Source organism: Gigantopelta aegis, chromosome 4 (assembly GCF_016097555.1).
Source record: "Gigantopelta aegis isolate Gae_Host chromosome 4, Gae_host_genome, whole genome shotgun sequence".
Classification (NCBI taxonomy): Eukaryota; Metazoa; Mollusca; class Gastropoda; order Neomphalida; family Peltospiridae; genus Gigantopelta; species Gigantopelta aegis.
This window is the reverse complement of record NC_054702.1, coordinates 43,661,186-43,733,274: the sequence shown is the minus strand read 5'-3', so window position 1 is coordinate 43,733,274 and position 72,089 is coordinate 43,661,186. Positions and strand designations below refer to the sequence as shown.

Genomic DNA, 72,089 nt, shown 5'->3' with positions numbered 1-72,089 from the left:
TTTTTTTTTTCTGTTCTCTTAGCCTTTGCTTGCTGTCTGTGTAAAAGTGATGTCAATAATTTTCATCAGAAGCCATCTACCGTATATTGCCATGTATTAGTTGACTCAGCTTTTTGTTTTGTTTTAACATCTCTAGAGCATATTGATTTCTTAGTCCCCTACCAGTCCAACTGGAGGGGACTATAGGTTTCATCTCCGTCCTTCTGTCTGTCTGTCTGTCCATCCATCCGTCTGTCCCATATATAGTTTTCCGGACATTTTTTCAACAGTGCCTCAAGATATTGGTCTGAAATTGTGTATATAGCTTTTACAGGTTCTCTTACAGACCAAGTTTTCATGACGATATACCAATATTTGGCAGAGTTATGGCCCTTGAACTTAGGAGATATGAAAACTTGTTTCCTGAAGAAATTGTAATGCCTCAAGATATTGAGCTGAAATTTTGTGTATAGCTGTATCATGTCCTGTTACAGATCAAGTTTGGAATTCTTGGTTATATATCCATATTTGGCAGAATTATGGCCTTGAACTTAGGAGATATGAAAATATGTTTTCAGGATTTTTTTTTAGAATGCCTCAACATGTAGTGCTGAAAATTTTGTATATAGCTTTATCATATACTGTTACAAATCAAATATGACTTTCTTGGCGATATACCCATATTTGGCAAAGTTATGTCTCTAGAACTTAGGAGATACAAAAAACATTTGGGCCCGGTAGGGGATATGTATTGCTTTAACAGTACTTTCAGAATGCTTATTAATCATCAGCCATTGGATGTCAAACACTTGGTAATGCTAACATATTGTCTTAGAGAGGAATCCCGCCATATTGTTCTGTAATAGCAAGGGATCTTTTATATGCATCATCCAACCGACTGGACAGCACATAAAATGACCTTTAATATACCATTTGTTGTGCATTGACAGGAAGTTCCGAACAAGAAATTGAACAAGAATTGCCCAATGGGCCCATTGACAGGGATCGATTCTATAGACCGACCGTCTTATCAGACAAATGCTTTACCACTGGGCTACATCCCACTCCACGCCTCGGATAAGCTGACATTTTAATTTGATCCTAAATATCTCGTACAAAATCACAAAAGATTACCTCAGCTTATACATGATTTTGTATGAGATGTTTAGGATTAAACTAAGGGCTGGGTGTAAATGGCAATATACCGTAACAGTTTTGTAGAAAGGTGTTGTATATCACAGCACAGGGTCAGTAGGTTACATGTATGTCAACAGTGACACATTTTTATTTTCTTAAATTATATGTACATTATGATACATTTGTATGAAATCAATTTAAAAGTGTTTTTGTATAATTAATTATTACCCATTGTTTAACAGTGCTGTAAATATCATACATCTACAGAACTGTTAACCATATGGATGTCACATATTGCACATGCCTTTATTTATTATTTTTTAATTTTTTGTGCATTTTTTGTTTACTCTAGAGTCATTGATTAATTGACTACTGAATGTCAAACATTTGGTAATTCTGACTGTTAGTCATCAGAGGAAACCCGCTACATTTTTTCTAATGCAGCAAGACATCTTTTATGTGCATCAACCCACAGACAGGATAGCACATACCACAACCTTTGATATACCAGTCATGGTGCACTGGCTGGAATGAGAAATAGCCCAATGTGCCGACAGACGGCACATGCCTTGTAATATTTGACAAGTACCTTTGTGTCAGTATGTGTGTAGAACCTGCCTATGCTTTGATTCGTTGTATTTACAGTGTAAGGAAGCTTTTCACGTCTTCAAAGAATAATGAGAGTCATGACAAATCATAGCAAGTGTTTTTATTACTCTGCTGTGTGCCAAAATTTAAATACAAATACTACTAAATTACAACTGTTTATTTCATATTCAATTCATATTCAATTCTTTATTCCGTTTTTTAGGCCATAGCCCATTTACAGATAACAAAAGGTGACATTTGAAGGACCCGTTGTTCAACAATTCATATAGCAAACTAAGTATTATTTAACTGCAGTTAGTTTGTATATAGATTTTAGGAAGAATAACAATATTTGTATTTTCTAACAATTATTTTTGGTGTACATTATCTCATATAGGTCTACAAATTAACTTATATCCCACTATTATAGTTTTGATTAATATAATTTTGTAGGTAGTAATTCCAATAAATACGATATGGACCGAATTTACAAAGAATGTTTATGTCTTACATGCATGTAACTTCATACATAATTTGCAAGGCTTAAACACCTGCATTTAAGAAAAATGGGCTTCATAATGCTGGTATCTTTAAAACTGTGTACTGTAAATCATAAAATATCAATGATCTTAAAATTGAGTGAAATCCAGATAAGTGATATATATTAGCAACATAAAATGTTAATGAGGTCGTCATATCGGAAACTAAAACAAAAAATAAGCTTAAGTTGTATGTGTACGTGTATGTAGGATCAGCTGAAATAGTATTTTTCATAAGTCTGACGTTATGCAGCTTACAGACAACTTAAATTTAGTAGAAAATGGCAGTAATGTGCATTCTAACTAATTATTGTTGTTTGTTATCACTGGCAAAACAATTGCTCATATTATGGTTTTTTTAATAATCTTTTGTATGTCTTTTTAAATTTAGCATCATGAATATTAACATCTTGTATGGCCTCTTTAAATTTACTAAAATGTATTTTTGCTAACCTTTCCTAATTTACCATCCCTTATATGATAATTATGCATTAACTGTATTTGCATATTTATAACTGCATATTCAACATGTATTGTACTGAAACATGTTACTTGTGACATGGTATTATACTCGGTGATAAAATCTACGCCCTTTCACTACATGGAAGCAGATTATTATTTTTTTTGACAGTAATTGGCAGGAGGCCTGTTGTATGCAAATTTTGACAGACAAAATAACATAAATACCACAGCAGAAACAGAGAACACCCAGCGTAATTCCACTTCTTAACTACATGTAGGGTACCAATCATTTAGGAGAAAGAAAGAAGTGTTTTATTTAACGACACACTCAACACATTTTATTTACAGTTATATGGCGTCAGACATATGGTTAAGGACCACACAGATTGTTTTTAGAGGAAACCCTCTGTCGCCACATAGGCTACTCTTTTATGACAGGCAGCAAGGGATCTTTTATTTGCGCTTCCCACAGGCAGGATAGCAACAAACCATGGCCTTTGTTGAACCAGTTATGGATCACTGGTCGGTGCAAGTGGTTTACACCTACCCATTGAGCCTTGCGGAGCACTCACTCAGGGTTTGGAGTCGGTATCTGGATTAAAAATCCCATGCGTCGACTGGGATCCGAACCCAGTACCTACCAGCCTGTAGACCAATCATTTAGGAGATAACCTATGTTAATTACCACTGTCACATACATAAAGAATACTACACGACTTACAGTTTAATACCATTTTCTAATGTATGCGTTCATAAAAATGGTATTAAACTTAAAGGAGTGTACTGTGTAGTATTTTATTTATTACCTACCTAAACTAACAGGTAAAAGAAACTTATCACTTTTGAAATAAGTTTATCTGAATTAAAGATACTGCAATAAGTTTGAAACTAACGAGAAAACATTCGTGTTTCTGAAAAATCACTGTTTCCGGATTTAGTGAATTTCATGCAGTCATGAAAAATGTGAAAAACAGCATAATTTTAATTTGTTAAAAATGCTTGTGCATGATTGTTGCATAAATACTGGTGTGGGACAAAGCAAGGAAGCAGTATCAAAAAGAACCCCAGAGAGATACCGAGACTTACCCAAGCAGAACGCAACAGAGCTATAGGTATGGCCGATATGGGGGCCTCTCAACGGCAGATTGCAAGAACCTTCAATTGCAGTCAAGCCGCCATCAGCAGCTTGTTGAGCCGTTATCAGCAGACAGGCCAGGCACAAGACCGTGCAAGATCGGGAAGACCAAGGATCACAACGCCAGCTGAAGACCGCTACATCTGGACAATCCACCTGCAGAACTGATTCGAGACGGCGATGTCAACGGCGGCGACGGTACTGGGACACCCCATCAGCAGACAAACAGTCTTACGAAGACTCCGCAGGGCTGGTATCAGAGCTTTCCGTCCCTTCCGTGGAATGGCCTTGATCCCTCTACACCATCAACGCAGATTACAATGGGGGTGAACTGTACGTCGGTGGCAGCAGTGTGATTGGGAAAGGGTGCTGTTCATGGATGAAAGTCGCTTCAACATGTTCCGAAATGATGGCCGAGTTCGTGTTTATCGACGTAGGGGAGAGCAACTGGCGCCGAACTGCATCCAAGATGTGCACCCTTTTGGTGGAGGCGGCATCATGGTATGGGGCGGTCAACGGACAACAAGGCTTCTCATCATCCGTGGAAATCTGACTGGTCAAAGATACAGGGATGAAGTGTTGCGAACTGGTGTAGTGCCATTCTTGCGTCAGCAGCCTAGGGGTACCCTTTTGCAGCATGACAATGCACAACCTCATACAGCCAGACTTGTTCAGGATTATCTCAACAACGTTAATGTCAACGTATTGCCTTGGCCATCATGTTCGCCAGACATGAATCCCATAGAGCATCTCTGGGATCATCTTGATCGATAGTTGAGACAACGCATACCTCCCCCAGCAAATCGACAGCAGCTTGAACAGGTTTTGTTGGATGTTTGGCGCAGAATTCCTGCTGACATCATACAGCGACTGACGACATCCATGAGGAGACGTGTTTTGGCATGTATTGATGCAAGGGGTGCCATATTAAACATATGAGTTGAATATATTTTTTAAAATGTGGGAGATAGTATTTACATAATGACTACAGGCAGCAGTATATCAAATGCATGTGTCACAGGACGTGTTTTTTATAAAGTGTTACATGAACCCTGGGCCAGCAGGCCTAAATACCAGCCTCAGATGCATAGTGGTTAAGCCATGAGCCTTAAGGCTGGCAGCTACATTTTGTACTTTGATAACTCCCCTGAACTGACTCCCATCCAGAGTAAGTTTTAATGGCTCAGTGGTAATGTGTAAGGTAAATACATTTGTGAGACCAATCCACAAACGAAATGATCGTTTTCACATTTTTCAGAGGTCTGTTAAGCTTGCGGGAAGCTCGTCGCAAGCTTGTGGGAAGCATGCAACAAGCTAGTCGCATGGTTGTAAAAAGGTTCCAAATACTAGCTCGAAACATGGTAGTTACTACCTTGTAAGTTATGCTTGTACAACCTTGTCGCAAGGTAGTTACCAGCTATTTAAAAAGCTTGCAATTTTTGCTTGGGTTATGCTCTACCATGCACTGAGCTATATATCCCATATCCTATATATCCATTCGAGCAATTAGTATGTACAAAAAAAGAAAGAAAGAAAGAAAGAAAGAAATGTTTTATTTAACGACGCACTCAACACATTTTATTTACGGTTATATGGCGTCAGACATATGGTTAAGGACCACACAGATTTTGAGAGGAAACCCACTGTCGCCACTATATGGCCCGCTCTTTCCGATTAGCAGCAAGGGATCTTTTATTTGTGCTTCCCACAGGCAGGATAGTACAAACCATGGCCTTTGTTGAACCAGTTATGGATCACTGGTCGGTGAAAGGGGTTTACACCTACCCATTGAGCCTTGCGGAGAACTCTCTCGGGGTTTGGAATCGGTATCTGGATTAAAAATCCCATGCGTCAACTGGGATCCGAACCCATTACCTACCAGCCTGTAGCCTAACCATGATGCCACCGAGGCCAGTACTTGTTTGTACATGTATTTAAGTACATGGAGTTAAAATGGCAGCGTAGGTTTTCTGATTTCATTAAAAATAATATAAATGATTTTGAGCCATTGAAAATTGGTGAATTGTTTGTACAACAGGAAACTTGTAGATTTTTGTCAAATAACTTAAAGAAAAAAAGACCACAGTGGAGCTGAAAAAGTGACTTAGATAAATTCTACATACGATTGTTCAAAGATAAATTCTACACATGATCGTTCCAAAATAAATTCTACACACGATTATTCAAAGATAAATTCTAGACTCGATCATTCAAAGATAAATTCTAGACACAATACTTTCAAAGATTAATTGTAGACACGATACTTTCAAAGATAAATTCTAGACACAATACTTTCAAAGATAAATTCTACACACGATCGTTCAAAGATAAATTCTAGACACGATACTTTCAAAGATAAATTCTAGACATGATACTTTCAAAGATAAATTCTACACATGATCATTCAAAGATAAATTCTACACACGATCATTCAAAATTGTACACTGCAAAACGCTTAACAAATACATTTTGACCTAGCTGATTTTCATAATCAGTTATATTAAAGATATAATAAAGTTAATGAACAATCAATTCATCAGTTTCATTAACATCAATATGGGTAAAAGATGTAGAATAGGAAAAGTGCCAGAACTAGGCCGTACATATATACAAATGTAGCTGGGAGTGTCCTATTTATTTTAGAATTTTTTACTTAATTATTTTCCAAAATCCACACCACCTCATACATTCTTCACTACAGCAAGTTTGGTTGGTTACAGTGGTATCTCAACTTTGTAAATAAATGAATAAATGTGTGGGGATAGACCCATTTTGATTGCCTTTCGCATTACATTGATGCATTATTGATCATTGCCGATAATGATTGTGTGTTGATCGACACCTCAAATTCAGCAAATTAACTTCATCCATTATGCACAATATTCGAACGCGATAGTAGGAAAAAACAATCAATTTGATTTCATTTAATTGTTTTTATTTGTCTCCAGAGAAATCTTGGTAAATGTTTATCTCCTGCCAGCTTGCCGATAAATAACATTTAATATATTATTTGGTAACCAAAGGTCATAAAGATCTCTCAGTTATGTAAAGGCCAATTGAGATTAAAGCAGCACTGAATAAATAAAGAAAGAAAGAAAGAAAAATGTTTTTTATTTAACAACGCACTCAACACATTTTATTTACAGTTATATGGTGTCAGACATATGGTTATGGACCATACAGATATTAAGAGACTTGATGACTTTTTATGGAAATATTTCATTGTTTTGCTTTTAAAAGTTTACCAAAAGTAGTGGTTTTTTGGAAACAAATTATAACAACTGGGACTGAGTATATAATTGAGAACCTTTCTGAATGAACGAGGAACATGGTAAAATATTATGAAAGTACTGATGAATGTTCACTTCACTAATTTTTATCAAATTTGTCCTCTTTCTTCTGAGAAAGGAGAAGTCACATCTACTTTTTCAGTCCTAGCTTAGTATAGTGTGTGTTACTCTTGGTTTACTCCTATTGGTTTGTAAGTACATTAAGTTACTGCTCTTTTTCCTGCATTGATCTACAGACGTTATTAATGGCTGCATATCGCTTATCACCAGTTACATCGATAGCTGTACATAAATGACAACAATGCATGTTTATTACTATAGCCACTGGTGCTGCTAGAAAAAAACATAAATGTCGATGGTGTAAATTTCAGTCAGTAGTATAGAAAGTGAAGGGTTTACATTTGCATTGATTATTCCACTTGAGAGGTTCACAACTAACAACGAAAAATTAGGAAATAAATAATGTGGTCAAATATTTTGTTGTAAATGAAGATATATGCCAAAAGATGTAAAATAATAAAAACAGGACTAAAATCTGTCTAGTGGTTAGAAGGTTATCATCATTTTAAGTTTGGCCTGCTGTGAAATATGTCTGCCAAATTTTAATTTTTTTTAAACTTGTCGGTCTGACTCTTTTATTAATTTTTACTGATCGCCATATGTATATTTCATTTTAAACCAAACTGAAACACTCTAAATATTATTCTGGAATATGTAACAGTGTCTTTCAAGTCATTGGGAAATGGATGTGTAGGCCTATATAATATTATAATGTTGAGATGTTATCATAAACTCTAACATTGTAACCGGCCTCGGTGGCGTCGTGGCAGGCCATCGGTCTACAGGCTGGTAGGTACTGGGTTCGGATCCCAGTCGAGGCATGGGATTTTTAATCCAGATACCGACTCCAAACCCTGAGTGAGTGCTCCGCAAGGCTCAGTGGGTAGGTGTAAACCACTTGCACCGACCAGTGATCCATAACTGGTTCAACAAAGGCCATGGTTTGTGCTATCCTGCCTGTGGGAAGCGCAAATAAAAGATCCCTTGCTGCTAATCAGAAGAGTAGCCCATGTAGTGGCGACAGCGGGTTTCCTTTCAAAATCTGTGTGGTCCTTAACCATATGTCTGACACCATATAACCGTAAATAAAATGTGTTGAGTGCGTCGTTAAATAAAACATTTCTTTCTTTCTTTCTAACATTATAATAAATGTAACAACGTAAAGCAAGGAATTCAGTGCAGACATTATTATTTTCACAATTAAATACATTTATATTGACAATGCAGCTATGTCATATAAATTGTGAAACGGATGTAATATACAAATGAAAGCAGTCCTGAATGAATACTGAGAAATTAGGTGACATGGTCCAGTCCATTGTCAAATGATAGGGTAAACCAGTCTGCTTGTTGCAGTGCCATCTTGAAGCGATTTGTATTATAGGGTTGTATTAATGGAAATCCTGACTGAGACAACCTGAGTTAGGAAAGAAGGAAATGGTTTATTTAACAATGCACTCAACACATTTTATTTATGGTTACATGGCGTCAGATCCTGAGTTAGGATGCCTCAAGATCAAATGCACTAGGGTGCAGTGACTTGAAACTCTAAAGAAAACATAAAAATAGTTTCAATTTAACAACTGAATATGTGAACTCAATATGCCAACATATAGAAATATATTTAAAAACCATTTGAAGTTCAGTGTTTTTCAAACAAAATTTTAAATATTACATATCATTACCTCTGACAAAATGTTTCCATCTCTAAAACAATTCCAAATCTGAACTACATGTACCAGGTAGGTGCTTTCACTAATTAGGTAATGGGTTTTACCTGTAGAATAAGTTTACAGGTTAATATTAATGTAGAGAGCAAAAAGTCAAGCAATTAATTTACTACTAATATGGCTTTGCACCGTTACGTATTATTTTACTAACGAGTAATGTTATGTAATTTGTGGTAATCAATACCAGTGGAATATATCATTAAAACAGGCTGCATTTGGCAGCTTTTGCAGGTTGTATTACTGAAAATGTTAAATTCGGAAGCAAAAAAGCATTAAAAAAAAATGTAAAAGAAGAAAAAAATAAAGAATTTATTTTAAAAAGAAACAAGAATGTACATGTAATACTTTTGAAAAAAAAAAAAAAAAAAAAAATGAAACAAAACAAAAACTATTCCATTTTGTGCTTATATGTAATGCATAAAGTGAGTGAATAGAATCATGATTTGCATCCAAAGTGTCTGTGTGTCCATCAGCTTGCTTCAAGTTCATAAGTGACCAAATTTTCACTTGTGTTTTTATCCCCGATATTCACAGACATTCTAGTACCAGTATATGTTGGGAATATCTATTGATGCATTTGCAGTCATGCAGATTTTTGTTTAGTTTAAGCTGGGTTAATATTTGGTTAAAGTTTAGCTTTAAACAATTTCTCTAATTGCCTTAAACTCTTGATTTCATTAATGGATTACTTACATATTTGGTATGATTGCTCTACCAAATGATAGCCTTTCACCTGCATTCCCCAAGGACCCCATGATAAGATCGTGGTCATTAGAATTTGGTTAAAATTTCCCTCGTTGCATTCACATGTGTACATCTGAATCCTTTAAGGGCTGTTAATAGTTCATAATTTTTATGTATATCAAAAGTGGGTTGCAACTGATGACAAAAGTTGTTTGACAAAAGAACTTAAATTAACCAAAAACTTTAGTGATTATATTTAATATATTGTGCTAATATTAGTTGTATTTACTATTATTTGCATGAAAATGCCATAATACAATTTTTAAAACTTATCTAATAATTTTGTAAATGTGTACTGTAATGATGTTGAAAATGGTACACTCCTGACATTTGAGGATAGCTGACATTATTGGTGCAAAAATGTATACACAAACATTATAAGATTTGCAGGAGAGATATGAGTATTTTCAAACCAAGTCAGTTTGCCTTTGGTGAATAAATTACTTTCTTTTAAAAAAAATTACATAAACTCCCAAGATTTGTTTTTTGTGTGCTTTTTTAACGACATTTCATGAGAGTAAGGTGGCAGCTTTTTCAGGACTTGTTGATCAATCTTGAAAATTCAATTTATACATCCATTTATTTTGTAACAGGTGTGAAGAGAAGTCACAAAAACACAAGTAACCGTAAAAAAATCATTGTATTGTGCCATATTTCCACACAGCAATCATCAGAAATTATACTTTCTGTTGCTATGTCACATGAACATTTTTAGCAGCATAATTTTTATTTATTTTGTAATGCATGCATGCAATCCTAGTACATGTATTTTGTTACACAATTACATCTAGAAATAAAACATCAATAAAGACATAATAAAACTGGAATTGATAAATAGCACTGCTTTTACAGCAACAAATGTGAAATGAGCAATTTTTATCTGTGGGTCGTATTATGGTATGGCATTGTCCGTCCATCAGTCCTTCTGTCTTTCCATACGTCGTCCAGCCATGTGTCCATCTCTCCGTCCGTCCGTCCGTCCGTATGTCCTTCCATCTGTTAACCTTTTCTTGTCCAGATCATATCTTGTATACACATGCATACAGGACCATCAAACCTCACATGTAGGAACAACTTGGGATGGCTGTATGTTACATACTATTTCTAGGTCACTGTCACCTACTTTTCACGGTCTACTGCACATAACAGTAAATGCTTGTGCTGACCATATCTTGCATACAGATGCATACAGAACCATCAAACCTCACATGTAAGAACAACTCGTGATGGTGGTGTGTCGTGTACTATTACTAGGTTACTGTGACCTACTTTTCAGTCTACTGCACATAACAGTAAATCCTTGTCCGGACCATAATCTTGCATACAGATGCATACAGGACCATCAAACCTCACATGTAAGAACAACTTGGGATGGTGGTGTGTTGTGTACTATTACTAGGTCACTGTGGCCTACTTTTCATGGTCTACTGCACATAACAGTAAATCCTTGTCCAGATCATATCTTGCATACAGGACCATCAATCCACATGTTGGATCAACTTGGGATGGTGGTTGGTCCAAAACAAACTAATTTATCCATCCTATTGCAATTTCACATAATTATAATTGAATCATACCGTAACATATCCATTCATATCTATGGTTTTTCATCAAACTACATGTACTAACGGGTGTATCATGTACCTCACTGGTACTCTTGTGTGTATTTTCACACAGGTGGAAGGTGATAGTGGGGCTACTGGTACTAATTTTGGTGTTATTTTGCAGGTTGATGTAAATATGGAGTAGCATGCACAGTTGGAAGGTGATAGTGGGGCTGCTGGTATTAATTTTGGTGTTAATTTGCAGGTTGATGTAAATATGGAGTAGCATGCGCAGTTGGAAGGTGATAGTGGGGCTGCTGGTATTAATTTTGGTGTTATTTTGCAGGTTGATGTAAATATGGAGTAGCATGCACAGTTGGAAGGTGATAGTGGGGCTGCTGGTACTAATTTTGGTGTTAATTTGCAGGTTGATGTAAATATGGAGTAGCATGCGCAGTTGGAAGGTGATAGTGGGGCTGCTGGTACTAATTTTGGTGTTATTTTGCAGGTTGATGTAAATATGGAGTAGCATGCGCAGTTGGAAGGTGATAGTGGGGCTGTTGGTACTAATTTTGGTGTTAATTTGCAGGTTGATGTAAATATGGAGTAGCATGTGCAGTTGGAAGGTGATAGTGGGGCTGCTGGTACTAATTTTGGTGTTATTTTGCAGGTTGATGTAAATATGGAGTAGCATGCGCAGTTGGAAGGTGATAGTGGGGCTGCTGGGACTAATTTTGGTGTTATTTTGCAGGTTGATGTAAATATGGAGTAGCATGCGCAGTTGGAAGGTGATAGTGGGACTGCTGGTACTAATTTTGGTGTTATTTTGCAGGTTGATGTAAATATGGAGTAGCATGCGCAGTTGGAAGGTGATAGTGGGGCTGCTGGGACTATGGCTGGTCATCATGCTGTATATGAGCATGACTTTGATGCCTGGTGGGGACTCCAGCACTCGGTCAGAAGAACATCTTAAGAGAGCTCTTGTTGAGCTTGACAAGGTTAAAGCTCAGAACCGAGAGCTGCAGTTGCTAGCTACAGAATTACAGTAAGAGTCTTAAACAATTTTTGTCTTGCCTTGACTAGATTGTAAAGCAAAACACAGACCTGTGTTACTTTTCTTCTGGTAGTGACAATAGTATCAACTTTGCATTTATTTCTACCTTAAGTTTTTGTCTATTTGACACGTATAAGTACTTGAATTGCATTGACCAAGATCACTGAAATTTGGTCTTAGTTGTGTAATGCAATAATGTGTTTAGCGTGGATGTCCTGGTTGCATCTGGCTGGCTGTTTTTCTGGTCGACCGACTGCCATCGACATTTGGTTAAAGGTGTCATCTGAAAGTGGCACAATGTCGTCTTTTAATTTATTAGAAGAGAAAAATAAAAAGGGTTTATTTGACAACCTTTAGCTCGGATGACACATAAAACCTGGACATCACATAAAACTGGATATGTTCACTTTTACGGAAAACTCTTCCTAACATTATGCCAGTAGGATGTTGCCGACAAGTTTGTGTGATGTCCCAGTTCTGGCTATCAACAGTCAAATTTCAGGATTTTCTGGTTTCTCCGATTTCATAACACTTGATAAGACATGAATCTAGTGGCTCAAAACTGATTTTATTTACAGAGAATTCAAGCACATTATAATTCCAACATTCACTATAGCTATTTATGCAGAGATGATCGATATGTATTGGAGCGATTAATTTGTAATTATTTATAACAACCAAATTTGAAAATAGAAAAATTTTTACACTTGTATCTGTAACTATGATATAGCACCTTTAACTTTGGTCAACAGTTGTTTAATGCTAACAGTCTCAGTGGTGTCGTGGTTAAGCTATCGGACATAAGACTGGTAGGTACTGGGTTCACAGCCCGGTACCAGCTTCCACCCAGAGTAAGTTTTAACAACTTGATGGGTAGGTGTAAGACCACTACACCCTCTTCTTTCTCACTAACCACCAACAATTAACAACTAATCCACTGTCCTGGACAGACAGCCAGATAGCTGAGGTGTGCCCAGGATAGCGTGTTTGAACCTTAATTGGATATAAACACGAAAATATGTTGAAATGAAATGAAATGTTTAATGCTGATGTATAATCACTTTTCTACTTGTTTATAAATCAGTAACTATCATGAGTAGATCCTCCTACACCAAACAAGATAGTTATAGGCGAAATTATTATTAAATGTGCTAAAATAGGACTTTTTTTTCTCCATACAGTAATATGATCTCTGTAAATTAGGTTTATATATACTTGTTTTTATATTGCAGTGTAACCTCTGAAGACCGGACCCTCTGTAAATTAGAATTCTCTTAAAACCAGGCATTTTAAAGAGTGTCTTTTTAAAAACCAGTACAGACTTAACCTCTCTAAACTGGATCCCTCTATAACTGGACATTTGTCTTGGTCCCAAGTGTGTCCGGTTTTCCTGGTTTTCACTGTATATTCATTTATACAGTCTTTAATAAATTTTCATAAGTTTGTTAATGACTATGGTTTTGTTTTTTCAATCAGAGATATACGAGAGGCAGGCGGAACGGGAAATCAGGATGACACTATTAAAAGACTACACCATCGACTGCACAATGCAATGCAGGAAATAAAGGATTTGTCAAAGAAGTCGGGGGAATCAGGTAAACAAGAGTTATGTCCCTGTTTAACTAAGCTGTCACAGTAGACAATGGAACATTTTCTATTTGCTGATTTTGTTTGATCATAATTCATGTTAACTTTTCTTTAAAGTTTATCTCCTCCAACACTTTTGACCCAATACTTGTAAAACTTGGTCTATAAATACCCTAAAGAGGGACTGTTTAAAATTTAGAAGTTTTTAATATTTTAATGAATGTTTTGCTAAAAAAAATCTCACCAAGGCAAGGAAAGGATAATTGAACTTTTGAAATTATATGGTCTCATTCAGTTTTGACTGACTCATTCTGAAACTTAATACAAGATACATGTAGTACAACATTTCCTTGCAGAAAATAAAATATTTTACAGAAATTAAATTTTAGAATTAACATCATGTATTGCTTAAATGAAGCAAAAAGAGGTGGGGGTTTTGTTTGTTATGGAATTTGGTTTATGAAAGATCAAATTTTTCAGTTCTTTTTAGTGTTAAATTTTTACCAACTAGTATACATTTTTTCTACTATGCTAAAAAAACAAATATAAAATTTAGTTCATGTTTATATGAATTTTTAATTTTTTTAATAGATTTATGTTAATTATTTTGTGTAAATTAATATTCTCTAGGAAAGACTGTAGATGCTCCAAGTGGACAGCATGAGAAGACGTTAAGAAAAGTTGAGAACACCGCTGTGGAATTCTGGTATTACATCCATTCACAACTTCTTTCCATCAAAGAGATTGGTGGCGGCACAGCGGCTGTTGTGGAAAAAGTGACTGATGTTTTACAAGTCTCTTCACAGTATCAAAGGTATTGGTTTAATGTTATTTTGAATTTATGGGGAATATCTGATTCAGTTAGATAATTTGTGATTGTGTTATTTCTCTCTTTTTTTAATATTTGCCTATTAGTCCATCTCAGCTATAAGTCCCTAACTTCAAACCCTGAAAACATTTTTAAAATTTACTGACCCTTTTATAAGTCGACCCATGAAAAATAATCTTAAAATAGTATTTCTTATTTTTGGCAAATGAGAATCATAAATGTCTTAACACACACAATGCAATAGCAGATTTATTTAATTTTTCCCATGATACTGATATTTATATTACAGGTTTGGGTTTGCCTCGGCGTTTTTTCCTCTTCCCCAGCAATGTCTAAACAAAAAGATAATTATTTTAGGATCTTCAGTATCCCTTTTCCAGTCAAATATCCCAGCATCAAAAGAGAATGTGTTATTGGTGGATGGCAAAGACTGTTTCAATGTTGACACCTTACACTGTACAGCATGGTATTGTGCACAGATATCAACTTTGTTTATCAACAGATTGCTATGATATCTAGTGTGAAATTAAAAGTTCATAGCATCCGCCAAGTGTGATTCCACACTGATATCCTTGTAGAGATCAGTCAAGTATTTCAGTGCAAGCTTTAACCAATAACCAATTAATTTTTTTTGTACTGGTGTTTTTCAAAGTTATTGTTTTTATTATTTTGTAGAACTTTGCATAATGATTTTGTGTCACTGCGGAATGTGGACAACATGGGACAATGGAGAGAGCAAGAGTCTCATAATCTTGGAGAGCTCATCCAGAAACGACTGCATTATATTCAGGTTATTGCATAACAAATTCAGTTATTCATTGCTGTGAATGTGATTAATTTGAAGTTAACCCACCACCCCACCCTTAATCCATATTTATTATTTATTTCATGATAGTTTTGTTTGCTGATTTTCTATGATTTGCACATGCATTCATGTGTATGCCTGGTTACACACCTGCCAGTACACTAGGGGTGTAACGATATACTTGAATATTCGGTGCACCGAACAGTGATCTGTATCGTAGTTGCATATTTGCCACTAGCTGAATCGAATACATGAATACATATATGTAAATTGTAATGCTAACTGCATTTAATATTTCTAATTCACACTAACCAAAACTCAATACCGATTCGATTGTTTTGATAATGCCTGGACCTGTTTTGTTTTAGATCAAGCACATAGACCAATACTTTTTAATTCAACGCATTGGACTAGTACCCTACATGTACCTTGATTTCGCTTCTGTCAAAACAACTGTATGACATCGCATAATCTCGTTCAACCAGCCTTACGAGTTGCGTTCCTAACAAGAGAGTCACGAGTCAGCGTATTTTGTTAGTGTATGCAATGTAACTTCAATATTCAAGCATTTAAATAGGTGATTAAAGCAAAATAAAACTAAAATTAAAATAATCGAGGATGAATTAACAAGGTTTAAGGCAGAGGACCCGACTGGGTTAATGTCTTCATAGTGGTTTGTCCTCATCTAAGCTATATAGCCAAACATCTCTGAATCATCCCAACAACAAGTGTGCCAAGCAAGCACATGTTCAACACTGCTGGGGATGTGGTAACAGCACAGAGACCCGCACTTCCTGTGAAAATGTGGACATGTTAGTGTTCCTTAAAAAGAATGTGATTTTGGTCTAGACAATAGACACACCCATGATTAATCAGGGTTTGGGTTTTTTTAAATTATAAATTATTGTTCTTTCTTTCTACAAAACCTTTTCATTTCTTTTGTATTCATGGGTGTCAATACATATTCATATTCATCACCTCATATTCGTAATATGTATCGTATTCGTCACAATGTGTATTCATTCGTTACACCCCTACAGTACACTTTGTCAGTGACCTCCACTGGCACCTGCTGGCTTGATGACTTTGTGCAGTATGTGTTTTCCCTGTAATTATTGATTGTTTTCAAAATTACTGTTTTAAAAATGAATGTTTTTTCTTTATTGAATAGTATTGTCATTATACTTGGCTAGTATTCCAGTCACCTAACACAGTGATGGGTATGGGTACTCTATTTACGTGTCCATATCCAAATTAGGTTCAGGCATGCCCACCCCGGACTTAGCCTCTGACTTTGCCAGTGACCAATTCCGGGACAGGAGGGACCATGTTATCACAGGGGTTTTTATGCACTAAAAAGGTGAAGTGTGATTGGTTGATATTTTAATGGCTATGAAAGGTACCCAGGATGTAATATTGGTGTGGTGGACTTAAATCAGATCTACTAGTAGACCACAAATGAAAAAAAAGAAGATTAATTTCTGTTTTCATGATTTTGCAGAACCCTAAAGATTGCAGTAAAGCAAAGAAAATAGTTTGCAATCTGCACAAAGGGTGTGGGTTTGGCTGTCAGTTACACCACGTTGTCTACTGCCTGATTGTGGCCTATGCCACGAAGAGGACATTAGTGCTAGAGTCAAAAGGCTGGCGATATGCCCCTGAAGGCTGGGAGACAGTTTTTCAACCACTCAGCAACACTTGCACTAACAGAGCCGGTGAAAGTTCAAGACACTGGGGACGTATGTATCATGTTGTCGTGTCTTGTTGGTTGGGATAGTGTATTTATTACATTTATTACAAAGCACAAGGATGCATCCATTACAAATAAACTCAAACACTTTGGAAAAGTAATTGAATAAATCTCAACTCTTGATAAGAAAAAATTATGATGGGACATTTAAAAAAAAAAAATTATATATATATAACTAGAATATTATGCAATCTACAAAAAAAACATTTTATTTTCGTAACCATTACCTTTATTTTAAAAATATATATTGCCATATAAAACAAAACTTGTATTTATTTAAATTTCTGTTTCCCTCAGCTCCTAACACATATGATGCATTATCCTGTATGTATAAGAATGCATGTTCAAAATTCATTACTGGTAAGTATTAATAATAACAGCGTATAAACTACCGTAGCAGAGAGTTTCTTCTTTCACTCCTAATACCCAAGTATGACAATTACCCAATGCAGGATACCCCCAAACCATTGGTTGAGACTGTTTTCATATTTGCAGCTCTGGACCAGATAAAAAATGTTCAAGTAATTGAATTGCCAATTGTGGATAGCATGCACCCTCGCCCAGACTTTATGCCATTAGCCATCCCGGAGGACCTGGCACCAAGGCTGACAAGACTTCATGGCGATCCCCCAGTTTGGTGGATTGGCCAGTTTGTGAAGTATCTGATGAGACCACAGAAAAATCTGAAGGAAGAAATAGAGAGAACAAAACAGAAACTACAGTTCAAAAATCCAATTGTTGGGTATGAATAATATATAATAGCTGTCAAAACATGATAACATATTTCTTAGAAATTCAGTCAAATATATTTTTCAGTACATGTATAAAGTAACAGGAATTAGGCATTATATAATTTAGATGCAACACTTGTCTTTACTTGACTCAGTATCATAGGCGTACGGGCTCCCATTTTTGTAGGATGACAGGCTGGTTTTTGCCCAAATTAAACGAAAATGCACGAATCTGGATAACAACATATATTAGCATTGCTACCAAACAGCTATATAGGGTTGCAAGCAAAACACTATGCATTTTTACATGGATTACAACTACTTTCGAGGGTAGAATGATGGAAATACATGGTAAACGGATCTCAGCTTTGCACATTTTGCCCAAATATCTGTATCATTTTTGCCTAAATTTGAGATTTTGCTCCAGCACCCTGCCCCCGTCTTGTACGCTTATACTCAGTATATTTTATATAATTTTATATAATAATTGTTAATATTTTATTATTTAAAAACAGCACTCAATCCTGTTTTTATTTATTTTATTTTCTTGTCACTGTGAATCTTGTGTGTCATCTTCAAAAACAGTTTGTTAAATAAAAATGACATCATATACAAGGACACATGAATGGGATATTGTCCGACTGATGGTTCATACATTTAGATAGATGGACACCTTGGTGTAATCTAACTTGGTAGTTATCCAGCTGTTAACCATTTCTTAGTTGATACAACCTCTTAAAGAACAAACAGAAACAGGTGATTGTTATAACATGCTTAGATTATTAAGTTAAAGATTTGTGGTTTTATATATATATATATATATCTGTGTAGACATGTTATATCAATGAAACATCTAGTGTGAATACATCTGTGTAGACATGTTATATCAATGAAACATCTAGTGTGCGTACATCTGTGTAGACCTGTTATATCAGTGAAACATCTAGTGTGAGTACATCTGTGTAGACATGTTATATCATGTTATATCAATGAAACATCTAGTATGAGTGCATCTGTGTAGACCTGTTATATCAGAGAAACATCTAGTGTGAGTACATCTGTGTAGACCTGTTATATCAATGAAACATCTAGTGTGAGTGCATCTGTGTAGACCTGTTATATCATGTTATATCAATGAAACATCTAGTATGAGTGCATCTGTGTAGACCTGTTATATCAGAGAAACATCTAGTGTGAGTACATCTGTGTAGACCTGTTATATCAATGAAACATCTAGTGTGAGTACATCTGTGTAGACATGTTATATCATGTTATATCAATGAAACATCTAGTGTGAGTGCATCTGTGTAGACCTGTTATATCATGTTATATCAATGAAACATCTAGTGTGAGTACATCTGTGTAGACCTGTTATATCATGATATATCAATGAAACATCTAGTGTGAGTACATCTGTGTAGACCTGTTATATCATGTTGTATCAATGAAACATCTAGTGTGAGTACATCTGTGTAGACCTGTTATATAAGCTTACTAGACTATGCTTAATTAAATGCTTTTTGCTTTTGTTTCCTTTGAAAAAGTCTAGAACATTATACATGTACTTGGCTTTTTCAAAAAAGGGGCAAATAAAAATTCTTTATCATCTCCATGGCATAACAATTTTTTTTAGTTTAGTTTCTGTTACAAAAAATTGCCTTTTTTCCTGCATGTGTTGGTGCTATGTAGCATTCAGAGTGCTATAGTTTAAATGTTGTTTTTCTTAATTTAATAAAAGACTGAATCTTTTATTTCAGTGTCCATGTAAGAAGAACTGATAAAGTTGGAGTTGAGGCAGCTTTTCACAGTATAGAGGAATACATGGCATATGTGGATGATTACTATGACAAACTGGAGGCTAGAAAGCCAGAATTACTAAATGTTCAAAGACGAGTTTACCTAGCAACAGATGATCCTAATTTACTGAAAGAAGCTAGAGAAAAGTAAGGACTTTTTTTTCCATTTCCCCAACAAAAGTGCACTAAATATATTACTGTAAAAAAAAAAAGAGACAGAATAGCATATACTAATTTCATATAAAAACCTCTGATGTGAGTACATCTTTGTAAACTTTGTAAACCTGATGTGAGTAATTCTTTGTAAACATTTCATACCAAATACCTAGTGTGAGTAAGTTTGTAGACATGTCATATCAAACACCCAGTCAGGCTATCTGCCAGAAAATAATTTGAGTGTACGTAATAAAAACAAAACAGACTATAAGTGTCCCAAATAGGGGGTTATCAGTTTAAAATGTTTTGCATGTGGGCACTGCATTTCATGTGTTTAGACAACTGTTAAATAGCAGTTCTCTTACTATTATCTATCTAAAAATTATGAGAATGTATTAATCACTTCCAAGATTTTAGGGTACATAATCTCTGTGTAGACATATTATATCATGATATATCAATAAAACATCTAGTGTGAGTACATCTGTGTAGACCAGTTATATCATGTTATATCAATTAAACATCTTGTGTGAGTACATCTGTGTAGACATGTTATATCATGATATGTCAATGAAACATCTAGTGTGAGTACATCTCTGTGTAGACATGTTATATGTTATATCTATTAAACATGTAGTGTGAGTACATCTGTGTAGACATGTTATATCATGATATATTAATGAAACATCTAGTGTGAGTACATCTGTGTAGACATGTTATATCAATGACACATCTAGTGTGAGCACATCTTTGTGTAGACATGTTATATCATGTTATATCAAAGAAACATCTAGTGTGAGTACATCTGTGTAGACATGTTATATCATGATATATCAATGAAACATCTTGTGTGAGTACATCTCTGTGTAGACATATTATATCATGTTATATCAATATAACATCTAGTGTGAGTACATCTGTGTAGACATGTTATATCATGTTATATCAATAAATCTTCTAATATGAGTACATCTACATGTGTATGTAGACATGATATATCAATGAAACATCTAGTTTGAGTAGACATATTATATCATGTTATATCAATGAACCATCTAGTGTGAGTACATCTGTGTAGAGATGTTATACCTTTGTAGACAATACACTGTCATGTGCAGTTAAAAATAGATCCTCATTTGTTTGTGCATAAAATTTCACAGGTATAATATGACACCCAATAGCAGATGTGTATTTTTGTGCTGGGGTTTCATTGATTAATTTATCTTTTTCAGATTCAAGAAATATATATTTATAAGTGACAATGATATATCTAAATCAGCGGGCCTAGGATCGCGGTACTCAGACAGTTCTTTAAGAGGCATCATTCTGGACATGCACTTTCTGTCTCTGACTGATTACCTCGTGTGCACATTCTCATCACAGGTACAGATAGATTGACATCCATATATGTATTGTTATATTTTATGTTTATTGTTCATTTAAATTTATAGTCTGTAATGTCCTCTTGTAAAGAGGTATTTATCGTTTCATTTCGTTTGAAACGTTAAATTCAGGCTTCATAATTCAGTATTAGAAAGGCAACAAAATATTTCTGTTTAAGGGGGCATTAAGACATATGAAGGCATCAACCATGCAATTTTGGTTTAAGTTTTAGTCAATGACTAAAATATCATCCAGTCGTAATAACATGATAAATATTAACAGTCAAATAACTGTCTAATTAAAGACATTTTTTCAATTTGAATAGAAGTGTTTTTTGGTTGTTGGTTGGTTGTTGTTGTTGTTGTTGTTTTATTGTTTTTTGTTTTGTTTTTAATCTTTCTTAAATCTGAAAGTTCGCAAATGTGTTAGAGGGGCATGGCTATGAATTTGCCTTAATATATATTAAGTTTTGTAATCATCACAGCAAATGCCGAGGAATTGACCATTGCCATGATTGCCACCTGGTATTTTAAAGCCTGTAAAAATTGATTCTGATTGTTATATAATACTTACGAAGAACTTAGAAAGCTAATAACAAATTTAGTTATATTTTTGGCATTTAGTTACAAATGTATGTTCTTTTTCATTGATTGCATACTCTAAATATCCTTTTGAAAACAGCATACTGTTAATAAATGTAAAGATCATATTGACTGTTGTGTCTTTTGTTTCTGTTGCAGGTTTGTCGAGTAGCCTATGAGTTAATGCAAACCATCCATGGAGATGCTTCCACTTATTTCAAGTCACTCGATGATGTGTACTATTTTGGAGGTCAGAATGCCCATAACATGATAGCATTAGAACACCATAAGCACCAACACCCAGGGGAGATATCCATGGAAGTTGGAGACCTCTTGGGCATTGCTGGCAACCACTGGAATGGATATTCCAAGGGAATTAATAGAAGAACATCACAAAATGGGCTTTATCCATCTTATAAGGTCACGAATGATATCACTATAGTAAAAATGCCACTTTATCCAGAAGTTAAACCAGACAGCTGACATCGGACAATGACATAAATACTGTAATATATTTTTACAAAAGCAAAGTCCCGTTAGTAAAAGCGACAGTTTGACTACACATTGGGTGGAGTTTTTCCAGACGTAAATATGAGAGAATGGAGCAGACCATGTCTAAAACAAATAGTTTGTTTCGTCTCAGAATTCAGCTACAATGGAAAGATTTATCATCAACAAGCAGTCATGCCATTGTTTTTACTCCCCCAACCATTCGCACAGCTTCTGTTATTTTTACTGTAATTGTAACATTCACAAAGTGAAGATTTGCCTGTTAACAGTGTATGAGTTACTTACATAAAATATTTTCAAATATAACAAAACCATCTTAAAATGATTCATTACTGACGAGTCAGATGCTAAAATTAGATTTTATCTTTGACATTGTCATCATGATTATGCCAAACAGAAGAATATGTGTGGTTCTAATTATTTAAGTCGGACAAATTAGTGTAGGGAAGCATTACATGTATATATAAACTTGTTTTAAAGACTGAAATATTTTATATGTAACGAGAGTAAGGTTTTTGTTCAGGTTAATATATTTTTTTAAATTAATTTGGCCATAAAATTAATATAGGTGTATCCATAAGCCAAAACAATGAAAGACCAAGAAAAACTAACACCGAAAAGTATTTAAATTGAAAAATTTATATATTTATATACATATACATGTATCTTGTCTGACATCCAACAAACAAAGCAAATTAATATTACAATAAACAATGAAGACAGATTGTCAGGTAAAATTTAAAGGGACATTCCTGAGTTTGCTGCAACTTTTAATATGTTATCGACTATCAGATTGTCAGGTAATTGGAACTACCACTATTCTTTTGTTGGCCTAAAAAAAAAAATACTTCCTATTTAAATTTATAATTATGATAATTAAAAATCAAGTCATTTGATTGTTGAAAATTTGTTGTAATTTTTTTCAAAAAGCCAAGATATTATTTAATATGGAAAATACAGCTTGAGAAATCCTCCACAAAATAAGAAGTCATGTTTTTATGATTGTTACCCATCTTCATAACATTATTTTTTATATCTTTCAATGTACATCTTTTTCAAGTTACATTGTCTGCATTATTTAGAATTATATTGTCTGTGTGATGCATATCAGAAAGCAAAATTGATACCATTGTGCTTACCATTTGATAAACTTGCAATTTGTTTCTTGATACAGTTTTAAAGTAAGTAAAATTAAAATGTAGATTGATAGATAATTTAATTCCAGCAAAACTCATCTTGTATATAGACAGGTTTTTCCGATTGTCGCCCAGCAGTTTATGACGTTGTCGATAGATGGCGTAACCGTACGGCCGCCATTAAGGGAGTGAAATTCACGCAACAATAACATGTGACGGCATTGCAGCTGGGTGCAATTTCAGGTTTTATGACTTTTTTGGAACATTTTGCAAAAGCAAAACCAGTCTCTTGGATAATTCAACCTCATTTAAAGATTGTATATTCATATCAATATCAGTGGAAATCAGTGAATGATTAAAAACATATATAATAAATATACACGCCAGTACAAAAGCATAGGGAATAAATTAAACATCTTAAAATGCATTCTAAAATATAGAAAAGTATTTAAATTATGTACGTTTGTAGAAAACGTGGTGTACCATTTAAAAAAAAAAGATAGACTGACCTTAGATCTAGAGTAGATGTCAACGTTTAGCTGTTACTATTATTAGCTCTGGGACATTCCAGATGTGATCACATGGGGTTGAAGTGGGGCGCAGTTAACACTGTCAAATATTTATCTCTTATTTATTTGTATTTTATTTTATTATGGGGTTAAATGTGTGCGATAACATGATAAATAATTTACTGATGTAACACGCATGCATGCCACACAGAAAATTGCACCCCTACCCATTTCGTAGAATTTTTTTAATTGTTTTTTATTTTATTATTTTTATTATTAATTAATTAATTAATAAATAATAAAAATAAAATAAAATAAAAAATTAATTAATTCATTTATTTGTTATTATTTTATAATTATAATATATATTTTTTAAATTATCTTTTGTTTCTTGGAATTTTTTTTTTTAATTAATCATACACAATATACAACACTTATCTTATACCCTTGTCCGACTGAGGCTAAAATATTGTTCTAATGTTCAGTACATTAGGCTATACAAGTGTCCAGGGAAATCATATTTGCTTGCATAAGTTTAAATTATTCGTTATGCTTTTATATTTATATGGGCTATATACATGCTTTATTATTTACATTTTTAATGATTAATACACTTCCACCAACTTTGATGTGAATCTACAATCTTTAAATGAGGTATTATTCGACATACTGGTTTTGCATTCACAAAATGTACTAAAATGGTAATAAATACTGAAAATGCACCCAGATGCAATGCCTTCACATGTTATTATTGTGCGAATTTCACTCCCTTATTGGCGGACCGATCACGTGATTATAAACATGGCCGCACACAGTACTTTGACGTCACTGGCTAATAAACCCGTCTATATATTTGTATTCTGTTTTTTGTTCAGGTATTTAGGGCCTAATTTACACAGCTTTTTTTTTTTTTAATCTTCCATGCATATAACTACGTACATTTATATTGCTAAAACACCTGTGTTTAAGAAAAACAGGATCATAAATTTGGCCTATAATCTTTTTATAAGGAAGTATAGCTATAGTTCTCCTAAAATTATTTTTCATTAATAACTATAGTTAGGTTCAGTATCAGTGGAAAAAGAATAAAAGTGTTTGAAATAATGAAGTTATGTTAAAAATATTGTTGGTTGTTTTTTGGAGGTTTTATTTTTGTAATGTTTTATTTGAATTTTTTTTTTTTTGTCTCGCCTTTCCAAGGTGAGATATTGGTATTGCTTTTATGTTGGTGACGGCTGTGACGACGGCATCAACTTTGTGTTAAAGTTTAACGTTAGCATTTTGCATTTACATCAGTTTTTCATAAACTGTAAGCCCTAGATCAATCAAACGTGGTTTATAGTTGCATCTATTGATTTTTATCATAGTGCACCAAAACATTTATGGTAGTGAGACATTTAATTGCACAGAATTATATTTTATTTGAATTCATTAATGGCAATGGTATCAAGTCATAGTTAAGTTGTAAATCTACTATGTTCATGAACAGTGTTAAAATAAAAAAAACCACACCAAGTATTAAAAACAGTCAGGTTTTGCTGCTGCTTAGTGATTATCTGATAATGCCCTCTGTAGATTGTAAAGATTAAGCAAGATGTCTTATCTAGATTCTTCCATCAATCTAGTTCACATAATTTAGCAGATTATTTTAAATTTTATTTTCTGAAAGATATATTATTTACATTTTGGGGGTATGAGAGCAACTTAACAAATTAAGATACATATATTTAAAATTAGAGAGATTTCTAACTGTTATAGTTACAGATAATATGTTAAGGAACCAGTAGTAATATTAGGATTACAGGTGCTTCATCCAAAGAAAAGAAACTTGTGAATAGGATTTAGGTTTATTTCAGTTATACATAACTAATACAGTAGTAAATTTAAAAAATTGTTAAATTGTAATATCTTTGTTTTGTGCATTAATGTTCACCCCAGTAAAACCCTGTTCTGCTGAAAAAAAATTAGTTCCTGGTATGTATTGTAACGAGATTGCTGAGAGAGAGTGGAGAGAGCATGTATTGAAAAAGATAAATTTGTACTTATTACTATAAATATAAGCTTTTGGTCACTTCCACATGTGTTCCACTGGTAGAGGAATGGTCACTCTATATATCTAGATACACACACCTGGTAATTAATTAAGCATCACCAAGTTTTGACCATGTGACATACTTTGCAAGTAATTGTGGCCATTAATGTGCTGTGTACCCAGGGGATATTGAACAAGATTTACAGAAAGTAACCCTGTTGTTACATCGGTATTTAAGGTATTCTAGGGAAAAAGACAGAGACCGTAAATACACCTGAAAATGTGTGGTAATTAACTTTGGAGCTGCAATCACACTGATGTGATATATTCATGCCATCTTGGTAAATAGCCTGTGGATACAGAATACATGTATATAAAAACTCTTAATATCAGGTTTAAACCCTGTTAATACAGATATCTGCATCTATAGTCTGTCCCACAGGGAACGCCTTTTTTCATATTATGGAATTTACTACAAGTTATTTATTTCTGAGCTGATTGATTTGTAACTTCAACACAAAAATAGTATTATTTTGTTAATTCCAAAACACTTTCACCTTTCTTCTAACATCAAACCAAACTGAAATTATTAACAAACAAACAACTTTTTTGTAGAAGGATGGGACACTCTTTTGATTGCAATACATATCGGGTAGTGCTTTGTTAATTTCCAGGTGTATAGTTGTCATGTTTTGAAATTTAGCATTTATTCATAACAGAATTGCTAACTAGCATTTTATCATATGTTTTACTTTATAGTTGATTATCATACAAAATGAAAAGAACATAGTAGATTAACACATCCTTTAATGTGTTATGTTTTAGTAACCATAGTAACAGTTTGTTTGCCTGAGCTCCTTCTACACTGACAGTGTATCATGAAAGCACTTCTATTTCTTTTTTTATTTTGCAGGATAGCATTTTACTGGGGTGATGTCAATATACTGTTATATTACAATACATTTTTTGGTATGTCATCCAATACTTTGGTGCAAAACAATGACAGTACTGAACAGAATAAAGTCATGGTTGTTTTGACTAGATAGGTTGTCTATAGTGCTAAAGCATCTGGTTTGAAGTCTACACTGTTAAAATGTTGTACGAGAAGTCAGTGAATTCATTTGTGGCATTTGTGTTCCTTCATAGACTAACATAATATCCATTAGCTTCTCATAATCTTTTTAATGTTAAATTCTTATTTTTTAATCATCCCCAGAAACATATGCAAAACCAGTGTTGGGGGCTATGAATCATATTTATATATATATATATATATATATATATATATATATATATATATATATATATATATATATATATATATATATATATATATATATATATATATATATATATATATATGGTATTAGTTTCTGATGTTGATGTTTGTGGTTATTTTTTTAAGTTGAATTGAAATTCTGAATGTTGCATGGTAGCCATAAAATCCAGTTGTAATAATTTCTACATCTGCCTGTTGTGATACATGTAATAACCCAGTTTATTATGAAAAATATCACAGAGTATTTTTGACATTCTACACTAGTTACTTATGATTTTCAACAATAAAGCTTTAATATCAGGTTAATATATTTGGCCAAAAGAAGCTCATTAGATTGGATCAGCCTGGGTTGTTTTAAATAACAACTGTCGCTATACAATCATGTTTATTGTTGACAGTGTCTCTGTTAAGTGTTTACTTCAGCCAGTACCATAACTGTAGGTTGGTAATAAATCAAATACTACCCCTTTTCAGCTAGTTTAATTATAAATTAATCTAATTTTTATGAACTATTGCATTAAAAATAGTAACCAACTCACTTTTGTTCACTGAGAAGGAATGGTGATTGAGATGAGAACTCGTGTCTATTGTTAAAGTATTTCCCTCTTCCAATGTCACACACTCTTGTTTAACTTTGTTGTAACTTTATTCAAATGTGTTATAGGTTTGTAGATTAACCAACATAGGCCTACAGGCTACAATTTTTGTAGGGGGTCAGGCTGGCTTTTGCCCGAATCTGAATAACAACATTTATTCATATTAGCATTACTACCCAACAGCTATATTATAGGGTTGCAAATGAATCACTACGCATTTTTACATGGATTACAACTAATTTTGAGGGTAGAATGATGGAAATAAATGGCAAAAAGGTCTCCGGTTAGCACATCATGCCCGAATATCTGTATCGTTTTTGCCCGAATTAGAGGTTTTGCCCCATCACTAGCAACTGCTCTCCTACTCCCCTGTTTTCTATGCTATGTTAACCAAACTTAGTGTCTATTTTCACGAGTTCTTTGACTTTAAATATACTTGTTCATAAAAATTATATTAAACAGTTCACCTGAAAGTTATGTGTTTAATTTGAGTAGTTTGCTTTGTATTACTGTTTCAACATGTCAATGTAGATGCTGTAGAAACCCATTTTGGTGCTTGAACTAACCCTACACCCAACTTACACAGTTTTACACTATACATGTATACAGTAACATTTTAGTTGAGATCATTGTGTGCTTATTCAGAATGATTGTTGATTGTCACTTTTAACAAAACCAACCGTGATGATAATTGCCTGGTGTTTAGTTTTTATCATATTGTTCACATAATACATGGTATATGGATATAGAGGCATTTTAAGTGTAACTGAGTGGTATGTTTGTTTAATGATTACACATCACAGATTTTTAATTAACTAATATATGTGTGCGGTAGTATTATAATCTGAGGAGTGTAAACCACTGACCTTTGCTGGTCAGATGAGGTTTTTGTGTGTGATTGTTTTTTTCTTGGAAGTATATGTATGCATGAAGAATTCAAAACCAAACCAAAGTACGCAGTTTGCTGCTAACACAAAGAAAACCCATTGAATTGTATATCTTCTAGGATATTAAAATGATGTGTCTTGTCATGTTTATGTTCTGACAGTTCGTATTACCCGGTATTTCAAGAGGAATATAAATATGACATTAATAGTAATGCATTACATGTAATGAATTTTGTATAAATATTCTGTATGAAGCTGGAGATGGTAAACATGTTTACCACTGAAGGTACAAATTGTTTACTTTTTGTGTTTAGTTTCATCACTGTTTTTAGGGGAGTTTGTTTTAGAAGCATGTGATCTTATTTTTATTATTAATTTTTTTTTTTATTGAATAGAATTTGATGACAGCTTAATGAATTTCATGTCACTCAGTTTCTTTCTTCAAATATTCATGTCTACAGTCCAGTAATCATTGGGTTTTGGTTTTTTTTTAAAGGGGAAGTAGTTTAGTTTATTGTCAGTTAATTTTCTACATTTCTGAAAATATACATGCTCATTCAAGTCTTGTGGTGCTGATTTCTGTTGTCCATAGAAAAATCAAATCTATTTTTACTTGAAATGTCAAATAAAGTTTAGTCATTCAAACAATTTCACCTATGAGTAATCAAAGAGTAAGAGAAATTTTCATCCCTAGAGTAAATATATGCCAGTGTAGTGATCATTTTAAATAACTTAATTTCTGGAGATGTCATAATGATTGTGGTGGCTATTTTAAACCATATTCTTCTAGAGAACGTATTCAAATTTCTACAGATACCATTGTAGTAGCTACCTTAATTTTAAAAGTGTCTTTTTCTTGAGACTTCCTATTGTGGTGATTATTTTAAATCAGTGTCTTCTAACTTCTAGATATACCTAAAGTTTGTAGTGACTATTTTCAAACCAACTTCTTTTAACATCTAGGTATACCTAAGTTTGTAGTTGCTATTTCAAACCATCTTCTAATAATGTCTATATACACCCTAAGTTTATAGTGACTATTTTAAATCATCTTCTTTTAACTTCTAGTGTGTTGTTAAATAAACCATTTCCTTTCTTCCTTCTTTTAACATCTAGGTATGCCTACATGTAAGTTTGTAGTTGCTATTTCAAACCATCTTCTAATAATGTCTATATACACCCTAAGTTTATAGTGACTATTTTAAATCATCTTCTTTTAACTTCTAGGTGTAACTTAACTTTTTAGTGACTGTTTCAAATCAACTCTAGCTTCTAGAAATATCATAAGTTTGTAGCGATTATTTTAAAACTACCGGTACTTCAACTTAATTTCTAGATACACCTTAAGTTTGTAGTGACTATTTTAAACCAACTTCTTCTAGTTTCTAGATATAACTTAATTTTAAAATGACAATTTCAAACCAACTTCTAACTTCTAGGCATGATACCTTAAGTTTGTAGTGATTATTTTAATGCTACTTCTTCTAACTGCTAGACATACCTTAAATTTGTAGTGATTATTTCAGATGTCCTGCTTATTTAAATTGAAAAGCAGAAAAAGTATGCAAAGCAGAACACTGATATTTTGCAGTAGTTTATTTAATATTATATTGTGTTTTGGCAGTGAAATTCTCTTTTTGATACATGACAATGCAACACAATTATTATGTAAAACAAAAATGCTTTGACAATCAGAACTTGTTCAACATTTACCATATGTATTACCAACAATAGTCAATTGTCAAACCGTTTTCTTTTCTCACAGCCCATATTGTTTTTTCTAGGATATTCCTTCGAGTGATATTTTATCCCATCATTTTGAAATTTCCTTTTTGTGTCTCCTGACTGCAAGCATATCTAATGTGGGACTGTCTCTCTGAGAAAATCGAAAGCATTGACTCGTAGAAGTGGTTCCAAAATAAATCTCAATATGTTGAGAGTAGGTATAACAAGATTTCACATATTTAAGCCCACGTGAAATTAAGTTCATGGACTTAAAAACAGGACATTTCACTATCGTTTAGCCCCATGAGCTAAAATATGGATAATATTTTAGAAGGAACCTCCCCTGGATTACTACTAAAATTAGGCGAAACTTTGTAACAAGAATTAATTAATATCATAATGTTTCCATAATTAAATAACTTCATAATATATGAAAACTGTAGTGTGCTGGCAGTGGCTTTGCCAAGAATCCGTAGCTAATTTAAACAAATTACACGTGAAGCAGACATGCACACATTAAAAAACCTACATGAACTCTTCCCCCACCCCCTCCACAATATTGAAACATGTTTTGCATGTGAGTAAGGTTATCATCGAATAATAATTATTGTGTATTCCATTTGTAACCTAATTTGCACCTTTTGTTTTCTTTATTGTAGTATTAAAAACAAAAATTGGACTTCTTAATTTAAACCCTGGGCCTGATTTCAAATAAAATTTGATCTTCCCCAAGGTGGTATTTTCCAGATACAAGTACAAGCCTGGCTTACAAATGTAAATATGAAATATCCTGGTAAAACTTTTAAAAAGTTAAGTATATTTCATCCTGTTGACTATTGGCTATCTACTGTAGATTATGAGTAGGTTTTAATTAGTATAGCATCTTTTATATCATGTTTTATATCGCACATCAGTTTAAAAGTAACACATACATGAAAATTGTACCATCATAATAAACTGGTTTTGTACAAAATTTCACTCTTCTGCATTGCATACTTTTTCCCCTATCCATCTTCAGAAAGTGGCACATGTTTGTGTGTTTGTTAATCACCTCATATGTACATGAAGGAACTTGGCCCTCTAAAACTATTTTCTGCGAGACTTACTTTTGTAGTGCTTGTTTTAAACCAACTTTTAGAAATACCTTTGTATATTTGCTATTTTAGACTTAATTGGTTTGTTTGAGTATTCGGTATGTGCTGAAACTTGAACGTTTCTTTTGTGTATCAAAAATACAGGGTAGCTTTTGTATTGGGCTTTTGAGTATAAAACATGTAATATCTAGTCTTGTTGTTCCCTGAGTGAGGATAAGAACTTGGCCATTGAAGTTTTCTAAAATGGAGATCTTTTCTGTGAGCATAATTAGAAATAATTCAGGGTTCTTACGCGTCCTGGAAATCCTGGAATGTCCTGGAAAAAGCATTAAATTTTATTGTGTCCTGGAAATATCCTGAAAATTTAGGCTAAACATTTGGTAGCTCTTCTTTTTTTTCCACATCTTTACTTTTATTGTTCTCATAACCTGTCTAAATTCAAACAGCAGTTTGTTATAAAAACATTTATTGATTGAACATTTCATATCCTGGAAAAAAATATATGCTGGAAAAGTCCTGGAAATGTTCTTGAATTTTATGGGGGGGAGGGGGGGTTTCAAGTGTAAGAACCCTGTAATTGATAAACATTCCACTGTGTTGTAGACAACAGTGTTACCTCACGTAATGTGTGGACATTTGTTAGATCCTGTGTCAGGTCCTGCTTTAAATGTGTCATTGGTGATCCAGTTCTTCCCACAACTAATCAAAACATTGTATTTTGCTACCAATATGTTGCAGTTGTCATGTTAAATGTATGAATAGTATGGTTAAAAGAATGTGTTATAGTAAAAAAGCCATTGTGCCATACTTTTAAAGTGTTCTTGTTTGTTGGAACCTGATTTCATCTTCTTATTCCTCGCTTGGTTAATGGGGTTTTTTTTATCATTTAATGAGAAGAATCAGTCTAAAATGTTTTTGTGCATAAATTAAACAAAGAGAAGAGTACTGGTGAGGTACATGTTATGCCCATCAAAAGTAGGTCGTGGTGACCTAGTTATATGTAACACACCACCATCCAAAGTTGTACTTGTATGCAAGATTTGATGATCCTGTATCAATTGATAAAGAAGAACCGGCCTCGGTGGCGTAGTGGTGGGCCATCGGTCTACAGGCTGGTAGGTACTGGGTTCGGATCCCAGTCGAGGCATGGGATTTTTAATCCAGATACCGACTCCAAACCCTGAGTGAGTGCTCCGCAAGGCTCAATGGGTAGGTGTAAACCACTTGCACCAACCAGTGATCCATAACTGGTTCAACAAAGGCCATGGTTTGTGCTATCCTGCCTGTGGGAAGCGCAAATAAAAGATCCCTTGCTGCTAATCGGAAGAGTAGCCCATATAGTGGCGACAGCGGGTTTCCTCTCAAAAATCTGTGTGGTCCTTAACCATATGTTTGACGCTATATAACCGTAAATAAAAAATGTGTTGAGTGCGTCGTTAAGTAAAACATTTCTTTCTTTCTTTCAATTGATAAAGAAGATGTGGCCCTTACAAGGATTTACTTTAATGTGCTGTAATGTGTGAATAGTAGGTCGTGGTGACCTAGTTATGGAATGCGACACCCCATCCCAAGTTGTACTTGCATGCAAGGTTTGATGATCCTGTATGAATTGATAAGAAAGATATGTTCCAGAAATGAGAAGTTTATGAACAGATGTACGGACAGGCGGATGCAGAGACACGGCCCTACCATAATACTACCTGTCAAGGACGGGCATATAAAATGAGTATTTTCAATAACACGGTACAGCTTCTTCACATCATATATATACAAGCCACTTTTGGATTAGATTTCAACAGTCAAAACATATTTTTGAGTGAAGATGGACATATTCATGTGTGCATTTTAGAGGATTGTCTACCTTAGTGTTTTCATTAGCTTGCAAAGTCCATGTACTGTTGTGAACTACACCTCAAATGTTTTGTGTAACTTAATCTGTACACAGATAATTGCAATCATTCTGTGACTATAGGTTTCATCTCTGTCTATCTGTCCGTCCGTCCATCCATTTGTCTCACATATAGTTTTCTGTATGGGTTTTTTTCACAATGCCGTACAATACTGAGCTGAAAATTTGTTTTTATCCTGTTCTATTACAGATCAAGTTTGACATAATTTTAATGGCGATTTACCCATTTTTGACAGAGTTATGGTTCTTGAACTTAGGAGATATGAAAAAATGTTGTGCCCGGTAGGGGACATGTATTGTTTTAGCCATACTCTCAGAATGCTTGTTTCTAATCTGGCATCTCCTTTCATTCAACTTGTTTTGCCATGCTGCACATGCGGGTACAGGAATTTTAGCAGGGGACTGGCAGCCAAAGGTTACGGGGGGGGTTCCAAATCATGGTCCCCCAGAATATACATTGATGTAACAGTCCCCAGAATGTATATTTTAGTCCTTGTCTCCCCAACTTTGATAGGTGATTTTTTTTCTTATAGCCATACCTTGCAATAATATTGATTAGTTGATTAATTAAAAATATATTTTATTGCACAAAAAACTAAAGGTTCAGACAAATTTGTTAACTCACGCTCTCTTATATATATACTGTTACATTATAAGTGATGGTAGTATTATGAAATGGTATATTTACAATTTGATTTCAGTGACCAAAAGTTAACATGAGGAAACAAATACATTATAATACAGAAGAAGATAATTAGTGCTGCAAGAAGAGATGAGACTCCAGACAGCAGCTGTCGGTGGTGGACATTGCTGACTTTATCATTTCATTTATTTCAACTTATACCGGCCTCGGTGGCGTTGTGGTAGGCCATCGATCTACAGGCTGGTAGGTACTGGGTTCGATCCCAGTCGAGGCATGGGATTTTTAATCCAGATACCGACTCCAAACCCTGAGTGAGTGCTCCGCACGGCTTAATCGATAGGTGTAAACCACTTGCACCGACCAGTGATCCATAACTGGTTCAACAAAGGCCATGGTTTGTGCTATCCTGCCTGTGGGAAGTGCAAATAAAAGATCCCTTGCTGCTAAACGGAAGAGTAGCCCATGTAGTGGCGACAGCGGGTTTCCTCTCAAAATCTGTGTGGTCCTTAACCATATGTCTGACGCCATATAACCGTAAATAAAATGTGTTGAGTGTCGTTAAAACATTTCTTTCTTTCTTTCTTATTTCAACTTATTTTTGTGCTTATATCCAATTAAGGTTCAAGCACGCTGTCCTGGGCACACACCTGAACTATCTGGGTTGTCTGTCTTGGACAGAGGGTCAGTTGTTAATTGCTAGTGGTTGGTGAGAGAGAAGAGGGTGTAGTGGCCTTACACCTACTCATTGAGTTGATAAAACTCGCTCTGGGTGGGAGCTGGAACTGAGCTGCGAACCTTGTACCTACCAGCCTTATGTCCAATGGTTTAACCACGACGCCATTGTCATTTGACCCAACATCACTTGGTTGGGCAGGTCACAATGGCTCACTGGTGGCTAAGTCACATTTCTCCAAACCGATCCTAATGGTACTTCACAACTGGTATATCACTAGCCATGGTATATGTTGTCCTGCCTGTTGCAAAGTGCATATAAAAGATCCTTTGCATATAAAAGATCCTTTGCTGCTAATGAAAAAACATTTTGTAGGTTTCCACTAAGACTATATATCAGCCTATGATTAAAGGGACATACCCTAGTTTTTAACACTAAGGAATATTTTTGACTATTAAGCCTTTTTTTATAACTGAAGTCATACTTTACTTAGATTTTATTGTTTAGATAATCCATTTCTGTACATTCGAAGTGTTTTTGGTCATCCTGGTGTTTTTAATATCACAAAATGTATTTCTCATATTTTTAAAAACACGTGCGTCTGAGAAGTAGCACTTATGGAGTCGAGTTTTAGTCTAGTTTTAGAGGTTATAACTTTATCCAAAGGGGTTTACAGGTTTGTAGATTAACTAAACTTGGTGTTAATTTTCACGGGTTGAAACTAGGGTCTGTCCCTTTAATTATTGTGTTTTCTTACACACCTGTTGGTGAGAACGTCATTCGTTATTTTTTGATAACACATACTTGTTAACACATGTATGTTTGTTAACAATTTTAAGACCTACGACTGGCTGCTCCTAGATGATGACCAAGTCACCAATGCCATACATCAAGTGAAAAAACAGCACAATCGAAATCGGTTACACTGTGATATATAGTTAACTATGTAAGAAATAGAATACTAAATTTGTGTCTGCTAGATACCATTTATCTTACAACTCGTTTAAAAACGTATCCAACTCACTTTTACTCGTTAGATACATTTTAAAACAACTTGTAAGACAACTGGTATCTAACAGCCACTCATGTAGTATTATCTATCTAATTGTGTCTTTAAACAAAACAAACTTTTACCTTTTTAACATTTTTACATTAGGCCATCCTAGATTAGAACAGTAGTAATGCTCACAAGGTAGAACAGATACCAGCAGGCTGCGACTCACCAATGTTGGTGTCACAATGAGTATTAGCTAGCAATGCTCACAAGGTGGCACAGCTATCAGCAGGCTGTTACTCCTGGAGCTGGGGACTTTTTGCATGCATGAGAGGTCCCCTAAATCATCTTCCATAATTGGTGTGGTGACCACCTGGGCCATCATAAAAATAGGGGTGGACATTCTGATTCCTGGCAGTAAGTGTAGAAATTTGACTATGTACAAAATTAACATGGTGAAAAAGTGGCCAAAATTAGGGGTAGGGGAAATCAAATTTGACATATCTTAACACGATATCAATATATTATAGCATTTTACACACTAATACAAAGTGTGTAGTATTCCCTATAAATTAAAATAAAGAAGTTTTAGATTGGATAATTTTCAAGGTCAACAGAGGTCAAATTATGACACACACACACACACCCCAAAAAAAAAAATTTGTAATGGACTCTCAAAGGCTCCGAATAAAGATAGGCATTGGTTTTTTTTATTTAGCTTTTCTACAAGAAGACATACTAGATAAGTTTTTAAAATCGTAACCTTTGAAAAATTTAACATATTAACCCCTTAGATGGCATTTCAACTTTTGACTTTTTGTAGTGTTATCAGAGTTGTTTTTACTCTCCAGTTACCACTACATTATCATCCCTATATTATATGTATTAAATTACAAGATTGGGATACATTTTTTTCTTTTGTCGACAGTTTACATAACACATATAGGTATACAGAAAGTGTTTATGTTCAGCATTTTACAGAAAGTATAAGTATCGGTGAATAAAGCATTTGGTTTTCACCACGAATAAGGGAACAGTATTATCATCGGCCTATTTACATTTTCTGTTCTTTGCATTGTTTTGCCTTTGGCATTCACCTATCCGTTAATGATTATTTCGTGTAATCTTGGTTATGTAGAAAATGGCTAGGCAGTTAATGAACCATCAGGTCTACTTCCAATGTTATCAGCATGTAATCTTATTAAGTCATAATATATTGTAATAAGGATGATCATGCTGAAGATTATGGCATACAAATGTATAAGATTACAACAGGCATATACTTATGATTTACAAATGAAGTGTGATTCAAAAAGAATTTGCCTCCAGTAGAAAATTAATGGGGTTTTTAAAAATGGTCCTGAAGCTTTCGAAAACTTGTTCCCGTGGTTGTGCGTGTCTATTTGAGAGCATGGGCCTGCACAGTTTGGGTCGGGATACACAAACACTGTGTAGTTGTTTTTATTCAAATGACACAAGTTTTTATAATTTCTTATTTATCATATTTTCTAGATTAACAATATTGAATTCACATTTTAAAAATTATTTCAGTGCATATAAGTTCTAAAATAAAATGTTAAAAATTGAATATGTTTGTTAATGAAATTCCAAGAAAAGGAATGACTAACTATAACATGTTCGTTTTTGCTCGCATGCATAATGCATGTTAAGAGAATGACGATTTTTAAACTCTTGACTCACATAATGCGTGATTTTCAGATATGACACAGCTGTTTAACTGCACACCCCTGGCCCCATAAATGTCACCCAGGGGCAAGTTCAAGGTTAGAATTTGGTTAATTGCATACCGGTATTATAACTGAATCCTTAAATGAATGGCCAAGTTTCTCATTTGAATGCATACCCCTGCCCCATGAATGTGATCCCATGGTAAGGTGAAGGTCATCTAAAATCAGTTGGCCTCAGATTACAGTTATCTTCCCATTTGGTTGTCCAACATCCGGAAGTTTCACCGCGCAAGTAGTCTGCTGTTTGACTGTGATTATTTCATGGCAGACAGCTATGAAGTGGCAACTGTTTGACTGAAGTGACAGGGGATAGCATGTAGTTTGTAAACGTGTAACTTGTTGACATTGAAGACTTGTTTGTGGTAATTCCGGCCCATGCAAAAGTAGTGCTTTTTGTGTAAAATGGGTGTACTCCGGCCTGGTTTAGAGGGTGTGTCTGTTTAAACCAATATGCTGGGAGAAAGAGCTGGACAACAGGGGTTGTCCTTTTCAGGGTATGTGTCTCCCATGCAGGCAAAGGTACATACAAAACTTCACGGGCCTGCTGATATTAATAAAAATGTTATAGCCACTAAGGCTATATAGAAACATATAGCGAAATTAATTGTGGTCTGAGGCCTGATATAGTTCACACATTACACCGGTTAAATGCTTGATTCTGATGAAAGTATTATAACCAGAGAGGTGAAATTACACAGACTGATTGTGCATACCACAAGGAATATGGAAACTAATTTATTTATTTTCTAAATATTTTATTAAATTAAAAAACTTTTTTTTTTAATTTATTAAAAATTAAAATTAAAATTTTCAACTTTTAAATTTCAGTATCCTCCAAAATAGCATAAAATGACCTCTGATGTTACTACAGGTTGTTGCAATATTTTTAAACAGTTTTGAGCTAATAATTTGGTAAAAAAAAGAGAAAAAGTTGGATTTTGTTAGTCAATATTGAGATTTTAATTTTTTTTACATATTGAATTTTAATGAGTTTCTCAATTATTGCAATTGGACAGAAGATCTAAATATAATGAATATATCACTACTAAATGTAATTAAACACTTTAAATAAATAGTATACAGTTTTTAACAAGATTAAGTACTCTAATAATACATTTCACCTACATTTATGTAAATTACACACTTCAGTCATTTTTCAAAAATGGTCTTTTATCCTTAGAAAATCTAATAGGCTAATATTCTATGCTGTCTGAATGTATTTATTGTATTCAGTAATCAGATGCTGGTATACTTGTCAAGTTTACTGCAGAAAATGTGCCAAAAAGGTTAACATTTGGCTTGTAATACATATGGCAGAATAATCCATAATGCATATTCAGTGGTCATTACTACAAACATCCTTCCAATCAAGAAATACTACACTGAGGTATCCCAGACACTGGCACATGACTACACTTGTTAACAGTTATCACTGGAAACTGAAAAATATGGTGCAAGTACCTCTTGGTAGGATTTATATCAGCATTTTGTAACAAAATCTTCATTTTCAAAGTTGTTGTCAACAAAAAAAACATTATGGTGTATACCTAAGTAATATCTGTAGGGCATATTCATATTAATATGCATTTATATGGACTGTTTTGCCTTTTACAAAGTGGCTACATGTCTAATACAGTAAATGAAGTAGATTAAGTAAATACAGCAGGTCAAAATTGAATATGAGGCCTATCATGTCTAATTTTCCCTGAAATTAGTGTGTAAACATTTGTTGCAAATGGCCCCAATTTTGTGACTTTCACCATCCCTCTGACACATTTCTAATAATGTATCATGAATTCAGTCGCCATATCTTTACTAAGCCTCCACTTATCATATCTAAAATGTTAAATTTTACAGTTTTAGATTTTTTTTTGTTTTTCAAAAATTTAAATTTAAGTTTAATATTTAATTAAAAATGAAGTAAAATCTAATGATAGATTTTTTTTTCCTTTAAATATTTCAAAATCTTTCCAAGACAACACTGTGCAGATAGAACATATGTAGAAGAAAAAAATAGCTGCTCATTGTATGAAGAAATTCCAAAATTTGATAAAGTTATTACATTTTGAAGGTGGTGTCCCTCAAGTTTCCATTGCTAAAATTGGCCATGGCAAGGCACTGTGGTAGGTGTTTTAACACAGCCACTGTATACTCTCAGTTTAAAGGTGACATACCGATACTTACCAAGCATTGCTTTAATATGTATATCATTGGAATGCATTAGTGTGGGCCAGTTTTTAGGGGAAAAAATGGACTGATAGGCCTCAGATTACAGTTATCTTCCCATTTGGTTGTCCAACATCCGGAAGTTTCACCGCGCAAGTAGTCTGCTGTTTGACTGTGATTATTTCATGGCAGACAGCTATGAAGTGGCAACTGTTTGACTGAAGTGACAGGGGATAGCATGTAGTTTGTAAACATGTGTAACTTGTTGACATTGAAGACTTGTTTGTGGTAATTCCGGCCCATGCAAAAGTAGTGCTTTTTGTGTAAAATGGGTGTACTCCGGCCTGGTTTAGAGGGTGTGTCTGTTTAAACCAATATGCTGGGAGAAAGAGCTGGACAACAGGGGTTGTCCTTTTCAGGGTATGTGTCTCCCATGCAGGCAAAGGTACATACAAAACTTCACGGGCCTGCTGATATTAATAAAAATGTTATAGCCACTAAGGCTATATAGAAACATATAGCGAAATTAATTGTGGTCTGAGGCCAGTTAATGTACAGTTGGGTTATGGTAAAACTTAATATGGGTGATACTGCAGTGTGATCCTTGGACTTAGAACTTTTAACATTTTGTTAAAAGTCTTTCAGCAACACCTCCTCAGTGCTATAACCGATGCCACGGCAACATGGATTTATTTTTACTTGCGATTCATTTCAAATGTGGTTTGGCATGATCGATTGTTCATCAAGTGAGACTTACAACTTCACACTCTCAACCCCTAGTTCCAAGTTAGTTTGTTTTGTTTAACAGCTATTAGATGTCAAACATTTGTCAATTCATAGGAAACCTGATACATTTTTCCATTTGAAGCACTTTCTCAGAGACAGGACAGCATGTACCACAGCCTTTGATTTACCAGCTGTGGGGCACTAGACTGACTCAGCTTGAAAGTCTTAGGTTCATGAATTTCACCCTAATGTAAAGTCGAGATCATGTTTAACTTCCATTCATTTATGAATTCTCTTAATGTTTGATGTATATTTCCACAAAATGATATTCTATAAACTCCACTTCTCCATGTTCAAAACCAGATCAAGGTAGACATTTTTTCATAAATAAAAAGAACTTTATTGTCTGAAATCTACTAATAAAAAACATTGTAATTATGTGCTAAAACATGTGGAGTTATGGAATATATTACAAAATGTTACCAGTAGTAGAATATATTATTACAAAATGTTATAGTCTGGTGCTAGATTACTGCTCCCTACCCATTTTTGTCTGGTCTTAATGGGGTCAAAATGTGAAATATAGGTATTATTTTTTAGACAGTGATGGATGGCCATGACAGTATCAACCTTTAAATTTAGCTTCAACATACATTTTCACATTTAGCTCAATTTGTTATAACATGTCCTATATCAGTGAAAATTGATTTATAGTTGCACCTATAAATGTTCATCTTAAATATATATAAAAACTAAAATTATAAAAATAAAAATTAAAAAAATATATATAAAATTTAATTTAAAAAAAATATAGTTTTAATTCCTTTTCACAATTTATTTCTTTTATAAAATTTATTTACAATTTTAACTAATTTTATTTTCGAACATGCATTGAGACAAACATACGGCGAGACATTTAATGTCAGGGAATTCTTGTTTTAAACCTGTCTAGGAGTTGTTTTCACTATTCAGCACATAGCATGCAAACCATCATAGTTTTTGTCATTTTGACTTTATAGCATCAGGGACCGGCGTCGTGGTTAGGCCATCGGTCAACAGGCTGTTAGGTACTGGGTTCGGATCCCAGTCGAGGCATGGGATTTTTAATCCAGATACCGACTCCAAAACCTGAGTGAGTGCTCTGCAAGGCTCAATGGGTAGGTGTAAACCACTTGCACCGACCAGTGATCCATAACTGATTCAACAAAGGCAATGGTTTGTGCTATCCTGCATGTGGGAAGCGCAAATAAAAGATCCCTTGTTGCTAATCGGAAAGAGTAGCCCATGAAGTGGCGACAGTGCGTTTCCTCTCTCAATATCTGTGTGGTCCTTAACCACATGTCTGACGCCATATAACTGTAAATAAAACGTGTTGAGTGCGTCGTTAAATAAAACATTTCTTTCTTTATAGCATCAGGGGGTCCATTTGATTTCAAACCAATTAAAATGTAAAAGTTCCATGTCAAAGAAATAATGTACAGATTTGTGGGGTTTGGGGGAGAGGGTATCGGTGATGTAAAGTCCATGCTTGTAGAAGACTAAACTATACCCTTGATGGAACACAGCAGTAGCAGCATCAATGATCAGCAATACCAATCAGAAAAGTAGTAAGGAAAATTCTTACAACAGTATAAATGAATAATTTATTTGTCAAAAAATAAAGCTACGTACATCTGAATACAATGAATAGTAACAATGTTGGTGTCTGACTTTGCGTCTTTTGAATCTCAACTGCCAACACTATAATTTAATGTTCACTAACCGAGTGTACCTGACAAAATGTTTTAATGTAATATGCATTTGGTACAACATGAATTATGATTTTAACAAATAAAATAAAAGTACAATCATATTGTCAGGCTCACTTTGTTTCACTGCTATCACTAGTAAACTATACTAGGATATATACTGTAGTGAATTCACAATCATCTAGGAGAGCTGTTACTACACACACAGAGAACAGGCATTAACAAAGAACATCTTGGGTATTTAAAAAAAAAATATTTTACATTTTCGGAGAATTTATTGCCAAAATCTAATTACAGTAGAATCTCGTTGCGTTGAACTCAGAAAGGATCGAACACACCACAACGCTCAAACCAAAAATGAAGTCCTGAGTTACACTTACACAATGTTGACTGAATGGTTGGATCAAACTATCCGATGGGTCGAACACTTTCTCGAGCACTGACAGGGTTTGAGCCAACGGGATTAAACTATACTGATATCAGGTATTTTAAAATTGATTTGTGGCTGATCCCACTTCATGCTGCCACTTTATATAAAGTTATATAGCATTTTGGTTTCATTGGCAAGTAAAATATCTTCTGGTATTGGCGAATCCTTGTGGTAAATACTTTATGAGTTCCAGAGTCGGCATGCTTTGTTTTAGTGACTTGGCACTATTCATTTTGTTGCCACTTAATTATATGTAATCTGCACAAAAAATAGCTTTGATTGCAATATTTGTCACGGCATCGGGTGAAAAGTTGTCAGGTTTTCCAACGGTCATGTATCTGAGAAGTCATCAAGTGTTGTCTGGTCCTTGTTTAGCTGTTCAGTCAGATATCTGAAATATCAAAACAGGATATTGCTTGATAAAGTCTATTTTAATTAGGGGGGTTTTCATGGGATTCAATTAGTTTTTAAAATATACAGTACGAAGAAAAGGAAAAGAATAACAAACTATAAATAGAAGAGGGATATACATGTACCGGGTATATCAGTAGTGTTTTCCTTGAGTGAAAATAATACTGAACACTGAACTTTACCAGGCAAAGTATTTTACTTGTTATATATTAAAGAATATCATTTTAAAAAATATCATTTTAGGGACAGGGGTTTTTCCAATATGAGAGTAGTCTTTTTTTTTTTTTTTTTCTTTTTTTCTTTTTTTCTTTTTTTTTTATATGTCATTTGATATATTTCAGCAGATTCCATAAGCAAGTAATATTTCCAGAGTATATGAACATATAAATGTTTTGCTACTAGTCCGTATTACGGGTATAGACTATACTGGGAATTTAATTCTTCATTTATAAGGTGTTCGTGGACAATCAGCTAGTCAGACAGTCACTTGCCATAGATGTTACTACAACAATGTCAGATATACATTTTGTTGTGAAAACCTGTAATATATAACTATTGTTAATTTGTAACTTCTTTTTAACCCATGAAACAAACATTTAATGTGATGGTGTAGTTTATTTATTATAAAATGATCAAATAAGAAAGATCCACCATCTCATCAGACGCATTAGCCGACATTGCACTGCTGTCAACACGCAATGCTCAAGGTGCTCGGACACATTAATGATAATTTTCTGATTTTCGGGTATGGATTCCCCAAGCACCATTTAATGAATTGACAGTTACACATTTCATTTTGTATTGAAAATCTCCCGATACTTACACTGACAAATAATGCCTCAATTAAATCCAGTGTCTGGTTTTATTTTGTAAGTCATAAGTTTTCTTTTATTTAAGCACATTTACCAAATTGCAAAACTTTTTTGGCTAAGTATATACATGTATATAACTGCATAGGCCTACAATATAGATGTTTTTCTTACATACACATTTGTGAGAACATCATTTGCTATTTTTGATAACACACATTTTAAAACACCTACTGCTGACTGCTCCTAGGTGATGACCAGGTCACCAATGCCATACCATCCAATGAAAAAAAGCATGGTTGAACGATTACTCTATGACTTACAAGTTAACCAAATTGATTGTCTGTGATGCACAAGTTAACTACAAGCACTAGAGCCACAAAAATAGGTTTTAATTACAAAAGGTGTTTAAATTTATTTTTAAACTGTTGTTTCAGAATATGTAAGAAATGGAATACTATATTTGTGTCTGTTCGATACCATTTATCTTACACGAGTTGTTAAAAAAAATATCCAACTCGCTTTCACTCGTTAGAAGTATTTTAAAACCACTCGTAAGATAAATGCTATCTAAAAAAACAGGCTACTCAGGTAGTATTTTCTATATAGTCCCACATCAGATCCTACAATGTTCCACATTAGATTCTAACCACTAAATTATATCAAATCCTGTTTAAATGACAAAATAAAGTTTGTTTTGTTTAATGACACCACTAGAGCACATTGATTTATTTATCATCGGCTATTGGATGTCAAACATTTGATCATTTTGTTTATATGACAATGACAAGGAATAACATTTGTTTGTGGACTTGTTGAAATCTGAGATGATACAAGTAAGCATAATAACGTGGGTTCCAGGTAGGGGGGGGGATAGCAAAACCTCAAAACTCCAAGCATATTTTAAAACATATTTTCTGGAATAGCAGGACCCAAACCCCCCCCCCCCCCACCTAAAAACTTTGCCACCCCTGCATAATTTCATGCACACATACCTGAAACTAGTTATAATGAATCTGTATACAAGTACATACCCAATATCCAGTCTTCCAAACAAACTGAGTTTCGACATAAGAATATCTATCTGGTCCTCTGTGATGTCGATATTGCTTTCCTGAAAGATAGTGACAATGAGTAAAGGAATGATTATTTAACAATACCCCCACCACACTGTTTTAACAATACCCCCACCACACTGTTTTAACAATACCCCCACCACACTGTTTTAACAATACCCCCACCACACTGTTTTAACAATACCCCCACCACACTGTTTTAACAATACCCCCACCACACTGTTTTAATCAACCACAGAGAACTGGGTTGGGATTTTTGTTAATAACTTTATTCGTGACTTTATTTTTAGCTTGATGTAAAGAGAAAAGGATATGTATTTTGAAATAACAAAAAAAAAGATATTTTTATCTGATACATACATGTGTACATGTATATATATATTGTGTCTCACCTATAGGAAGTAAAAATGTGAGATACAGTATTTTTTCAGGATGCAGCAGTAGTGACAATGGTATCAACTAATACACATGTATAAATATACCTTCCTAATCTGCCTAAATTCATACATATACATACATTCATGATACATGTATGTCTGATATTGATCTTATACATGCCTTAACAATGCCCCTAAACATTCACCATATCTCAGATTGTATACATACCTTCATAATATCCCTAATCTTATACATACCTTCACAATGCCCCTAAACTCGTACATACATTCACCATATCCCAGATTGAATACATACCTTTATAATATCTCTAATCTTATACATACCTTCACAATGCAACTAAACTTGTACATACATTCACCATATCCCAGATTGTATACATACCTTCACAATATCCCTAATCTTATACATACCTTCACAATGCCCCTCAACTCATACATACATTCACCATATCCCAGATTGTATACATACCTTCACAATATCCCTAATCTTATACATACTTTCACAATGCAACTAAACTCGTACATACATTCACCATATCCCAGATTGTATACATACCTTCATAATATCCCTAATCTTATACATACATGTACCTTCACAATGTCCCTAAACTGGTACATACATTCACCATATCCCAGATTGTATACATACCTTCACAATATCCCTAATCTTATACATACCTTCACAATGCCCCTCAACTGGTACATACATTCACCATATCCCAGATTGTATACATACCTTCACAATATCCCTAATCTTATACATACTTTCACAATGCAACTAAACTCGTACATACATTCACCATATCCCAGATTGTATACATACCTTCATAATATCCCTAATCTTATACATACATGTACCTTCACAATGTCCCTAAACTTGTACATACATTCACCATATCCCAGATTGTATACATACCTTCACAATATCCCTAATCTTATACATACCTTCACAATGCCCCTCAACTGGTACATACATTCACCATATCCCAGATTGTATACATACTTTCATAATATCCCTAACCTTATACATACTTTCATAATGCAACTAAACTCGTACATACATTCACCATATCCCAGATTGTATACATACCTTTATTATATCCCTAATCTTTTACATACCTTCACAATGTCCCTAAACTCGTACATACATTCACCATATCCCAGATTGTATACATACCTTCACAATATCCCTAATCTTATACATACCTTCACAATGCCCCTAAACTCGTACATACATTTACCATATCCCAAATTGTATACATACCTTCATAATATCCCTAATCTTATACATACTTTCACAATGCAACTAAACCCGTACATACATTCACCATATCACAGATTGTATACATACCTTCACAATATCCCATATCTTATACATACCTTCACAATGCCTCTAAACTTGTACATACATTCACCATATCACAGATTGTATACATACATTCATAATATCCCATATCTTATACATACCTTCACAATGCCCCTAAACTCGTACATACATTCACCATATCCCAGATTGTATACATACCTTCATAATATCCCTAATCTTATACATACCTTCACAATATCCTTAAACCCATATATACTATTTTCATATATACAAAATATCCTCAAATGTATGTCTTCACAATGTTCTTAAACTTATACATACCTTCATAACATCTCTAAACTCTTGTTTTGTAACACACTTTGAGTTTCTGTGAGCAAAGATGTCCATGAAATCTTGGCCAGATTCTTCAATATATTTTTTTAATTGTCCAACAGGATCTTGGCGAAATAAAACCATTTCTTCAAAAGATTTCCTTTGTTTAAGAGGTCCTATTACCATACCCTCCGATATCACTCTGATGCCACGTGTCTCTTGGAGTTTCTTTTGAAGTTTTATAAAATCTTCTTTTACAATAACATTCTGTAATAAAAACAAATGTGCTATTTAAAAAAACAAAAAACATCACATGGAATTTGAAATACATGTATTACCACTTTATTCCAATGGGTCCAAAAAAGGAAGCAACTCTCATTAAATCTCAGTAGACCGGCAACAGATTAAATGATATGACACTCAGTTCTAGAGGCAAAAATCAGTCATTTTTCTTCTTTTTTTCTTTTCTTTTTTTCTTTTCATGGCAACTTTATTTTTCTTTAAAAATTATTGCTGTTTATGATGAGCATGATGAAAATTTGTTTTGAAAAACAGTTTTCTGTTTATTACAAACCTCACTGTATTATTTCCAGAATGATAATAACTGTTTATTGAAACAATACATCACGTGTTCACTTTTTTTTTTTCTTTTTTTTTTCTTTTTTTTTTTAATTCACAGATACCCTCTTTACAATTAACTGCCTCAATCCGGGGGGGGGGGGGGGGGGGGGGGGGGGGGGGGGGGGGGGGAGGAGACAGTTTGTCTACATGACCCAGGAGGAATGATATGTTTTTTAAAACTAATAACAATTTCAAGTAACCAGGAATTCAGACAGTATTTGTATATTAAATAGTAGTAGACCTTAATGAAAAATGAAAGAGATTTTCTGTGATTTTTTTTTAATACACACTTTCATACAACACACTGACACTGACATATCTTTCTTGATAAAAAAAAAACTATTTTAGAAAAAATCTTTTAAAAAACCCCAAAAAAACCTTAAGTTATTAATATTCTATTTACATTTTATATTCTCTGTGCTTAGACCAGAAGAACCAGTCTTTGTTTTCACACCATATACTGCATAACCCAACATCAAGTCATTTTTGATTCCAACAAAATAAAGTAAAGAAAAGGGGCTCTCTTTTCAGTGGAACTATATTCACCGCTTTCAGGCCACTCAAAGTGTAGTAAATAATTGTTGATAAAAATCACCATTTAACACAAAACTACCAGCAGTAAGCTGCCCAGTCATGATAAAATGGCACTGAAGAATGGCTGTCATTTTGTTAAAATTAATATAGAACTGGTTTATTTCATTATGACACTAGTCATGGTATAATATAATGTCATATGTTTACAGGAGTAATTGGAATAATTTATTCTCTAAATGAAGTAGGATAAATACTGGGTAAACCAATTAAAAATATAATGACAGTTACATTTTAATCAATTTATATTTTAGGTTATTGTGGCAATGCTAAAAAACCCAAATTGTGAGTAAAAAATTAAAAATGGTAGTGCATCTTCATGTGCCATACTTGGTGCCATGTGTAAATTAAAATCAGAAAGGGACTTTCTAATCAAATATTCAGTTAAGTGCATTACTTAGCTCATGTCAAATGCCAATGTAATTAAAATGTTTTGAGTATGTGGTTAATAGAGGATACTCCCCGAGTGTCTTGTAATATAATTTGCCGAGGACTTTATACTTTTATCAATAAGTGCTGATAAATTATGATATCACAAGACACGAGGGAGTATTCTTTTTATCATCCATTATCATTCTTTTCATATGCGACAGTTGTAAACAATGTCAGTAATGTGGGTTGAATGTAAAAGGTAGACAAGCAGAACGGCAGAGGCGTGATGTCACTAATGGTTGGTTTAGCACTGAAACAAACACAGTGACGTAACAAAACATTGTCTCGTGATTAAAGTTTGACCAATCAAGATTATAAGAAGCAATATCTCCTAGGAGAATATCGCAGGAGATATCGCAAATTATAGTGCCAGCGATATTTCCTACAAAAGCCTTTAATGGATGATAAAATAAAATACTTGTTTCTTTCTTTCTACTTACCGAGATGTCAATACAGGTCATGTCACTGCTCTCATTCTTGTCCAAGGCTTCCAACAACTTCATGGCTGCATTAGCATCAAGTGGATTAAACCCAATCTGAACAGACACATTCGAGATTGAATTAACAAAAATAAATGTCATATATCTTGTGTTTCTTGCAAATTTAAATACATTTACTACAGAATCTGACGTTTAATACGTAGCAGCAGAAGAGATATTATACATCCCCCATATTGTGTGATATGTCTTTGAGAGATCCTACCGGCCTTGGTGGTGTTGTGGTTAGGCCATCGGTCTACAGGCTGGTAGGTACTGGGTTCGGATCCCAGTCGAGGCATGGGATTTTTAATCCAGATACCGACTCCAAACCCTGAGTGAGGCTCAATGGGTAGGTGTAAACCACTTGCACCGACCAGTGATCCATAACTGGTTCAACAAAGGCCATGGTTTGTGCTATCCTGCCTGTGGGAAGTGCAAATAAAAGATCCTTTGCTGCTAATCAAAATCTGTGTGGTCCTTAACCATATATCTGACGCCATATAACCATAAATAAAATGTGTTGAGTGCATCGTTAAATAAAAACATTTCTTTCTTTTTTTGAGATATCCTAAAAATGTAGCAGGTTTTTTCTTAAAGGCTTATATATCAGAATTACCGAAAGTCTGACATCCAATAGCTGATGATTATTAAATCAATGTGACTATATACAGTGAAACCCCTGTAAACTGGACACCCTCGGGACCAAGTAAAATGTCCAGTTTTAAGAGGTATCTGGTGTAGAGAGGTTAAGTTCTTTACTGATTTTTTAAAAAGGACTGTGGAAAATATCCGGTTTTGATGGAATTACAGTTTATAGAGGGTCTGGTTTTGAGAGGTTTCACTGTATAATAGTGTTGTGAAACAAGCTTAGAGTTCATGACAAAACGATGCACTTTGTTTTAAAAAAAAATTAATAATTACAGTCACTTCTTATAATTAAAGTTAGTCATTTAATTTATGGTAATAAAGCTATAAGTTGTAATACTTCATTAAGTATTATCCTGATAAGTGACAACCAAAACTATGTACATAAAGAAGATTTTTAGCGATGTGTTTTCAACCCACCTTTAAGACTCGAAGAACATCATTTTCTGCTAACCCAGAACTGATGTATGGCTCACCGTCTACAGGAATTCGACAAAAACTTATATCAAGCTCTTGAAGTGTTCTGTTTAATTTAATTGCCTTGCCTATGGCTACAGCACCAGATACTCCAACTCCAGCCATGGCCATGCCAAAGTTTTTCATACGCACATTTTCCTGTAAGTTAAAAAGAGCACATCTGCCAATTCAATCATGTCTAATTTGATTCACATGACAAACAACCAATAAACTAAATTATGAAAAGTAATAAAAAGATGTTGCACTATTTTGTCAAACAATAATTTTACCATTGTACACTCAGTTTTATGCCACATACATGTTTTTTTCTGCTATGTGCCATCATTTACATCAATATCTTGTTACTGATTCAGGCCCATAGGAACGACTTTGGGAGTGGATGGGGGGCACTGACGGATCGGGTACAAACTCTATATCAGATTTATGTTATAATGACAAATATTAATGTGTAAAAAATAAAAAAGACAAAAAAAGGCTCACAAGTGCAGGGCATGTACACACACACACACACACACACACACACACACACACACACACACACACACACACACACACACACACACACACACACACACACACACACCCTGGTTGCGGTCCTGTGATGTATCTTTAGGAACGGGCCACACATTTGAATTTACTCATTGGTAGGTCATAGGATCAGTTCCCAACTTTGTAGTCCCATCAGAACTGGACCTTTAGGGTTGTTATATAACAAGTGGCCAGCCTGACTTACCTGTAGACCTTCTGCTAGGTATATTGCTCCTTTTGTGTTGATATGATTCCAGCTCAAATCTAGTGTCTCGAGCGACTCATTTTCAATTATGGCATCTCGGAAATACTTCACGCCATATTCTTCCAGTCTGTTGTGTGCCAGACCCAGGTGCTTCAGAGTGGTGTTAGTCTGCAATGTAACAACTCTGTTACTCTAGTGTTAGGTCGCAGGCCTGCAGTGTGTCAAATAATGACACAGTGGAATGTCAACAGCTGGTATTTTAACTTATTTATGGCACAATTGCATTTGCTTATCACAGAGCAATAACTATATTAAAGCTGATATAAAAACATATTGTTAACTTTTAAACCCATATTAAAATTTTTACATAAAAAATTTATGGAAATAAAAACTTTTATTTACAAATTATCATCAAATTGTACAGATTAAAACTCATATCTAACACAGGGGTGAGGAAAAAATGTTGGAACAGCCAAGTATGCAGTATCACCTGATGGATGGGATGGGAACTATTTACGTGCCCATATCCACAGAGGTTCAGGCACGCCCACCCCTGAAGTAATCGATAATGCAGAACACTATTTTAAAGGCAGATTTGAGGGTGTTGAACCTTGGCTATTCCATCAGTTGCTTTCTTCCCTGTATCAAAAAGGAGATTTAGTTGATGCCATTTAATGAAAATTTGTAAAGAAACTTTTTTTATTTGCATTGAGATTTTTTTCAAAAGTGTTTTAAGAGTTGGTATAGGTTTAAAACGTAATAATATGTTTTGATAAATTGGCTGTTAAGTCAGGTTAATGTGTGAAAAGAAAATTTAAAACTCATTATTTACAAGAATAAAAAATGTATTTTATATTTAAAATTGAAAACCTATACTGTATACAAGATAATATTAAAATTGTGTACATACCATTAACACTTTACAGATCATTTCTGCTGCAGAATCATCTATTCCATTTCCTGTGAACAACAAAAAATTTAAATCTTATTTAGCTAATACAGACTGATTTTTCTTTCACTTTCTCCTTTTAATCCCAGTTAATATTAACCTTCAGCTGTTCATGACCATGGCAGCCATTTTCCTGGCATAGAAAATTTTGGCCACCTCCAAGCTGCTGTTTCCATGTTTTCAGCATCACAAATATTATTTACATACAAGTTAAAGTGAATTTGTTTTTTTTTACTACAACATAAGGCAAAAATAAATGAAAGAGTGTTGTTAAAACAAACTTTATATACACAAAAATGTGAACCAGATGTAAACATTGCATGAATGATACATATTAAAACTTTAACACTTTACAGATCATTTCTGCTGCAGAATCATCTATTCCATTTCCTGTGAACAACAAAAAATTTAAATCTTATTTAGCTAATACAGACTGATTTTTCTTTCACTTTCTCCTTTTAATCCCAGTTAATATTAACCTTCAGCTGTTCTCCGACAGTTTATATTCAGCTAGTGTAAGTTAATAAATGTTAATATATACACAAAAAACCATTGGGCTATTTCTCGTTCCAGCCAGTGCACCACGACTGGTATATCAAAGGCTGTGTTATTTAGCTACCCTGTCTGTGGGCAATCTAATTAAAATTAGCTCCACTATTACATGTGGATCTAAAGACAGCCAGTTGGAGCTCATGTCCACCAATCAAAACCTTACTTGCAGAATCCTGCCAGTGATTTAAAAATAATTTGAAAACATTCCGAATTATCCTGAGGGTATACGACATGTTTCGTGTGAATTACGAATGCCTTAAAACATGTTTTATTTTATAAAATAAATAATTTGTAATGTAAAACTGAAGACTGATTTTTTTTTTTTATTATAAATAAATTAAAAATTTTTAATGTAAAATTGAAGACTGATAACCCACCCTGTACGTATTGGTATGGTTCGCTGTACTGCGGCCACTAAAATAGACTCGCCCGATATTTTTAGAATTTGTATGCTCCCAAATAACGTTATAAAAGGCGAAGTGTGATTGATCAATATTTAAATTATTATTTACAGACGAAATGTTACCTGGACATTGGGGACTACGCATTGTTGTTAGTTTTAAATCACTGGCAGGATTCTGCAAGTAAGGTTTTGATTGGTGGACATGAGCTCCAACTGGCTGTCTTTAGATCCACATGTAATAGTGGAGCTAATTTTAATTAGATTGGTCTGTGGGATAGCTAGTACATATAAAAGATCCCTTAATACTAATGGAAAAATATAGCAGGTTTCCTCTATGAAATTATGTCAGAATTATCAAACGTTTGACATACAATAGCCAATGATTAGTAAAAGTGCCAAATTTGGTACATATATAGCTTAATATATTTAGAAGAAATCTGGATATTAGGCCATTGCAAATTGGCATTCTGATGACCATGGCAGCCATTTTCCTGGCATAGAAAATTTTGGCCACCTCCAAGCTGTTGTTTCCATGTTTTCAGCATCACAAATATTATTTACATACAAGTTAAAGTGAATTTTTTTTTTTTACTACAACATAAGGCAAAAATAAATGAAAGAGTGTTGTTAAAACAAACTTTATATACACAAAAATGTGAACCAGATGTAAACATTGCATGAATGTAAAGTAAAGTTTGTTTTATTTAACGACGCCGCTAGAGCACATTGATTTTTTATCTTATCATCGGCTATTGGACGTCAAACATATGATCATTCTGACACTGTTTTTAGAGGAAACCCGCTGTCGCCACATAGGCTACTCTTTTTACGACAGGCAGCAAGGGATCTTTTATTTGCGCTTCCCACAGGCAGGATAGCACAAACCATGGCCTTTGTTGAACCAGTTATGGATCACTGGTCGGTGCAAGTGGTTTACACCTACCCATTGAGCCTTGCGGAGCACTCACTCAGGGTTTGGAGTCGGTATCTCGATTAAAAATCCCATGCCTCGACTGGGATCCGAACCCAGTACCTACCAGCCTGTAGACCGATGGCCTGCCATGACGCCACCGAGGCCAGTTGCATGAATGATACATATTAAAACTAATAGGAGGCTTAAGATAATACAAACACTAGCATGACCATAAACACTTTAGATATATAGACACTGATACTCTAAGAAGATGATATTAAAACTTTCTTTATAATTATTTGTCCACTTCGGCAAAAAATGTTCTATGTACAACATATTTTTATGATGACACTTACCTCGAAGATCAACTCTATAAAGATTGCGATTGGATATAAGGAGATCACAAACTGCTATAGCACCAACTGAACCTAGGTTGTTTTCAGACAAAATCTGAAATTGATTTAATTTAACAATATTATTTTGAAATATAAATGATAAAGATGTAAAATGAATTTCAAATACATCTTCCTAACTGTATCATAGCAACAAAATATGGATGGTCACTTGTATATGAACCACCTGTCCATAATGACCACAATATAACCTGCCCAGTGCCTTTCCTTCTTTATTTGACCTGTATATAACAGCCACCTGCACAGTGCACCCAGCAGCAGTTTCTTTTTACCAAAATGAATAGAAGAAACGCCAACAAATAAATTGACGTCATAAATTTGTGTTTGTAGGAAAAAGTCTACTCACAATAAAGTCCCAGACCACACCACTGGCTATCCAGAGGCTGGGCCCAGGATGGACATGCCCGAAACCGTAATGGTATAGGGGCATGGTTAAAACTACTCTCTCTCTCTCTTTCTCTCTCTTATACCAATACCACACCACTGGATTAGCAATAAAATAACATAGTAGGGCGGCATAGCTAACCTATTGTTCATTTTGTAATAAAAGCGCCAAATTTGGTACATATATAGCTTAATATATTTAGAAGAAATCTGGATATTGGGCCATTGCAAACTGACATTCTGATGACGACCAAAATGGCTGTCAGCAGTTACTGGCATAGAACATTTTGGCCACCCCCAAGCTGCTGTATCCATGTTTTCAGCATCACAAATATTATTTACATACAAGTTAAAGTGAAAAATATGTTTTATTACAACATTAGGCAATAATAAATGAAAGAAAATGCAACAAAATTGTTTACCATTTCCCAATGATTTAGTTAAATGTCAGTCTAATTAAAATTAGCTCCACTATTACATGTGGATCCAACAGCAGCCAGTTGGAGCTCATGTCCAGTTGACCTTTCATTCGACCAATCAAAACCTTACTTGCAAAATCATGCCAGTGATTTGAAAAGAATTTGAAAACATTCGGGATTATGCCAAGGGTATACGAAATGATTCGGGTGAATTACGAAGTATGCCAGAAACTAATTTCAATACAAAATTTGTTTCAAGACGAAAAAACCCAAACCATGATGGTATAGCCATAAAATCTGTTTATACTAGTATACAATCCAGAGTTTATTACTGCACTTTTCCCTCTGTTTTTTCAATGTTGAAATAGACCAACAAGTTTTTAGAATTTGTATGCTCCCGAATTAAGTGTAATTGGTCGATAATTAAATTGTTATTTATAGATGAAATGTCACCTGGACATGGGAGTCCACGCAATGCTGTTAGATCTACTGGTGAAACCAGTAGAGCTAATTTTAATCAGATTCGTTAAATGTTCATGTCCTATCCTAGTTTGATGCATTTAAATACATACAATAACAATCATTTTAGTGCTAGGAAGATGAACTTTTCAAAAGATGAACACTAAACAATTTAAATAATAAAACATATTTATAGTGAAATGTAATAGTAATGACTTATTACTTTTATGTACGACAGTTATGTGAAATTTTTTGCATTAAACTATAGAGGTCCATAATGTAAATGTTTTCATTGTATATAATGGACACCTGTCCATAACAACCACTTTTGCAAGGTCCCTTAAGTGGCCGTTATATACAGGTTGAGTTGTATGTTAAGGTAATAAATACATGGGATGGGAGTTCGCACAGTGGGAGAGTGTTCAACTAAGATACAATGAGTTATAGGATTGCATAATTCTGTGCATAATCCTCGTCAGTGGCCCCCAGTGGGATTTTTGCAGTTCTTGACATGCAGTGCCCCATGTCTAATATATTAAAGACTGTGGTATGTGTGGTCCTGTTAATGGAAAGTGAATATAAGACTCCATGTTGCTCATCAGATCGGACCCTCTCGTTGAACCTATTTTCCGAGTCCTGGTGTTTCCCTCATCCCAGCCTCATCACTGACATATCCAAGACAAGCGCTCTACTCAGTGAGTTCGATCCCACCACTGACATATCCAAGACAAGCGCTCTACTCAGTGAGTTCGATCCCACCACGGACATATCCAAGACAAGCGCTCTACTCAGCAAGCGCTCTACTCAGTGAGTTCGATCCCACCACTGACATATCCAAGACAAGCGTTCTACTCGGTGAGTTCGATCCCACCACTGACATATCCAAGGCAAGCGCTCTACTCGGTGAGTTCGATCCCACCACTGACATATCCAAGGCAAGCGCTCTACACGGTGAGTTCGATCCCACCACTGACATATCCAAGACAAGCGCTCTACACGGTGAGTTCGATCCCACCACTGACATATCCAAGCCAAGCGCTCTACACGGTGAGTTTCGATCCCACCACTGACATATCCAATAGCTCTCTACTCGGTGAGTTCGATCCCACCACTGACATATCCAAGACAAGCTCTCTCCTCGGTGAGTTCGATCCCACCACTGACATATCCAAGACAAGCGCTCTACTCAATGAGTTCGATCCCACCACTGACATATCCAAGGCAAGCGCTCTACTCTAGTTCGATCCCACCAGTGAGTTACACGGTGATCGATCCCACCACTGACATATCCAAGACAAGCGCTCTACACGGTGAGTTCGATCCCACCACTGACATATCCAAGCCAAGCGCTCTACACGGTGAGTTCGATCCCACCACTGACATATCCAAGACAAGCGCTCTACTCGGTGAGTTCGATCCCACCACTGACATATCCAAGACAAGCGCTCTACTCGGTGAGTTCGATCCCACCACTGACATATCCAAGACAAGCTCTCTACTCGGTGAGTTCGATCCCACCACTGACATATCCAAGACAAGCTCTCTCCTCGGTGAGTTCGATCCCACCACTGACATATCCAAGACAAGCGCTCTACTCAATGAGTTCGATCCCACCACTGACATATCCAAGACAAGCGCTCTACTCAGTGAGTTCGATCCCACCACTGACATATCCAAGACAAGCGCTCTACTCAGTGAGTTCGATCCCATCACTGACATATCCAAGACAAGCACTCAGTTCGATCCCACCCAACAGACATCTAGTATCGCTTGTTAAAGAGACTGTCCCGTTGCCATTGTAACATGTTTACGACCAGCATTTCCTTTTTGATAACTAAAATGACATGTTAAAGATATTTTCCTATTTAGAATATCAGTAACTGTGAATAAGGTGTTTGTTGTCATCATAATGTTCACGGGCATAAGAAAGTGCCAAAAAGTGGGGGCACACACATATATATATATAAATTCATGTAAAAATACATAAAAACTATTGCTGCTGCTACAAAGTGGGGGCCACATACATCCTTGCACCCCCAGCTTCCTACACCAGTGATGTTTCTAAATTCCAGTAGCCCAATCTGGATTTTACATTTCAATAATTTCATATGAACGAAAAAATATATATTATGTAGTAAAATGAAAAATTATTGTTAAACAAAAAAAAAGTATTTTTAATATTTAATTTTAGTCCCTAAAATGGCTCTGTTAGTCAGAAACATCTTACATTGGCTACAAACACAGGACATGAAGTCCAGTTGACAATGTGCTGAGCTTTTTTTCTGTTTCATTCAAAAGATACAAGAGTGCTTTGCTATTAAAGTATCTAAGAACAGTTTGAAATATTATTATATGATAGGATACTAGATTTCAAATATTCACACATTATCAAATAATTTGGAGTTTTATTTTCATGATGATGTCTATATACTAAATCAAGCTGACACGCAGCCCAGACAAAAATACTTTCATTGAGGAATAAGTAAATGATGCTAAATATGTCAGTGGTGGATATAGAAAATCCCCAATGACATGAGGCGGAATGCTAATGGAACTTTAGGGGAGGTTTGGAGGGGATTGTAAAAAAAATGAACATGAATACATAATAAAATTATAACTGTCGCAAAATTTAGGGGGAGCCCAGGCCCCTGAGCCCCCCCCCCCCCCCCCCGATCCACCTCTGTATGTTTTATAGAACATGACTTTATTTCCATTGTTTCTACCTTGCTTAGTAAAATTGATTTGACATAGTCATAGTCTACCTATAAGGAAGTCTAGTCAACTGCTGTTGACTGAACTAATTCTACTCACCAGATCTGTTATATACAGGTTTTCCTTAAGTATTCTTGAAAGAAAGACGCCACCGGCCGGGTTGATCCCATTGCCTTCCAGATTTAGTTTTTCAATCACTGTGTTTGTCTAAAGCAAAAATACTTGAAACATTTTAAATATCTACGTATTTAGGTGAACTATCAGTATTAGGTGAACTATGAAGGGCAAAACAATTTACACAATACAATACAATACAACACAACACAAGACAACACAAGACAAGACAAGACAACAACACAACACAACAAAACACAACACAATTTATTGCACAATATCAAACAAACTGGTATCAGCAGATAAAAAAACATACAACAACAACAACAATTAATAATAATAACAATATTAATGTACAAGCCAGATAGAGATACAAAATTTGTTTTATTACACAAACAATTGATCAGTTTGGGCATCATTTATGTGATATCTAAATTATGTGAATGTCAAACCACTATCTTAACTACTGTTAACTGGGCTTCCATTTTTTGTGAAAGACCTGGGGCCTAATTCACTAAACTCTCGGAACTTTGCGATCTCGCAGTACAATGCTAAAAGACTTGCAAAGAGGATGCTTTGTTGTCTAGCAGAGCCTAATAGAGCTGTGTGAATGAGGCCCCTGGTTGGCCGAGTGATTAAGGTCACAGGCTGTCAAATGCCATGTGAAGCGGTGCAGTAGGTTCAAATTCTGCCAAATGACACTTTGTGTTTTAAATATTACAATTGCTCTGTTAAATGTTTTAACTTGACCAATTCTGCAAAACTGTTTAAGTCAACTAATTTTGCATTGTGAAATCACTTACAGTTAACATTAGATGTAGGTAACAGCCACATAAATGGCCACTTGTAGGCGTGTTTCACATTCTGTGGTACAACATTCAACTTAATTTTGGGAATTGGTTAGAATTTCATTAGTGATCATCAGTTTTACTTGGTTTGCACCAAACAATTAACTTCTGACTATACAATGTGTTAAAATTACATGAATTTAAGAAGAATTTAAAATATCAGGACCATGCACCTATTGTTGTGTTCAACGTGACAGACCCTACAAATCAATAATTTTACTTTTACCATCTAGTCAATATCGGGGCGGGACGTAGTTCAGTGGTACAGCGCTCGCCTGATGTGCAATCAACCTAGGATCGATTCCCGTCGATGCACCCATTGGGCTATTTCTCGTTCCTACCAGTGCTCCACAACTGGTGTAACAAAGGCTGTGGTATATACTATCCTGTCTGTGGGATGGTGCATATAAGGTGGTGAGGTGGTGACAGCGGGTTTCCTCTCTCAATATCTGTGTGTGGTCCTTAACCATATGTCCGATGCCATATAACCATAAATAAAATGTGTTGAGTGCATTGTTAAATGAAACATTTCCTTCCTTTTTATTCAATTTTCTGTCTTATTTTATGTTAACATTTTCTACATTAATCAATTATAGATTTTATAATCTATCACTACAAATATAAAGCCCAATTCCAATCAATGTTCGATTATAGTTGATCATTGGAACATCACAATTATCTAGCACTCGGGATAGCTGACGATAATTCAGATGATATTGAAACCATGGTGTGTAATGGAAATGAAATGTTTTTATTTAACGACACACTCAACACATTTTATTTATGGATATATGGTGTCGGACATATGGTTAAGGACCACACAGATACTGAGAGAAGAAACCCGCTGTCACCACTTCATGGGCTACTCTTTTTGATTAGCAGCAAGGGATCTTTTATATGCACCATCCCACAGACAGGATACCACATACCATGGCCTTTGATATACCAGTTGTGATGCACTGGCTGGAGCGAGAAATATCCCAATGGGCCCACCGCACATTAAGTGAATGCTTTACCACTGGGCTACGTCCCGCTCCTTGTATAATGAAAAACACTTTATTTAGCATGATGTTGTGCCTACCTCGAGTGGAACTGAAAGAGCTTTAGTTCCTTCGAGTCCCAAACCATGGAACTTCATGGTGAGCTCTGTGTCTTGTATGTGTTTGAGAAAGTAGGAAATGGGGTTGATGCCCAGGTCACTACATGCCTTGAGGTACCCGGTCTTACCAGTCGTGTCATGATAGCACCTGTCGGGATTCAGCCACACTGAAAACAAAGTCATAAAAAAGCAATTTCAGTCTGATTTAAACTGGGTCTGACATGTACTTAAAACCCTCAGCGGATCTAACATCAGTTTGTGTAATACCGGGACTTTTCATTTGAGTAATCAAAACATTGCTGACAGATTTATGATAGCAATTTTAAATGTTCAGAACACAAATTAACTTTGGATAACTATAGATCATGCTAGAAACTAATTCCGATATAAATGCTGTTCAAACCTTTTGTTTTAATATACAAGATAGTATCTCTCTTTGTCCTTTTCTTGGAATCAGCTCTATGTTCCCTCATGGTTAGTGTTAGGGTTCCTCAATTCTATGTTCCCTCATGATTAGGGTTAGGGTCCCTCAGCTCTATGTTCCCTCAGGGTTAGGGTTCCTCAGCTCTGTGTTCCCTCAGGGTTAGGGTTAGGGTCCCTCAGCTCTATGTTCCCTCATGGTTAGGGTTAGGGTTCCTCAGCTCTATGTTCCCTCAGCTCTATGTTCCCTCATGATTAGGGTTAGGGTTCCTCAGCTCTATGTTCCCTCATGGTTAAGATTAGGGTCCCTCAGCTCTATGTTCCCTCATGTTTAGGATTAGGGTCCCTCAGCTCTATGTTCCCTCAGGGTTAGGGTTAGGGTTCCTCAGCTCTATGTTCCCTCATGGTTAGGGTTAGGGTTCCTCAGCTCTATGTTCCCTCAGCTCTATGTTCCCTCATGGTTAGGGTTAGGGTTCCTCAGCTCTATGTTCCCTCATGGTTAGGGTTAGGGTTCCTCAGCTCTATGTTCCCTCAGGGTTAGGGTTAGGGTTCCTCAGCTCTATTTTCCCTCAGGGTTAGGGTTCCTCAGCTCTATGTTCCCTCAGGGTTAGGGTTAGGGTTCCTCAGCTCTATGTTCCCTCAGGGTTAGGGTTTAGGTTCCTCAGCTCTATGTTCCCTCAGGGTTAGGGTTAGGGTTAGCTGAGGGAACATTGAGCTGAGGAAACATAGACATGATCCCCCTTTTCTGTAATAAGGGTTGGTTACATGTATAGCAGCCTAGCCTATGTTACTGATGCAAACATTCATAGTGGCAGCAAATAAGTATTTGACAAATGTCTGTGTAGTTGTTTATTCGCAACCATTTCCAAAATAATCAATATTATTGAATACTACAGTAGATTCATTCATTTCAACTTATTTTCGTGCTTATATCCAATCAAGGTTCAAGCAAACTGTCCTGAGCACACACCTCAGCTATCTGGGCTGTCTGTGCAGGACAGTGGGTTAGTTGTTAGTTGGTTAGCGGTTAGTGAGAGAGAAGAGGGTGTAGTGGCCTTACACCTACCCATTGGTTAGCGGTTAGTGAGAGAGAAGAGGGTGTAGTGGCCTTACACCTACCCATTGAGCCCTTAAGAACTTGCTCTGGGTTGGCAGGCTAAAGTTTGTTTTGTTTATTAATTATCGGACTATTGGATGTCAAACATTTGATAATTCTGACACTGTCTTAGAGAAAACTTGCAATCTTTTTCCATTAGCAGCAAGGGATATTTTAGATGAACTTTCCCACAGACAGGACAGCACATACCATGGCCTTTGGTATACCAGTCATGGAAAACTGGCTGGGACAGGGAAAACCTAATCAGAGAATGGGTCCAACAAAGCAGTTAAAACCAGTCCTACAAGCCAAGCGACTCGAGAACATAAACAAGAAAAGTACTTTAGGGCAAAACAAAAATCTTATTATTTAAATACAAAATAACATTTAAACCAAGTTATTGCAGTTCAAAAATGTCCATTATAATCTAGGTGTTACATGCAAAGAATTTTCAAAATATTTCTCTGATTGACTTCTTATTCTGCATTTTACTAGAGATCTCTCTCTCTCTCTCTCTCTCTTCTGTCTCTCTCTCTTCTCTCTCTCTCTCTCTCTCTCTCTCTCTCTCTCTCTCTCTCTCTCTCTCTCTCTCTCTCTCTCTCTCTCTCTCTCTCTGTGTGTGTGTGAGTGTGTGTGTGCATGTCTTTTTATTTGTAAGAAATATTTTTATTTTCTTCATAAGCTATTAATGCTTAGGGAAATCATTGTTAAGTAATAAATGCTAATATTACAATACACGTGTACCTGCAGATAAGTAACACATACAAGTGAACTAAGAGACCAGCTCGTTGACTGATTTCATTATAATCTAAGATTTATTACTCTTATTTATTAAATCAGGGTCAAATGTTTTCATTCATGAAATCACCTCTATCTCTTGCTGGGTAATATTTTGATGTACTTTCTATTAAGTGGAGTAACATGAATCACTTGAAATACTGACATACGTTCACTTCTAATCTCAATAAAAGGCAAATATATAATGACTAATCTCAAGTGGTTGATAACAGTGACAAAGTAATTCAATGCAGTGCTTAGTGGATTTATTAAAAGACCATTCTTATAAATATTTGTTTAGAAATGAGTTTATTTAAGAATTCAAAGTACTGCTGTAAAGGATCAGTATTAAAAACATTTAAATGGTTGGTTACTCTCTTTTTTATTTTTTAATAAATTTTCTTAAAATTAATGATTTAATGTTGAATTCTTTGACACTGAATACCAGACTGTTTGAAGAACTTTGATTTTCTTTTTTCTTGTTTTTTTTTCTTTCTGAGTGGGGGTGGCACAGTCTGGGCACCCTCCCCTTGAATCCATGCCCAAGTTTATTCTATTAAATAAATATTATTTAAAATGTCTCATGTTAAGTATTGTAACTAAGGTCAGGGGCTTTAAATATGGGATCATGTCTATGTTCCCTCAGCTCTATGTTCCTTTAGCTAACCCTAACTCTGAGAGAACATAGAGCTGAGGAACCCTAACCCTGATCCTGAGAGAACATAGAGCTGAGGAACCCTAACTCTAACCCTGAGAGAACATAGAGCTGAGGAACCCTAACTCTAACTCTGAGAGAACATAGAGCTGAGGAACCCTAACTCTAACCCTGATAGAAGATAGAGCCGAGGAACCCTAACTCTAACCCTGTGAGAACATAGAGCTGAAGAACCCTGACCCTAACCCTGAGAGAACATAGAGCTGAGGAACCCTAACCCTGACCCTGAGAGAACACAGAGCTGAGGAACCCTGACCCTGAGAGAACATAGAGCTGAGGAACCCTAACTCTAACCCTGTGAGAACATAGAGCTGAAGAACCCTGACCCTAACCCTGAGAGAACATAGAGCTGAGGAACCCTAACCCTGACCCTGAGAGAACATAGAGCTGAGGAACCCTGACCCTGACCCTGAGAGAACATAGAGCTGAGGAACCCTGACCCTGAAGGAACATAGAGCTGAGGAACCCTAACCCTGAAGGAACATAGAGCTGAGGAACCCTAACTCTAACCCTGAGAGAACATAGAGCTGAGGAACCCTAACTCTAACCCTGAGAGAACATAGAGCTGAGGAACCCTAACTCTAACCCTGAGAGAACATAGAGCTGAGGAACCCTGACACTGAAGGAACATAGAGCTGAGGAACCCTGACCCCGAAGGAACATAGAGCTGAGGAACCCTAACCCTGAAGGAACATAGAGCTGAGGAACCCTAACCCTGAAGGAACATAGAGCTGAGGAACCCTAACACTGAAGGAACATACAGCTGAGGAACCCTAACCCTGAGGGAATACAGAGCTGAGGAACCCTAACCCTAAAGGAATATAGAGCTGAGGAACCCTAACGATAAATATCCTTTTTCTGTTAACATAATTGTTAAGTGATTTCAACAGTGGTTTAAAACAAGTGTACTTGTAGAAGGAAGGTTGGAATGGGAAATTACCAACAGAGTTCCCTGAGGTGAGTCAGTCATGTGTAAAACTAGTCCTTGTGAAAGACTCGCTCAGTGTTAAATCTGATATTTCTTTGGAATTATTAACATTCTAATATTCAAACTGAACTAATTATGAACCATCTAATACACACTTGCATATAAAATAGGGTATGGTACTTACACTCTTCGTCAAATTCAAGGTCAGTCTCGTAATCGTCATCATCCGAGGACACAACAGGTGACAAGGACACGGCCTTGTTTCTCCTAACAGCTCGGTTGTTAATTTGTATGATATCGCCGTCGATGTCGTCATCAGCCTGGTCGTTCAGAAACAGTGATTCTGGTATTTGCGTTATGAGTGTCTCGTCCGTGCACTGCGCACCCTCCGTCCAGGAAGAGGATAACCTCCCCCCAGTGGTGAAGCGAGCAGTCTGTAGAAGTTCATGATCTGGTGTTACAGAACTCGCAAACGACACCGGAGATTCTTCAACAATTGAATGTTTTGACTCTTTTTCTGGGTTTTTGAAAACAAGTTTCTTCAGATTTGGTCTGAGAGGAAGTGTCGACACCGTAGGTATTTTTGCGTCTTCAGTGTCTGAAAAGCGGACAGTCTGGATGGCAACGTCCATCACTTCTGCCCTTTTCTTTGCAATGTCTTAGAATAAAGCTATAAAAAGGAAATACTAAAACACATTACTATATAGTCCTGTTCAATTGTTTAGACCCTAAGTTTTTTTGCAAATGTTATGTTTAATTCCTATTCAATCCTTGTTTTCTTTATATTTGCATGACAACAAACCCAAACCCCGACAGGTTTTATATACAATTCATCATCTAAAATGCGCGAAGTTGATTTATTTCCATTTTACAAAACTTTCTGTATGTTTTGAATACAGATTCGTTCTCCTATAAATAACTACGGCTATTTTCATAACAAAAGCATCACTCTATAGTGTGTTTCAACCCAATGTTGTTTTCCACCTTCCTAGCGGAATATATTGTAGTATGGCCTATATTTTAAAAAACCCAATTTGGAAACAAGTCAATAAACAATTCAGGCGCGGATTCAGGCGAGTAGTCCAGGTGACACGTCCCACTCTATTTTTGTCAAACAATATATATTACAGAATACACAAAAACATTAAAACGTATCCCATCCACCTGTTCAAAAGCAACAACGGGTTTTGGGTCCCCGCTATTAAAAAAAACTTCTGAATCCGCGCCTGTTGTCATTAATGCAATGTACTGATACAAAAATAAATAGGTTTGCATGGGCGTACATGGGGGGGAGGTCGATGGGTTCGACCGAACCCCCCCCCCCGAAATCGCTTTTTTTATAATTTAATATATCTGACATTGATATCTGACATTATTATATTTACTCAACATAGAAATATATGCCCAATATCTCCGCAATCTATTTTGGAACCCCCCCCCCTTTCAAAATCCTATGTATTGGAACCCCCCTTTTCAAAATCCTATGTACGCCCATGGTTTGGGTGTTATAATCGTGTTATAAGTTAAGCAAATGAATGGTTATAGTGATGAAATTGTTTTGTTGAAAAATATAATCTGCATTCTGAGTTTTAATATATACCATATATTTTTGGAAAGTATCTGTAAAGAGAGTTTTGAGAACACACAAAAAACAGTTTTTAAAATAAAGTTTTCTTTCAAACGACAGTATTTGAAAATCATAGAAAAAAGTAGAAATATGCCGTGTTTATGAGTGGGTTAAGTTTATTTTAACCTTATTTTTACGAACAATTCTGTGAATGTGACAGACATTTGTTTACTTTCCCCATGCAAAAGTAAACAAAAGTAAACAACATCAGAAATCTTCAAATGTACGTAGGCCTACTGTTGCGCACAAACGACGCAGCCACCGAAACAGGTCCCTCACCGAAACAGGTCCACGGGCGATATATATCCAAGGTATATTGTATCATTCTAAATGATTGCAGCAGCTCAAACGTCATGTATACAGACCTCTGAGAATTGAAAATCGGCATAACCCATTTATCGGTTACGCAGAAATAAATCCAAATAACCCATTTCCTTTTTGCGTTCATCTTGTATCCAAGTAAATGGTGTTCCAAATTTTGAACGAAAAAAAAAATAGGTTGCGCAAATTAGATTTGCGTGATCAACGCGTAAACGAAACGATCGCTTTCGTAATATTCAGAGGCCTGTGTATATAGGCATATATATATATATATATATATATATATATATATATATATATATATATATATTCAAGTGATTCCACAAGAAGAAAAATGTCTCACTTTTTGAAGTCGAAAAAGTGTGCATTGATAGTTTGCACAAAAGTAATCCCTGTCCCGAGTCAGACCCCCCGATCCTATCGGAGGCCGGAATCGGGATAGGCGTGTTCGAAACCCTAGTGGTATATGGACACGTTAAACAAGTTACTAAGCACAAAAGTAGTTTATTATACTGTATAATGATGATGAAATTTTCATTTTGATACATGGCGCGCAGTACAACATATAATGTAAAACAAACAATCTAGCCTACACCATTGAGAATCTACTCGACGTATATCGTATGAATTATTAACAATGATCAATAGTAGCCTACTTAGCACCATTTTCTTTTCACAGTTCATAATTAAAATAATAATTATTATTATTTTAAAGGGATAGACCCTAGTTTCAACCCGTGAAAATTAACACTAAGTTTAGTTAATCTACAAACCTGTAACACATTTGGATAAAGTTACAACTGAGTGAAACATGAGTCTGTGACTTTGAAATGGTGAAATAGCCTCTAAAATAGACTAAAACTCGACTCCATAACTGTTACTTCTCAGACGCACGTGCATTTTTAAAAATAGCAGAAATGAATTTTGTGATATTAAAAACACCATGATGACCAAACACTTCGAATGTACGGAAATTGATAATCTAAACCATAAAATCTAAGTAAAGTATTAGTTTAGTTATCAAAAACGGCTATAATAAAAAAAACAAATATGCCTTAGTGTTTAAAAACTAGGGTATGTCCCTTAAAAAAAATACTCACCCACTTCTCTATACCTTTTAGTGTCATTTCTGCCTCAAACGTTTCAAAATTTACTTTTTAATTTTCCCCGACGTGCAACCCTAAGAACTTCCATATAGGATTATCACTCCGAGAAAGTCTGCAACAGTCGTGCGGACAAGTTTACCTGTGGTAATCTCCCAGATTGGAGCAGGAATAACACTAGTACTCTTAAGAAACGAATGTATACTAGTCACAACAAGTTAAGGGCCAGTATCAAATTTTACCTTATTTTTTTCAAAAATAAAAATAAATAAAATCTGTGGCGGTGATAGGTAATGAAAATTAAGTTACAGACTTGAAAAAAACATTTCAGATCGCATGTGCATGGGCCTTTTACTCACAGCTTGTTTGGTTGCCGGTAGAAAATGTATGTCAAATGCATAAAAAAAATCCAAGATTGTTTGACTTTTAAAACTTTTTTTTGACTAAGCAGGGCACCTGCCTGAAAACTGCATGGTGCATGTGAAACTTTTTATATGAACACCTTTGATGTTTGATTAGGGTTGGGAGGGTATACATTGCTTTGCAATCTGGCTTTAGATAACCATACCATCAAAATGTAAACTGAGCATTCTGGACTGTGGTCTAAATGATGGCATATCCTTGAGACAAGTAGCGAGATGCCTGCAAGTGAGTCATATCGTCATACATTAACTGCAAGAGCTTTTCCATACCACTGGCACAGTGATTTATTCCTGCATGAGCCGCGCTAGATTTCTTGTGTGGGACGTAACCCAGTGGTAAAGTGTTCGCTTGGTGCGCGGTCGGTCTGGGATCAATCCCCATCGGTGGACCCATTGGGCTATTTCTCGTTCCAGCCAGTGTAACAAAGACCGTGGTATGTACTATCCTGTCTGTGGGATGGTGCATATAAAAGATCCCTTGCTGCTAATCGAAAAGAGTAGCCCATGAAGTGGCGACAGCGGGTTTCCTTTCTCAATACCTGTGTGGTCCTTGACCATATGTCCGACGCCATATAACCGTAAATAAAATGTTTTGAGTGCATTGTTAAATTAAATAAAACATTTCCTTCCTTGTGTGGGCTTTAAATTGGAAGACAGAAGTACAACTTCTATCCGCGAACTAACTCCAGTCGTTTGTGCAAACACATTAATGCAAAATAGACCCCCACCCCACCCCAACTCACAAACACGTACGTTTTTTGTTTTGTTTTGTTTTGTTTAACGACACCACTTGGGCACATTGATTTATTAATCATTGGTTATTGGATGTCAAACATTTGGTAATTTTGACATATTGTCTTAGAGAGGAAACCCACTACATTTTTCCATTAGTACCAAGGGATCTTTTATGTGCACTTTCCCACAGACATGATAGTACATACCACGGCCTTTGATATACCAGTCGTGGTGCACTGGCTGGAACGAGAAATAGCCCAATGGGCCCACCGACATACATACACACACACACATATACACGCGCGCGCGAGTAAAGCGCATAGTTGGTGCACGTTCGGTCTGGGATCGATTCCCGTCAGTGGGCTATTTTTCGTTCTAGCCAGTGCACCATGACTGGTATATCAAAGGCCGTGGTATGTGATACCCTGTCTTTGGGATGGTGCATATAAAATATCCCTTGCTACTAATAGAAAAAAATGTAGCGGGTTTCCCCTGTAAGACTATATTACCAAATGTCTGACATCCAATAACCGATGATTAGTAAATCAATGTGTCGTTAAATAAAACAGACCTTTAACGTAAGCTTACAGGACATCGATATTATTATGAAAACATACCGTCAACTTTTCACATAGAATAGTATGCAATTCAGTCTTCTCATTTCGTTAACTGCGTTAATGTAACATACAGGTGACCATTTTCTACATAACATATAAGTAGCCATTTTCTATATATAACATACAAGTAGCCATTCTCTATATATAACATACAAGTAGCCATTTTCTGTATAACATACAAGCAACCATTTTCTATATAACATACAAGCAACAATTTTCTATATAACATACAAGTGGCCATTTTCTATATAACATACAAGTAGCCATTTTCTATATAACATACAAGCAACCATTTTCTATATAACATACAAGTGGCCATTTTCTATATAACATACAAGTAGTCATTATCTATATAACATACAAGTGGCCATTTTCTATTCTGTTTTGTTTACTTCATTAGCTTCGATATGGACAACAGTGCATTTTTATATTTCCTAGATTTGAGATAGCAACAGACATAAAGCGTAGAAGGTCCATTCACTCATCTGGATGACTGTATTCTCAATATTAAAACTGTAATCGGTACTGCAACGTAAAGCCAAGCTCTGGACAGCACCAGGGATACAGAACAGTTCTAATCTATGTTGGCGTGTTTGGCTAGTGACACAGATAAATTATAAATGTAAATAAAGACCCTCTTAACGATTTACTTGAAGTAGATGTGGAAAACCAAACACAATTTCACTTTAGTTTTATACGTGTGGCAGGCCCATAACGAACCAGGGTGGTTGGGGTGGGTCCTGTTTCTTACCTCACTCGAAGACCACAATTGTTTTTGTCTTCTCTTTTGCCTTAAGCCTACCATATGCAAAAATATAAATAATTTTAAACAGCCGAAAATTGTACTATTTTTATCCATGCTAAAAAAATAATATTATTTAATTTTTTTTAAATTTGGTAAATATCCAAATTTAAATATTTTGCTTGTCCCCTCTCCCCCCGCCCCTCCACTTAACAAATATCTTTGGTACGGGCCTGTGTTGGGGAAACAAACGTGCTTACATCTACGGACGGTTAAATCAGGACTGCCTTTGGCACCCACTTCAAGTTTCACGGATATTCTTAAGAACCGTCTTTGGGGAAATAATATTATTCACAATACAAATGTACAATAGTAATTGTTTTTACTACGAGTGGTAATTTATTATAATTATTGTAATTTCCTTTTGTCATCTCCAATGCAAGAATATTCCTGAAATCTATTTATGAAATTTTATTTTATTGTAGGCCTAGTGTTCGATTTATTAAAGAAAAAGTCATGTTTGTTTTGGGGTGGTCTGTTTGTTTGTTTATTTTTTGTTAGTTTTGTTTAGTTTTGTTTTGGGGGGATTTGTTTTGTTTTGGGTTTGTTTGTTTTTGGGGGTTTTTGTGGGGGGTTTGGGGGGGTTTGTGGGGTTTGGGTTTTTTTTTTTGGGGGGGGGGAGGTTGTTTGTTTGTTCGTTTGTTTGTTTGTTTGTTTTTTCCAAGAAAATACTGAATGCTTATTCAAATCTTTTTTTTTTTTTTTAATAATTTATAGTAAAACAACCGTTTAATGATCAGTGTATCCAAGAATGTAATCGCATAATTCAATCATCATCTAAAGGATTATATTAAATTGTATCTTAGGAAATCTAAAGACTTTTCTTACTTTAAATTAATCACAAAAATACGCTTACCTGATAATAAATTACTTATTGAAGTGGGGAGGCATCGTAATGTCCTAAAAGAAATAGACTTTGTAGTATGTGTAACGGTGGAGATATAGAAGATGAATTTCATTTTGTATTAAAGTGTTCTTTGTATCATAATATTAGGATTTTTCACTTAAAACTTTTTTTTTCTATACCAAAAAATCTGTTTTTAACCTAAGTAAATTTCTGTTGTCGGTAAATATACAAAATTTAAGAAATCTTGAAAACTATTTATATAAAGCATTCTGGAGAAGGGAATTTTTTCATAATCATTGTGTTTAATGTTTATTCTCAAAAATCTATACAAAAATCTACATATGCAACTATGTGTTGGTATAATTGAATTTATATTTATATTTTGTATTTATTTATTTATTTATTTATTTATTGTGTTTAATACACAAATGTTTATCATCCTAATTATTTTACATAATAGTCGGTATTTGTATATTGTAACTCACACAACTGTTCAGTTTCTGTTTGTAATCTTGTCTGTTTTTTGCCTATGTTATTCTCCAAAATCTTTGGCGTCTAAACTGATTGTGATTCTGTTTTAAAACAAATGTACACTTGATGCACATCACCCATTCAGAGCTGGACTGAGGTAAGTCTCCCTGCGCACATTCCTGGCGCACCCACTTAATTCATATAATTTGTTTATGTGTAACAATGCAAAACAGTATTAGCATGATATTTAATGCCTATGGTGTACCTGAACCTCTTTCGGATATAGGCACGTTAATAAAGTAACAATAACAGTAATGTCTATGGTGTGCCTGAACCTCTTTCGGATATAGGCACGTTAATAAAGTAACAATAACAGTAATGTCTATGGTGTGCCTGAACCTCTTTCGGATATAGGCACGTTAATAAAGTAACAATAACAGTAATGTCTACGGACTTACACTTTGGAGCAGCCCATCATTAGAAGAAAAAAATCATAATCTTGTTAGTCTAGATCACATATACAAGTGGAAAGAAATAGGAGATCACCGAAAACCAACAGCAGATAGTTACTGCAATCAGTAATCACATCTGTAGTGTAAGAAAGTGGACTGTGACACTCAATTTTACATCCCTGGCAATCAGTCACACATTTAAACTATACACAGACAGGAAGGAAATGTTTTATTTTAATGAGGCACTCAGCACATTTTATTTACAGTTATATGGCATCGGGCATATGATTTAGGACCACACAAATATTGAGAGAGGAAACCCGATGTCGCCACTTCATGGGCTACTCTTTTTGATTAACAGGAAGGGATCTTTTACATGCACCATCCCAGAGACAGGGTAGTACATACCACGACCTTTGGTATACAAGTCGTGGTGCACTGGCTGGAACGAGAAATAGCCCAATGGGCCTACCGACGGGGATCGATCCCAGACCG

At 35.1% G+C, this 72,089-nt stretch overlaps 2 protein-coding genes across 2 annotated transcripts; one reads left to right on the top strand and one right to left on the bottom strand.

Moving 5' to 3' along the window:
• The first annotated feature begins 11,940 nt into the window (after positions 1-11,940).
• On the top strand, positions 11,941-23,067 carry LOC121372238 (alpha-(1,6)-fucosyltransferase-like). Its single transcript, XM_041498530.1, has 9 exons — positions 11,941-12,253; positions 13,739-13,857; positions 14,480-14,663; positions 15,354-15,468; positions 16,985-17,222; positions 17,729-17,975; positions 19,722-19,907; positions 21,149-21,299; positions 22,040-23,067. Exons 1-9 carry the CDS (start codon positions 12,063-12,065, stop codon positions 22,361-22,363), a joined length of 1,755 nt encoding a protein of 584 aa, XP_041354464.1. The 5' UTR covers positions 11,941-12,062; the 3' UTR covers positions 22,364-23,067.
• Positions 23,068-41,829: 18,762 nt separating this feature from the next.
• LOC121369847 (leucine-rich repeat-containing protein 74B-like) lies at positions 41,830-64,829 on the bottom strand. The gene is made up of 11 exons (XM_041494923.1): positions 64,382-64,829; positions 60,244-60,428; positions 58,300-58,407; positions 54,170-54,263; positions 51,907-51,956; positions 50,997-51,164; positions 50,207-50,401; positions 49,103-49,198; positions 47,028-47,285; positions 44,940-45,019; positions 41,830-43,076 (listed from the first exon to the last, which is right to left on the bottom strand). Exons 1-11 carry the CDS (start codon positions 64,827-64,829, stop codon positions 43,016-43,018), a joined length of 1,743 nt encoding a protein of 580 aa, XP_041350857.1. The 3' UTR covers positions 41,830-43,015.
• Between the last annotated feature and the right edge of the window lie 7,260 nt (positions 64,830-72,089).

What these genes read in the sequence shown, in the direction of transcription:
- LOC121369847 (XM_041494923.1), bottom strand. Translation starts at nt 64,829, where the DNA reads ATGGACGTTGCCATCCAGACTGTCCGCTTTTCAGACACTGAAGACGCA. An exon ending in CTCTTTCAGTTCCACTCGAG is followed by an intron (nt 58,408 to 60,243) that starts GTAGGCACAACA and finishes TTTTTGCTTTAG; the next exon opens with ACAAACACAGTGATTGAAAA. An exon ending in TTATAGAGTTGATCTTCGAG is followed by an intron (nt 51,957 to 54,169) that starts GTAAGTGTCATC and finishes TGTTGTTCACAG; the next exon opens with GAAATGGAATAGATGATTCT.
- LOC121372238 (XM_041498530.1), top strand. Translation starts at nt 12,063, where the DNA reads ATGCGCAGTTGGAAGGTGATAGTGGGGCTGCTGGGACTATGGCTGGTC. An exon ending in AACGACTGCATTATATTCAG is followed by an intron (nt 15,469 to 16,984) that starts GTTATTGCATAA and finishes ATGATTTTGCAG; the next exon opens with AACCCTAAAGATTGCAGTAA. An exon ending in CTGAAAGAAGCTAGAGAAAA is followed by an intron (nt 19,908 to 21,148) that starts GTAAGGACTTTT and finishes TATCTTTTTCAG; the next exon opens with ATTCAAGAAATATATATTTA.